Genomic DNA, 72089 nt, shown 5'->3' on the forward strand with positions numbered 1-72089 from the left:
TCTCCTCCTCACCTTCTGAAAACTCTTCAGGGCTGATTCCAGAAACCTCATCCTTCTTCATTTCCAGCAAGCTAATCTGTCCCATACCCTGCTCTGCAAATGTGACCTCATGGGCTTCACAAACACTGGGCTGAATTGCATCCTTCACCTGCATACTAGGGCCACCTTCACCTTATCACTCATTCCCAAAGGCAATTGATATATGCCACCATTAGCTTTGGCTGGTCTCTCACATTGCGGACTCATATGACCCCACTCACCACAATTCCGGCATTGCACATCACACAGATATCCTCTCCCTCTTCCAATATCTGCTGAATTTCTTTCAAAACCAGATGATGCATCGGTCTTCCTCCCCATATCACCTATGCCTCTTCCTCTTCCTGCAGACTCTATCCAATTCACACTTAAAGACTTCATGAGCTCCACTGCATCATGAACCTCCCTCTTCAAAGAGTCCTCCTGTTTAGGAACAACAGCAGCTTTTCTTCCAGGATGCATACTCTCAATCTCTGGCATCTTCACAAACCTCCTCGGCTCTTCCTGCATTCCCATTTGCCTCAGACGCTTCACGTTCCACTCCTTCTCATGAGCAACTCTGACAGCCTCCTCAAAGCTATCCAGGTTCTTCAGCTCCACCTTTAGACGGATCGTTGGCTCCAGACCAGCCACAAACCGCTCTCTCTTTATCATCTGCGGGGGTACTTCAGGAATCAAAGCCTCACACCATCGACTCCACAGTCTACCAAACTCTATCAGATACTGATCCACATCCTGACCGTCCTTCTGCTGAATGTTACACAACTCTTTCCACACTTCATTCGGACTCTTCACATGGACAAACTGTGCCAAAAATGCAGCTCTGACTACACGGTACTCAGGATCCTGTCGATGAATGTTCCTGTGTGTAGTCACAAACGTCTGCAGCCATACTTTTGCATCACCCTGCAAGCAATAAGTCAAAATCCGAGAAAGGATCTCCGGGGTTGCCCTGTCTTTCATCAAAGCTGTAAACTCCATCTTCTCCAGAAACCTGGTTGCATTCTCCTGTGGCAATCCCCAATACTCCGGAAAATCCTGAGCCATTTCCAAATCTTTCTTCACACAGCCCCTGTCTTCTTTCACAAACCAGAGGAAATCTGCTCCTCTGTGGAGGCACCAAAAAGTGATGGCACGGAAGCGGTAAAGCTGTTTATGCCCTTATAGCATGCCACACTTCCACACACGCATGCAAACACACCAGAACACCAGACCAAAGAGCATGAACAAGACTTATATTTCAGAAATGACCTTGACCTTTACAGAGGTGGATATCCCAAAATATCCCAGACACCAGCTTCATCAAGCACCCGCTCGTAATCAGCCCTCTCCAGCTCCTGGTCGCTCCAAATCCCTTCGCTCCTTGCTTCTCTGCAGCCGTCCTCTTCATTCATTGCACGGCACCTCAGCTGAAGACCACTCTCTCCTTCACCAGCTCACTTGGGCGATCCCTTTGCACTATCAGGCTTATTCCCTCTCTCTTTGCTTCTGCTACCACCGGTGGTCCAAAACAGTCTGAGCCTGTCGTTGTTGCCCACCTATTGCCAACAGCTACAGCTAGCACCCAACACCCAAGGTACTCTCTCTTGTCAGCATCCAGCTATTGCCGAAACCCAAACAGTGACCCACTCTTCGCTTCCTCTCCTTCATTAGCTCTCCCAGTTCACAAGAGAAGCATCCCCCCTCCACTGAGACGGCTACCATCACCGGAGCCTCCTAGACGGTTCTGCCCTTTGGTTTGCTACTAGCCACACCCACAAAAAAACCAGCTACAGCCACATGCTTGTCATCGCCCCCAGCAGCAAAAACAGCAAGCCCTTCATCAACTCGTGCAGCTGCGCCAACTACACCAGCCCATCCAGCCCCCTTGGTGGTTCTTCCTGCACGTCGCCCACCTGCAGCCAACCTCACACAGTCGGCCTCCTTCTCTCCTCGTCGCCCAGCTCCAAAGGTGACCCTTCTCCTTCCTGTCGCTTGCGAGTCCACGTCTCTGCCAGTAGCCCCACCAGCCTTTTCTTTTTCCTAGACCCTCAGGCGGCTCCCACACGCCAGCCCTCTCAACGCCTTCTCACAACCTGTTGTTGCGCTCGAGACCCCTTACTCTTCACACGGCGAACTCCACCTCTTTCTGCAGTTCGCGCCCACTCGCCAACTCTGTCTTGCAAACTGCGCCAGAGAGCGACAACCCAACAAAGCGGCCTCCTCAGTCTACGCTCCTCTGCGCCTGCAGAATCCCCCCCTTGCTTCTTTTTCCTTCGCTGCAATTAAATCCCAGTCCCCCAACAATACCGCCTCCACTTCCAACGTCAGCTTTGTAAGCGGCTCCCCGTCGCTACACCAGCTTCACCAGTCAACGCCAAAGCCTCCTAGTTGGCATCTCCCAGTCGCCCCAACGTCCAGCTCATCACGTCCACCCTCTTGGCCTCTTCGCTGCTCCTCACAAAAGAGAGAGGCCCCCTCACAATAACCAGGCGACCTCTTTTCTCCTCCTGCCCGCGCCGACTTTCCACGCTATCACCTCTTCCAAGAGAGAACCATTGTTTCGCTGGCCGGCTTCCAGAAGTATGCGCTGGTGGCAGCCATTCCAATTTCCACGTAGACCACCAGCTGGCTACGTTTTTTCTTACTTTATTTATTTATTTTTTGAAGATGGCCACCATGTTCTCTTTTCACACCATGTCCAAGACAAGCCCTCCACCAACTTCAAATGCAGCTTAGTGCCCTTTGTACTTTGACGTGCCCACACATACCAGACATCCGAGCATCTGACATCTTCTCCAGCATCTGACCTCTCACCCGTCAGGCCTGCAACAAGCTCAAAGCCAATACCGTCCACCCTGCACACCTGGCAGTGCTCTCAAAAGCAAAACTTCACACACGCCATGTACACGTATGTACACATTATCAGCCTCTATTTTTAGCCACACAACGCGCCTAAGTAGTATGGGACACTTAGACTCGTCTTACATACATTCATTTGAATGGTTCACTGCATATGCATTTATGTAGATCTAGTCTTCCACACCAATCATGAAGCCATCCTCTGTATATCAGGGATGCTTGTATATGGTATGCTTGTGGGCCTCCACTGTTTGTTTCAGTTGGTTCGTATGGAGGGGTGATTCCCGGGGTACTTACCCCTGGCAAACATGTGTGTGGCTGTTATTTGAATATTTATGGGTTGTCTATATCTCAAGACGACGTTGGGATTAATTGATGTGTTTAATTAATTGTTTAACTAACGTGGATAGCGTCAGAGTATAGCAACAAGAAGTGTGAGGGTACCGATTGAGGTGTCACACTGCATGAGATGTGCGAGGGTACCGATTGAGGTGTCGTATGGCTGGAGGATTGAGAGGTGGTGTGAAGATGATGATCATTTTCTTTTGTGAATCATGTATTAGACTTTTTGTACATGTTATTTTTTATTTGATAATCATTGTGACGATCACCAATTTTGGTGTCACACAAGTTTAAACTTTTTGTTGGTATTCCATGTCCATGAGAACCTCTGAGCCATGCCTTTGTGCCTCTGAGCCATGTTCGAACCTCCGAGTTTACCTTATAGGTTATGACATCAATAATCTTATTCTCTTGACATTTTTCTTACACAACTGAGGACAGTTGCTTCCTCAAACAGGAGAACTGTTACACAGGTATATATTTTATCATATTTTTTATGAACTAATAATCGTACAAAAATATTTTTAATTTATTTTGTGCAGGGTCAGCTTAATAAATGTGCAAGTGAGTACAAGATTAATACATGTGCAAATGTACACAAAGTTATTTTATGTAACAAGGCCCACTAGCAATTATATTTGGGCAAAGGTTTTTATGTGTACAAACCTTAGGGATTTTGATATGGTTAAAAATATATAAAGCAATACCCCAAAAATGGGACAAACAAGCCCAATTTGTACGCTCATCTATTCTTAGCTCCTTGGACTATTTTTAAGAATAAAATTCTCTAAATACTCATGTCGTGGAAGTGGAGCTACACGGCATGGGGGGGGGGGGAGATTGCACCCAATCTTGTTTTGATGGTGATGTTATTTTATTTCCCTTGCTTTGTGCTATGCTATGTTATTTGATTTTAATTTAATTTAAGTCTTTGTTTTAATTTTTGATATATTTTACGAGTTTTTAATTATTTCTTCAAGAAGTACAAAAGGGTCTCGTGACACTAGCTTCACATGAAGAAGGTGAGAGTGAGCCAATGAGGAGCAAGGCATGAGAAAGAAAGTGCTCACACAAAAAATTCCAGAAATAACAAGTAATTAATAAATCAATAATCGAAAAAATATTTTGGGTGCATATGGAAGAGCTCAAACAATATGATTATCTACTGCTAGTATGTAACATAGGTTGGCTCAATTTACCTACACTTTTTTTCCCACCAAACGAATCGTGTAAAAAGAATTCCTTCACTTTTCTTTTCTTTTTGGGAAAGAATGTGTCTAGCAAAAGTTCTACCATACATTGTAGATGGCACTCACTTGTGGTAGAAGTGAAAGTCGTCCTACAAAACGGTCCGATCGGTGAGCTATTTTGTGCTATCAAATGCTTAGAAAACCCGATTTGCAATGCATTTTTCTCAGTTGATTCCTATAATTTTCAAAGAACCAAAATCACACATTTTCGCTATAACCTTGGTAATTTCTCTATTTTTCACACTAATTCCCAATCACTTTTCAAGCATTATCTTTATTTTGATTGGTTTGTCCAAAATCAACAAAAAATAACTATCTTGCTAGATGTAGGCCTCATTAGGTGGGTTTACAATTACAAATGTCCCCATGCTGATAAAGTATCGTATACACTGCTCACATTAATCATTTGAACCCAACATGGTCCCATCTTGAAAATATGAAGGAGGTGTCCACTCCTTTGGTAGTTGATTTCTCAAAGAAAGTCCTATGAACTACCAACGTTCAAACCTTGCACACAAAAATTCTCATGCCATCACTCTCTAATCCTTAGTACCTATTCTATTAGCTCTCAATGCTTGAGCCTTTCAAAGAAAGAAAATTTGTTAAGAGGCTCTTCATCCACTAGTCTATAAATATAATGTACACAACAAGATACCTATGTGTCTGTGAGTGTAGATTTTTTGTGATTGATGCCAATGCTATATAAGGTACATCGTGCTTGGACAAAACATGGATTGATACCAGCCAATGTTGCATTCAATCCAAAGAGAAGATGGTGACACTCCTACACTGAAGATGGAGATAGTATGTTCAAGTCAAGTACTTCCCTTAGCCTTGTCGAATCATGTGTCATTGGGCTTTGCCTTTAACGCAACTCCCCGATATGGGTGAGCTAGCTTATCCATCACATCCTCACTTCGTTAACACACCGGAATGTTAACACTGGAATGCATCCATCAAGAAAGCAAGATTCAATAGCAAAACAAGAGGAGAGGAGAGAAGAACTCACAAGTATTCTATTGCAAGGGAATGAATGTGTATTGCTTATTGTCAAAATTAGCTTACATATGTAAGTGATCAATGTTCACACTAGGCTGACCAAATTACAAGTTTTAAGCAAGTATGCGCACAAAATCCTTATACTTTCCTTGTTTGACATTAAGCTCATGGGGTTAAGGCCGCTTTATATGTTCAAGCACCATCTTACAAAAGATAGGTACATGTTCAAGCCAAGAGCTTACCTTTGCGCTAAATCATATATCATTGGGTCCTACCTTTGAGCCACAATGCAACTCCTCTCGATATGGGTTGTGCGCTAGCTCATTCATCGCATCCTCACTCTGTTATCACATCAAAATGCTCCCTTGATGAGGAGGTGAACATAGAGCTCTCTAGTTTAGATGAAGGCAAAAAGAGAATGTCCTTCACAGTGGTTCTCTTTCACCAAAGGCAGATAGGGAAGAAGCTAATGGAAGAGGGAAACCTATAAATAAACCTATCTAGCATACATCCATCAAGCAAGCATGATTTAATAGCATCAAAAAAGCAAGATTCAATAGCATACATGCAAGCAAGATTCAATAGCAAGAGTAGAGAAGAAAAGAGCTCAGAAGTATTTTATTGCAAGGGAATGAATGTGTATTACTTAGTGTCAAAATAGACTTATATACAAGTGACTAGCTTTCACACTAGGCTAACCAAACTTAAAAATGGTAACCCCTTATTAATAGTCTTAAGCAAGTATGTACATGAAGCCACTATTACTAGTCCTAAGCAAGTATGTATACGAAGTCCTTAGACTTTAAGCTCATGGTAAGGCTGCTTTATATGTTTTAGCACCATCTTACAAAATATAGGTGCCCATTAAGTAGGTAAGATGGCAAAGCATCTTACGGTAGGTCAGGCGAGTGAAACCATATTAACCTAAAAAGTGGTTAACATACCTCCCATCCCTAATGGTGTGACCATGTCCTCACATCATCGAGATCCATGGTAAAGGTAGTTGCCAAGTTGGAGAAGTGTGGATGATTCGAGATATGTATGAGTTTAAGTGGTAGATTTGGGACCAATCTACGAGCCGATGTTGGAGATGACCAATCTATAGCTGGAACACAAAGAGGGATTATGTCTATTCATTATCAAATAACACCTTATATAATTGGCCCTTATTCACACTTGGGTGCACCCACTTTCTTGCTTCTCGTTTACTAGTTCTTATTCGTTCTCACTTGCTCTTGATCTTTCTTACTATGTGTTGCTTTAATCTCCTTCTTACTTTGCACTATTTTAAGATCTTTCTTACTCTTTCTTGTGGCACACTCTTTCTTGCTCTTTCTCATGATGTGCTCTTTCTTGATCTTTCTCTCATGATTGACTCTTTCTTTCACGCCCGAGATTACTTGTTACGCCTAACGTTCATGCTGACCGCGTGTTCGCACGCTCGAACATGTGGCTACATTTATTTTCTTCAATTTTCGATGCACTTGTCCGTTTGGTGCTCGCCTTTTTGTGTGTCATTCTACTGCGTTGTTGCTACTCATCTTCAACTGGTGCTTCCCTAGCTCTGGTGGTCGTCTTTGTTGGTCATCGCATATGGGCTACTGCTCCCCATGCTCTTCCATCCGATTGACGAGGTTGCTTTGGTGGTCGTCTTCGTTGGTCATCGCATATGGGAGGTGCTGCTCCCCATGCTCTTCCATCTGATCTGCTCGTCAACTCTGCATGGTAAGTTTTTTTTTATTTTTTGGTCTTTGCTTTCGTATGGGAGCTGCTGCTCCCCATGCTCTTCCATCTAATCTGCTCGTAAACTCTGCATGGTAAGTTTTTTTTGTTTTTGTTTTTTTTTGGTTTTTTGGTCTTTGCTTTCGTTCATGTGGAGCTAAAACTTCCCCTAAGTTCTATTTTATGGATAGCTAAAACTTCTATATATATATAGAGATAGATAGATAGATAGGTGATGATAAGTGTAAGAAGGATGTACTCGGCGCATGTAGCTCCGCCACCAGCACTACAACCTCCGCACAGGCTGCCTCCACGCCGTCGTCAAAGCCTTCCACGCTCAACTAGAGCCTCTCTTGAAGTCGGTTTTCCCTCTCCACAGCTCTGCAGCTTGCACGGCACGATTTTTTAACGTCAGAGGCTTTCCCTAAGTAATGAGCGCGGGGGTCGTTTCTTTGTACAGGAGGAGACAGAAGCGTGCGCGGGAAGGGTGTTTGTTGCAGGTGCAAGCGGCAACACGGGCAAGCGCATCGTGAAGGAGCTCGTAGCCTGTGGTTTCAAAGTCCGAGCAGGCGTTCGAGATCTGGCAACCGCCACCAAAATCCTTCCACCCGATGGGAACGTAGAACTAGTAAGCCATCCTGTGAAGCTTCTCTTTTTTTAATTAATAAAAGTCCCCGACAGCGGCTGGCAATAGTGGCTTAAGGAACTGGAGGAGTTCACTACATCAGCATTCTGGGAAAGGATTCTGCACGTTCTGCAAAATAACGTCTCCTGTTTGTACGGATCAGATTGCCTCTCCCGCAAGCGGTGGCTGTGGGAGGGCAATGGCCCTTTTTTGGAAAATTGGCCAACCATTAGCCACTGACTGCCGTAATCACAGTGGAGGGAGCAGGATTCTGCACAGATGGTGACAGGGGAACAACCGCCAGGCTGCCAACTTAGATTCTGAGCGGAATGTACTTGAGTGACTGCTTATCTTTTTTCTCAGTCACCTGACTGTGACGAACAGGAATCAGTCAATTCTTCAGTAACATCTACCAGCTCTCTCTAGCTTGAATAGAAGGACCTGCAATGCACTTTTGGGGTTATTATGGGATTCTCATGATTGGGACGAGCTGAGCCTGTTTAATGAGCACACCATGGTATTATGTGACGGGACCACGGGGAATTTTTTGCATCACGTGTTCAGGATGGTGGACTTATAATGTGTGAGCTTTTCTTGCCCAGGCTACATAGTCACAAGGGACGGGGGACGGGGACGGGGACGGGACGGGACAGGGGACGGCCATAAGTAGGGAACGGGGACGGGGGAGGGGACGACACTCAAAAAATACTTTTTTAAAAAGTTTTTCTACTCTACACTTATTCTACTTTGGAAGTACATCAAAATGAGACAAATTTACACTAAAATGGTAAGCTTTTGAGTCATATTAACAAAATACGTCGATCAAAGAGTGAAGGCGTTGAGGGTTGATTGTAGTAATAATTAAGTAGATACAAAATGAGTCATGACTCAAGAGTCAGGACTAAGCCTTAAGAGGCACAATACATGGAAGGACTCAAATGAGTCAATGACAAAAAGTGCTAAAGCCTAGAGGCTAGAGGCTAGAGCTAAGTAGTAAGGCCCATGAATCATGATCCATGAATGATCATCCACGTGAAGTGCTCGCCTCATGGTCATGGGTAGCTTGTGCCAAAGGAGCATCAAGCTCATCCGCACTGGCATGCTGCTGTTGCACCTCATCCTCTTGTTGCTCTTCTTGTTGACTCATCTCCCACTCGGTGAAGGGATCTGCCTTCTTGGTCACGCTCTTGCAAAGCATTTGCAAGTTCGCGCTGACAAAGACAAGGTCATTGGCATGCTCTACCTTGAGTCGGTGCCTCTTCCTAGAGGCAATGTGGCTGTAGGTGCTCCAAAGTTGCTCCAAGCAAGAGGAGTTGATAGCCTGGCTAAGTATGCAGATGGCTAGTTGCCGTAGTGTCGGTCCATCCCAACCAAAGTCCTCCCACCATAGAGCAGCACCAACTTTGGAGCGGTCGATGACAGCCATAGGAGCCATGAAATGACTTGTACATGGAAAGCTAGTCCCTAATCTTGCGCCTAACCGATGCATCAGGCACAAGACGGTTTGTCATCACTTCTCTGGCAGACGTCCGGAATGATGTCATGATTGAATACATGTGGAAGGGCTCCATGGAAGGATTGGTATCTTGGTGTGAGTTCTTGGCATGATTTATGAACTCATGGAAGGGTGGTAATCCTGGTGAGTGACTTTGGATTCATGGAAGGGTGGTTACCCTTGTGAGTACTTTTTGGTCCTGGGTGGATGGCGCCTGTGAACGGGCTAGTTGGATGTACAAGATGTAAGTTGGGAGATTTCATCCACTATGTTTGTGCACTAGCATATGTATGTGAGTTGCACATGCATGGATGACTTGTTTTTGATGCCTGGACATTGCTTGGTATTTTGCCTGTGAAGGTCCACGGGCACCGAGGACGCCTGGACAACCCGTGGATACGCATGTGTACACCTATTTGGGACTCATATGGTTTCCTTATGTATTTTGCAGGTGGTAAGTGTGCACACTTAACCCAATTTATTCATTATTTCATGTTACTAAGGTTTATTGGGTGCAGGGTTCACATTCACTTAAAGTGTGGGCAGATACACTTATAATTTTATGAGTGAGTTCACATCAGGGTGGACTATTTTTAATGCACCAAGGCCATATATGAGAGATGGGCACCCGGGCACTCCCAAAAAGCTCCACGAGTTGCTATGGTGGGTGTGGGAGGGCCAAAGTGGGCAAGCCCTGACTTGTAGGGCACTCAACAGGAAATCGTGGGCTGTTAGGAGCTGTGTGGACAGGAAAAACAGCAAGTTTACTCATATGCATGAGCTATAGGTGGAATACATGCGAAGTACAAGGGTCCCAGGGAGGGCTGGCTGGCTGGCTGCTATTTCTCTCTCTACAGGGCAGGTTGACTTCATCTATAGGGGCTGCAGGTTGATCGATTTGGGTACAGGAGCTTGTGCATCGCTGTTGGGACTGTTTTTGGGCTTCTCTACTGAGAATAGAGCTTGGACGGAGTGAGCAGAGCCTCTACAGGAGCTGGCCGACTGTTATAAGGGCCGTTATTGGTTGTTTTTACAGGTTTGCAGGAAGTTTCTCACGATGAAACTTGAGCAAACATGTCCCTAGACAAGTACCAGGCCTAGGGATGTGATCTGGTGGAACCTCTGGGTGGCGAGTGAGCCAAAACCATGGCTGGTTATTGTTTTGCAGGTTTGGGACAACACTTTGTTAGTGGGTTGGTGACCGCTCTATCAAAGTACAGGAATGGTTGGTGATCACTCTACCCTGGTTGGTGACCGAGGGTATCACCAGCCTGGACATTTCCCAGTCTGAAAGGGGTCTGGACTCCAGGATGTTTAAATATTTGGAAAGTACAAGCTTTGGGAATGGGGACCACACTCCTAAAATTTAGGAGAGGTTCTATTTTTGGCCCGACTCCGATGGAAATTCTATTCGCGTCATTACATCTGGAATTGAGCAGATACCAAGAGTTCGCAAAGTGCCTATGACAGAATGTCTACCAGTTGGGATATTTTTAGAGGTAAAGATTATGGAAGGACCCATCTCTTAGATTAGGACATGTGGCAAGAAAGTGGACCAAAGTGAGACAAGTGGCCTGACACTTGTTAGAAAAAGGAATCAAAGTGAGACAAGTGGCCTCACACTTGTCACTTCAGCTATTGTGTGGCTCTCCACTTGTCATCGTAACCTTCTCTTGCCATTTTAGCTCATGGGAGGCCCAAATCTATAAATTGGAGCCCTCTCTCTTCAATTATAGAGGCTCTCTTGCTGCACACTAGCCTCTACCACCGTTACAGGCTGCCCTAATGATGGCTACTCTCTTTCTCTCTCACTTGAAGGCTGCCCATGAAGAATACCGGCTGTTGGGGACTGTTTTGGAGGCTTCCATCGCGAAGAAAATACTGAAGGCAAGGGTATTTAATCATTTATTATGATTTCTAGCCGTTGTACTTGTTGTACTAGCATTTGTACTTGTTGTACTTACTGTACCAGTCCTTGTATTGGCTGTACCAGCTTTTGTACTTGTTGTACCATCCATTGTACCGACTGTACCAACTTTTATACTTGCTGTATCTAATGTACCAACCATTGTACCGGCTGTACCAGTCACTATACCGACTGTACCAGCCATTGTACCTGTTGTACCGGTTGAATGGAGAGTTGTACTTACTGTACCCTTTCTATTGCATGAAGACCCGTGGTTTTTGGAGAAGAATCAGTACCCACACGGAGGTATATGGATTATATTGTTGGCTCGGCATTTCTACAGCCTATGTTCCGGCTTGGTTGCCTCGTGTTGGGCTGTGTTATGGCATTCGTATATGGATAATCCGGCATCTCTCGTGGGGAGAGTAAGGCCCTCAAAGCTTGTACATGATATTATTCTCCTTCGGTAATAAAATACTCTAAGGGGGGGGGTCGGCCCATTTCGGCCTCTATGCGGTGTCACACGTGCAAGCTCCATTTTCAGCATTTGTGGATGTTTTGTCCAGCTTTATGTTTTATGCAAAGTGATGATGGATATGTGTTAAGGTTGTGGCCATGTTTAAATGTTTTAATATGCATTGATGGTATCAACAAGTGTGTCAAAGGCCCTAGTCCCCCGGGCACCCGCCGCGAGTTTCATTGGTATCAGGGTGTTCTACAGGAGCGGTTGGTGATCGCTCAACCTTGGTTGGTGACCGAGGGTGTTGCAACAGGAGTGGTTGGTGACCGAGGAGTTGCAGGTAATGTGTTTACCTATGTTTCCACAGTTGGATAAATCTGGTGTCGGCTAGATGAGTGTGTACTCTCCAAGCACCCGCATCTTGTACATATAAATACTTCTGTTGGTAATAAAGATACCTCAGGGGGGGGTTGGCTCAACTGCAGGCTTCAGCTCCTAGTGCTGTGTCATGTGCAAGTTGGTTTATGTTTGCAGGATGAATATGCTCATGTAATGTTTCACAATGATGGTAATCATGTATATGCCATGAATGGTTGATGTATGTATGCTGTTTTGGTAGTGAATTGGTTTCGTATACATGTGCCTGTGTGTGACAGTGGTATCAGAGCATGGTTTCTTTCTTTGCTTGAGAAAGACGATTTTTGGGCATACAGAAAGCTTTTTGCTGAGCATATAGATTGTGAAACATGAGCATGCAAGCAGGGTCTGGTGAGCATTCAAATGCACAGCGGTCTGCTAAATCCGCATATTTTGACGACCAGGCCGATGTACTTTCAGAGCTAGAGGCTTTCAAGCGTCAAGTTAGACACTATCGTGAGGAGACAGCTCAATTGCGGTCTCTCAAGAATGACCCTGATGTGCAAAGGGTTTTGAATGAAAAGAAAAAGAAGGGTTCAGGTGACAATGCAACCTTTGAGGCCATAGCAGCTGAGATGGGATATAAAGATCCTAGAGAGCTGGCCATATCTTATTTGAAAGGCAAAAAGGATGTATTGGGTGATGCAGGTACAAAAAGGACTCCCCGCGTGGAAGCACATGCAGATTCGAGTACATCAGGAGATGTAGATCCTCGTCACTGTTATGCATCTTCACGCCTAGAGCGTTCTTCAAGTGAAGATTCTCACCACTCCAAGAGCGTGTCTCGAGTACGTGGGAAGAGACCTAAGCATGAGTCTCCTAAGCCTAGACATGGGGCTAGAGACAGGTCTCGTTCTAAAAAGAAAAGCCGAGAGTTCAAGTCAAGAGACAAAGATGTGAAGTTTGAGAACTTCTATGGCAAGATGGATACTACGAAGGCACTTGCTTTTGTGAGACAGTTTGAAATTGCTTTTTTGCAATGAAGATTTCTCTGAGAAGTCTAAACTCAGGCATGTGGGTATGCATCTCAAAGAGACAGCTAGTGATTGGTGGTTGGCCAAGCTTTTGGATGCAAGTGCTGCCCGCACATGGGATGACTTTAAAATTCAGTTTTATGCTCAATTCTTGCCTCCAAACTTTGCCAAGGATGTACGCAAAGAGTGGGATTGGTTGAAGCAGGATGACGGGGAGACAGTGCAGACATATATAGCTAAGTACTAGAAGGTACTGCTGAAAGTTACTCTTCAGCAGTTGATAAACTCGGCACTCATAGCTGAAAATTTGCATATGAAGTGGGTTAAAAACAAGTCAAATTCAGATTCATTTAAGAGCAAGAGACGGGCTGGTTATGACCAGAAAAAGGGTGGTTAGCCCTCTAAAAGTGAGCAGAAAGATGCCTCAGATACAAAGGGAAACTCGTCTAAGAAGCCGGGGGATAAACACAATGATTTTGGGCTATCGAAACAGCAAAGGCTTGATTATGTACGTGATGGGAAATGTTTTGGTTGCGGTAGTAAGGATCGCATATAGCCTAAATGCCCGCAGAACCCCAAGAATGCAGATTCTAATGCAGAAAAGCCTCATGTGAATGTTGTGTCCGATGTGCAGGGTAACACGGGGCAACCCCCAGATCATAGAACAATATGTAAAGCATGGGGACAGTTGAGGAATCAGTCCGCACTCTTTTTGTTTGATGATGCATCCACAGATAATTTCATTTCGGTACAGATGGTTGCTGCCATAGGCTTGGATGTATCAGATTTTGGGACTCAAATGAATGCAAATGCTGCCTTTGAGGGTAAAGGAGTTGATGTAACGTCGATCATTGGCAAACTCCAAATTCATATACAGGGATATCTTGATCAATCATGAGAGTTTCTTAGTTGCTCCTCTCACAGGATGTGATGTTTTGTTGGGGATGCTTTGGCATGCTCGTATGGAGTCCAAGAAGGACTATAAGTCCAAGAAAATCAGCTTTGTTCATAGAGGTAGAGAGCTTGTTATAGAAGCTGGTACTCCAGGTAGTACCATACCTATTGTAAGTCATGTTCAGGTTTCCAAAATAATGAAGAAGTCAGCTTGTTCTTACTTGGTTTTTGTACGAGAACAATCTGAACATGAGAATGTAAATGTAGATCATCTAACCCAAGAGCACATAGACTTTTTGCATGGTTATGGTGATTGTTTTAGGGATGCATTACGAGGAGAATTGCCAGCTGAGCATCCCGAGGATCATCGTATTGATGTGATACCTGGGAGTACGCCCCCGAATAGACCTCCTTACAGGGTGAGTGCAAGTCAGCAAGAAGAGATTATGGCGCAGGTTAATGACTTGCTTGAGAAAGGGTTGATATGCTCTAGTTCATCTCCTTATTGCTCACCTGTGTTGCTGGTGCAAAAGAAAGGCGGGACGTACAGGATGTGTGTGGATTATCGTGTCCTTAACAAGGTGACGATAAAGAACAGGTTTCCGATACCACGTATCGATGATATTTTGGATAGATTAGAGGCTGCAGCATGTTTTAGCCGCATCGATCTTAAGAGTGGATATCATCAGATACGGGTGGCCCCTCAGAATATTCACAAAACTGCTTTTCGTACGTAGTTTGGGCTTTATGAGTTCTTGGTGGTCCCATTTGGACATACCAATGCTCTTGCCACATTTAATCGTATGATGGATCGTATCTTCAGAGCACACAGAAAGTTCACAAGTACTTCTTTGATGACATCGTTGTGTTCTCTAAAGATGAAGAGCAGCATAAGGAGCATTTGGCCATAGTGTTTGAAGAGCTTCGTCGCCATAAGCTCTACATTAATGGCAAGAAGAGTGAATTTTTCTTGGCTGAAATTCATTACCTTGGTCATATTGTATCCAAGGATGGGGTATGTATGGATCCCACTAAGTTGCAGGCTATAAAAGATAGGCCAGAATTGAAGAATGTATATGAGATCAGGAGCTTTCTGGGTTATGCTCATATTATCGTTGGTTATTAAGCTCTTCGGCGAGATTGCTTCGCCTTTGCATGATTTAACAAAGAAGAAAGCTACTTGTCACTGGTGTGACAAGCAAAGGAATGATGCCTTTCTTAAGTTAAAGGAAGCAATCATGACTGGATCGGTGTTGATCATTCCAGATTTGCATAAACCTTTCTCGGTGGAATGTGATGCATGTGTGGGAGTTGTATTGGTGCAGTGTTGAACCAGGAAGGCCATGTAGTGGCATATGAGAGCCGTCGGTTGCAACATGCCGAACTCTACTTGCAGGTTTACGAGAAAGAGTTATTGGCAATGATTCATGCTCTCAAGATGTGAAAGCATTAAATTTTGGGAGCTGAAGTTACCGTTAAGACTGATCATCAGAGTCTACGGTATTTTCTTACACAGACTAAGCTATCTGAGAAACATATGAGATGGGCAAATTTCCTATCTATGTTTCATTTTCAGATTTTACATACTCCTGGTAAGAAGAATGTAGTGGCCGACGCACTATCCCAAAGGCCTCAAGTAAGTGCTATTACAGTAGCTTATCATCAGGATTTATCAGATATGCGAAATTCTTATCATACAGATGATGATTTTCAGCATATATGGGCTGGTTTTCAGCAAGGTATAGCAGCCCCGAATTACTCCATACGTGATGGGTATTTGATGTTTCATAATCGCTTATGTGTACATAAGGATTTGAGGTAGAAAGTGATGGATGAATGCCATGCACCACCTTATACAGGGCATAGAGGAATCCTTGCCACTACACAGGCTTTGAAGAGAGAATTTTTTTGGCCAGGAATGCGTAAAGACATAGATGACTATGTGCACCGATGCATGGTTTGCCAAAAAGTTAAGTTTGACAGGCGTAAGATTCCGGGGTTGCTTCAACCGTTGCCGATTCCGAATCAGCCTTGGGAGAGTATTGCCATGGATTTTATCACAGGTCTTTCTAAGACGCAGCAAGGGAATGATGCCATCTGGACTATTGTGGATAGGTTTAGTAAGCAGGCACATTTTGTTCCAGTACGGAAGACCATAAAGCCAGAGCATATGGCAAAGATATTTATGGCACAGGTTTTCAAGCATCATGGTATGCCAAAGACGATTGTGGGGGATCGTGATCCTCGCACCACGAGCATTGTTTGATAACATGGGAACGAAGCTGAATTTCTCTTCTGCATATCATCCAGAGACAGATGGGAAGAGTGAGATTGCAAATTCAGCAGTGCTTGATCTTTTGAAATGCTATGTGGCTGATCGCAAATCAGATTGGGAGAAGTATTTGTCACTGGTAGAGTTTGCTTACAACAATACAGTGCATACTTCTACGGGCAAGTCGCCCTTTGAGATTGTTTATGGCAAGATTATTTTGCCACCTATCCTTCGCACGAAGGATGAGATATTTGCAGCAAATGAGTATGTAAGGGATTTGGATACGGCCTTTGCACAGGTCCAGACAGCCATACAGAGGTCCCAGGATAAGCATAAGAAAGCTGCAGATAAGCATAGAAAGCAATTGGATTTGAAGGATGGAGATGGGTTTTATTGAAATTCCAAAAGGCTCGCCTTCGCAAGCAGACTGGGAAAGATGGTAACTATCAGAAGCTATCTTGCAAGTATTATGGACCATTTCAGATCTTGGAAAAGATCAATGAGGTAGCTTATAGGCTGGTGTTGCCAGATCATTGGCGGATTCATAATGCTTTCCATGTCAGTCTCTTGAAGAGATATGTTGGTCTTGAGTCGGTGGAGCCGGTTATGGAAGATCAACCCACTCTAGACTCATGGAAGGGTGGTTACCTTGGTGAGTGCTTTTTGGTCTTGTGTGGACGGCGCCTGTGAACGGGCTAGTTGGATGTACAAGATGTAAGTCGGGAGATTTCATCCACTATGTTTGTGCACCAGCATATGTATGTGAGTTGCACATGCATGGATGACTTGTTTTTGATGCCTGGACATTGCTTGGTATTTTACCTGTGAATGTCCACGGGCATTGGGGATGCTTGGACAACCCGTGGATACGCGTGTGTACACCTGTTTGGGACTCATATGGTTTCCTTATGTGTGTTGTAGGTGGTAAGTGTGCACACTTAACCCAGTTTCTGACTTGTAGGGCACTCAACAGGAAATCGTTGGCTGTTAGGAGCTGTGTGGACAGGAAAAACAGCAAGTTTACTCATATGCATGAGCTATAGGTGGAATACATGCGAAGTACAAGGGTCCCAGGGCTGGCTGGCTGCTATTTCTCTCTCTACAGGGCAGGTCGACCTCATCTACAGGGGCTGCAGGCTGATCGATTTGGGTATAGGAGCTTGTGCATGGCTGTTGGGACTGTTTTTGGGATTCTCTACAGAGAATAGGGCTTGGACGGAGTGAGCAGAGCCTCTACAGGAGCTGGGTGACTGTTATAAGGGCCATTATTGGCTGTTTTTACAGGTTTGCAGGAGGTTTCTCACGACGAAACTTGAGCAAACATGTCCCTAGACAAGTACTAGGCTTGGGGATGTGATCTGGTGGAACCTCTGGGTGGCGAGTGAGCCAAAACCATGGCTGGTTACTGTTTTGCAGGTTTGGGGGACAGCACTTTGTTAGTGGGTTGGTGACCGCTCTATCAAAGTACAGGAGTGGTTGGTGATCACTCTACCCTGATTGGTGACTGAGGGTGTTGCAACAGGAGTGGTTGGTGACCTCGACCTTGGTTGGTGACGGAGGAGTTGCAGGTAATGTGTTTACCTATGTTTTCACAGTTGGATAAATCTGGTGTCGACTGGATGAGTGCGTACTCTTTGGGCACCCGCATCTTGTACATATAAATACTTCTGTTGGTAATAAAGATACCTCAGGGAGGGGCTGGTCCAACTTCAGCCCCTAGTGCCGTGTCATGTGCACGTTGGTTTATGTTTGCAGGATGAATATGCTCATGTAATGTTTTACAATGATGGTAATCATGTATATGCTAGGAATGGTTGATTTATGTATGCTATTTTGGTAGTGAATTGGTTCCGTATACACGTGCCCGTGTGTGACACGGTCCAAGATGATCCTCCATCTAGCGCGGACCTCCCCCTCGCTCTCCTGCTTGTTGGCTTGGAATTCTGGGTCCACCACATAAGCTGCTGCATGCAATGGAGAGTCCACCTTCCTAGACACAAGGCATGGATCTCCTCGTATTTGTCTTCGTCAGGCACGAAGTCTTTCAACTTTTCTATCATGCGATCCATGGCCTCGTAGACCATGCCTATGCGTGGTTGCATAGTGTCTACAATCCTCAATAGGTGGACTATGGGCATCCGTGGTCTTCACACGCTCCCACCAAGAGGCGTCATCCGCCCGTAACCTACACTCTTGGCCAGTGTTTGTACGGGACTCTTGCATGCCGACAAACTCGTCGCTAAGAAAAGCCCCCTCAAAGCACTGCTACAATCCTTCAACCGGTCCAACATGAGGAAGTTGTAGGCAAACCGGGTGTCAAAATATTTGAGGAGTCAATCGAGGGTCAAATGAGTACTAATGAGCAAAGACTTGCCTTTTATAGGCTCTTGGAAGCAAATCCAGCTGCCCGACTGCTGATCGGCCTTGCTGAGCTTGATGCTTTGATACAAATGTCACATGTGTGGAAGCACTATGCGTATTCTTTCAGCCCTAATCAATGGAATAGGAACCTTGATGCAAATCACCAACAAAGTCAGAGAGAAGAGAGAGAGAGAAGCTGTTTTATACAGTACATAAATTGTCAAAGATGACTATACAAGATTGTGGCCTTTGGCCTTCCAAAAGGAGTATTCTAAAGACCCTTAAATACTAGACTCTTGACCTGCCCTCAACTGAGGGTTAGATGATTACCAATGAGCAAAGACCTGCCTTTTATAGGCTCTTGGAAGCAAATCCAACTGGCCGACTGCTGGCTGGCCAACTCTATGGACAAATGAATAGCAATATGCTGCCAACATGAAGTGGAACTCCTCATATGGCTGGCCGACTGGTTCTTGGTCTACAAAGATGCCTTCTAGTGCCTGTCAAAGCTGCTATTGCTCTAAACCTACTCTTTATCTGCTGCTTGATCAAGGATTAGCACTGGAAATCAGCCATGTGCATGTGTGCACATGACATTCGTGATGCTTAGATGGCCATAATACTCCTGGGTGTGGGCTGATTGTAGGGTGAGCCATGGTGATACTTTGTGTGGGTTGGTTGTAGGCTGAGCCATGGTGATGTTTGTGGACTTGCTGCTTCTTCCCTGCTTGAGTCTGCTAGTGCCCTAATCCTACCCTAAGACCGTGTCAGAATATGCAGCGGAGATGAAGACAAAATCTGAAAACTCAAGAGCAAGTGCACTGTAGAAAAACACAGCAATAGAGGAGGAGAGAGAGAGGCGTGTAAATCTGCTATATATACACAAGAAATTCCCGAAATCTGAATACATGATGTGTGGGGGCAAAGGGCCATTTTATATGGCCCCTATGATCTAGTTGGCCAGTAGCCAGGACAGCCGACAACATCTTAAAGACACCCGACTTGCTGAAATCCCAGTCGGCCAGCTCCTGTTAGTCGGCCAGCACCGAGTGAAGTCGGCCAGCTACAGAGAGAGACGGGGAGCAGCAAGAGCAGTCGGCCATCACCTGGATCAATCCGAGAACCACAGGACAATCCCCACACCTGGTAAAAGTAGGGAAAAAATATGGAGAGTGGGGAAAAATGAGAAAACACCTAAATCGGGTGGGCACACCCACAACAAAGGCCCTGGTGTAAATATACAGACAGGAGATGACTGCTAACACCCCCTCTCAGCTCCTGGATGTGGAACCAACCCGAGGGAGCTTGAGTGCCGCCGAAGCATAGTCTGAGGTAGAGACTTCGTGAAGAGGTCCCCCGCATTGTCCTCCATCGAACAATAAAGAAGCAAGATGTCACCAACCAAGATCTTCTCACGTACAAAGTGATATTGTATCTCTATGTGCTTGTTTTGGGCATGGAAGACCGGGTTCCAAGCAATAGCTATACAGCTCTGGTTATCGCATTGGATGACTGTGGGCTCCTTCTGTGGAAACCCAATCTTGCCAAGCAATCTCCGCAGTCACACAACCTCGCAAGCAGCACCACAAGTAGCCCAGTACTCTGCCTCTGTCGATGATAAGGCAATAGTTGGCTGCCTCTTACTGCACCATGAAACTGCTCCTGAGCCGAGGGAAAAACTGTAGCCTGATGTGGATCTCCTCGTGTCTAGATATCCTCCCCAATCTGAGTCACTCCAACCTTGGAGTCTGACTCCATCCATCAATCTCCCTCCTGTGTAGAAGAGTCCAAGATCCTTCGTACCCTGCAGATACCGCAAGATCCACAATCCTGCATCCCAATGAGACTTCAATAGCGTCTGCATGAATGAGGTCAACAGCCCCACGGAAAAGCTCAAGTCCAATCTGGTGTTCAGCAACCAGATCAATGAACCAACTATCTTCCGGTACAGAGAGGCATCAACTGGCTCACAAGGATCATTCACTGTCAGCTTTGTGTTCGGGTCCATTGGCGACGTAATAGGCTTGTAGTTCTCCATCCCAAAGGCCTCAAGCAACTATGAACATATCGCTGTTGAGAGACAAAAAAGCCCCTCTCGGGGTCTGCCGGATCTCCAATCCCAAGAAGAAGTGGAGTAAGCCTAGGTCGGTCATCTCAAACTCCTTTGACAAGGCAGCCTTCATCACTCCAATGTGCTCCACATGACTGCCGGTGAGAATGAGATCATCCACATAAAGGATGATTAATGTAACCATGCCGCGTTCCCGAAAGAGATACAGGTTGGGATCTGCAACCGATCTCTGAAATCCAGTCCGGAGAAAGAAGGAATCAATCTTCTGATTCCAAGCCCTGGGAGCTTGTTTAAGACCATACAAGGCCTTCCTCCTGTAAACCATCCCTATTGATCCTAGAACCACAAAGCCTGGAGGCTGCTCAACATACACCTTCTCCTGCAGGTCATCAACTGCCACCTGCCTGGCCTTCCAATAGGTCCCCGTGGAAAGAACTTCCTCATCTACAGGAGTTTCTTTGTCCCGAATACTAAACTCCACCCGTATGCCAGTCTTGCAAACCCGATGCACTAACAACAGATGAAAACCAAGTGATGGAACATACAACACCTGGAAGGAATGCTTCCCCCCTTTTGCCATCGGGAACTATCTCCAACCTGCCCTCACTATGAATTGGGATAGTGGATGTATCCCCAGTAAGAATGTGACCAGGATACGTGCAGAAATCCTGTAAAGCCGAACCCGAATGGGAAGGAGTCATGTGCCTGGAAGCACCACTGTCTAGAATCCACTCCGGAGTATCCGTAGAGCAAAGAGTCCTCCAACCTCCTCCCTGCATGAAGAAAATGAAACATCGGTGTCCATCACCTCCAGGTGCACAAAAGCTAGAGTCTTCACGGTTGCTACTGAGGAGTCTGCACCCTTCTCGATGCTCCGCTTGGGACACTGCCTCCAATAGTAGCCTTTCTCGCCACAATCATTACAAGTCCTCTCTGCCTTTAGTTTCTCGCGGTCTGCGTCGGACTTATTCTCAGAAGACTTCTCTGGTGAAGCCTTCCCTTTGCCCTTGTTGTTACAGCCTTTCGACCGTTGGCCAGTTAAGTCCTCTGAACCTCCGCCCTGTGGAGGGTTCGTGAATCTTTCCTCCTGGTCCAAGACCATAGGCTCAAGCTCCTCCCATGTGATGGTACTGAGCCTTCCACTGGTAATCAACGAAGAGTAAAATGCTGAGTACTGAGAGGGCAAATGTGACAGCAACGTTATGGCCATATCCTCCGACGATATCTCTTTCCCAGCCTAGAGAACTTCTTGCTGAAGAGCCTGCAGCTTGTTGACTCCCGCATCGTCGATGACTTTGCAGGATTCATCACCCGCATCTATACTTCCAAGGAGATCCTCTTCATGGGCGATACCCTGTTGTAAAGAGAAGCCAAATGTTGCCGTATACCTCTGGCCAACGTGTAACTCGCGGCGGTGCCCGGGGAACTAGGGCCTTTGACACACTTGTTGATACCATCAATGCATATTAAAACATTTAAACATGGCCACAGCCTTAACACATATCCATCATCACTTTGCATAAAACATAAAGCGGGACAAAACATCCACAAATGCTGAAAATGGATCTTGGACATGTGACACCACATAGAGGCCGGAATGGGCCGACCCCCCCCCCCCCCCCCTTGGAGTATTTTATTACCCAAGGAGAGTAATATCATGTACAAGCTTTGAGGGCCTTACTCTCCCCATGGGAGATGTCGGATTATCCATATACAAATGCCATAACACAGCCCAACACGAGGCTACCAAGCGGGAACATAGGCTGTAGAAACGCCGAGCCAACAATATAATCCATATACCTCCGTGTGGGTACTGATTCTTTCCCAAAAACCACGGGTCTTCATGCAATAGAGCTGGTACAGCAAGTACAACTCTCCATTCAGTTGGTACAACTGGTACAATGGCTGGTACAGTCGGTAGTGGTTGGTACAGTCGGTACGGTGGTTGGTATAGCAGGTACAGCAAGTACAAAGGTTGGTATAGCATGTACAGTGACTAGTATAGCAGGTACAGTGGTTGGTACAACAAGTACAAAAGTTGGTACAGTCGGTACAATGGGTGGTATAGCAAGTACAACAAGTACAAGGATTGGTACAACCAGTACAATGGCTTGTACAGTAGGTACAAAGGCTGGTACAACAAGTACAATGGCTAGAAATCATAATAAATGATTAAATACCCTTGCCTTCAGTATTTCTTCATGATGGAAGCCTCCAAAACAGTCTTCAACAGCCGGTATTCTTCATGGGCAGCCTTCAAGAGAGAGAGAAAGAGAGTAGCCATCATTAGGGCAGCCTGTAACGGTGGTAGAGGCTAGTGTGCAACAAGAGAGCCTGCATTAATGAAGAGAGAGGGCTCCAATTTATAGATTTGGGCCTCCCATGAGCTAAAATGGCAAGAGAAGGCTACAATGACAAGTGGAGAGCCACACAATAGCTGAAGTGACAAGTGTGAGGCCACTTGTCTCACTTTAATCCACTTTCTAACAAGTGTCAGGCCACTTGTCTCACTTTGGTCCACTTTCTTGCCACATGTCCCAATCTAAGAGATGGGTCCTTCCATAAACTTTATCTCTAAAAATATTCCAACTAGTAGACATTCTATCATAGGCATTTTGCCAACTCTTGGTATTTGCTCAATTCCAGATGTAATGACGCGAACAGAATTTCCATCGGAGTCAAGCCAAAAATAGCAACTCTCCTAAATTTTAGGAGTGTGGTCCTTTGTATTCTAGGATAATCCCCCATTCCCAAAGCTTGTACTTTTCAAATATTAAGACATCCTGGAATCCACCAGACCCCTTTCATACTGGGAAATGTCTAGGCTGGTGACATCCTCCCCAGCTTCTTAAAAGTTATCCACAACTTTAAGCTTCAAGCCATATATTCAAGATATAATCATGTCCCATCAAGTGGGCGAGAATTCCAATATAACTGAAGAATCCATGTCCCAAAGAAATGGGTGAGACTAAATACGTCTCCATAATACCAATATCAAAATCATGTCCCAAAATAAATGGGCGAGAATTCCATGGAAGATATGCTAGACACAGGCACAAGAGCCAATTGTGTCTCAATCACCAATATCAATGAGATAATCATTTGCCAATGAAAATCACCAACCAGGTGCTAAGACACTTAAATAAGTGCCATGCACAAGAAACTAGTGTCTCGCACAAAAACATGTGCTATGCACACAAATTGGTGCCATTCAAGAGCACAAACCATGGTGACAGAAAAGCTTGTTCTCCATAGTTTTGGCAATCCTTTCTCCCAATCCCAACAATTCCCATGTTCTCCATAGTTTTGGCAATCCTTTCTCCCAATCCCAACATTCCCATATTCTCCCATACAATCCCAACTCTGATCAACAAGCATGGTGTGGAAACAATGAAACACTTACTCCACAATCGCAACACGAATCCACGTGTATGGTGGAGTGTTCATTGAATTGCCCTCTCACAATCCCAACATGAATCCACATGCATGGTGAGATGAACAATGAACCTCTTGGCCCCTGTATGGGGAGATAGTGATTCTAGTATGGCTTTTAAAAATAAATAAATCCATGTCCCAAATAAATGGGCGAGACAAAACAGTCCCATAAGTCCATATATCATAATCATGTCCCAAGTAAATGGGCGAGACAAATCAGTCCCATAAGTCCAGATATCATAATCCATGTCCCAAGTAAATGGGCAAGACAAAATAAGTCTCTTGTCAACAAGGCATCGGTCCACATGATCCTTGGCATAGACATAAGTCCCGTGCCAACTAGGCGTCATGTCCACTTTACCACTTGCACTCCGTGTTGGTACTCTGACCACACACCTTGGATGAGAGGTGGGCTCAAGTAACAAGATAAAACAATCACTCGCAGGCATAGATAACCTGGTGTTCCATAAGCATTTCTGCTACACATAGTTTATAGGCATTTCGGCCACCAACTCACACTACCCTCTCAAGTGCCCATGTTCCCTTCCATCTGCTCTCTATTGTTCCACCCAGATATGGTAGAAACAATCTTCAAGAGAGCACGTAGGACAAGAGAACACTTGTGCTTGACACTACCCTCTGAAGTGCCCATGTTCCCTTCCATCTGCTCTCTATTGTTCCACCCTCAAATGGTAGAAACAATCTTCAAGAGAGCACGTAGGACAAGAGATTATGTTGTGCTTGTCACTACCCTTTGAAGTGCCCATGTTCCCTTCCATCTGCTCTCTATTGTTCCACCCACACATGGTAGAAACAATCTTCAAGAGAGCACGTAGGACAAGAGAACACTACACAAGGTATGTGACGGCTGCAATTTATAGATTTGGGCCTCCCATGAGCTAAAATGGCAAGAGAAGGCTACAATGACAAGTGGAGAGCCACACAATAGCTAAAGTGACAAGTGTGAGGCCACTTGTCTCACTTTGATCCACTTTCTAACAAGTGTCAGGCTACTTGTCTCACTTTGGTCCACTTTCTTGCCACATGTCCCAATCTAAGAGATGGGTCCTTCCATAAACTTTATCTCTAAAAATATCCCAACTGGTAGACATTCTGTCATAGGCACTTTGCCAACTCTTGGTATCTGCTCAATTCCAGATGTAATGACGCGAACAGAATTTCCATCGGAGTTAGGCCAAAAATAGCAACTCTCCTAAATTTTAGGAGTGTGGTCCTTTGTATTCTAGGATAATCCCCCATTCCCAAAGCTTGTACTTTCCAAATATTTAGACATCCTGGAGTCCACCAGACCCCTTTCATACTGGGAAATGTCTAGGCTGGTGACACAACGTCATATGCTTGATATGATTGATTACCTGTGGTGTGCAATTGAGGAAAATGAAAGAACGAACCCTGGCATTGACACGATCCCATAACTATGCCTGTGCTTGTGCCTCGCGTTCCTTCCGAATCGAGGGTAACTCCCCTTCCTCTTAACTCCGGCCGTGGAACCCCAACAACAATGAAATCAGCAAGGTCGTAAGACTCCAAAACAGATTCCATCATTACCTTCCATATGCCGTAGTTGTTTCTGTCCAACTGACGGTCCACTGGGAACGTGGGTAGTGTCGGGATCTTCACATGCTTCTTAGCTATCGCAAGTAAATCTGCCATTGCGGGGGTGTAAGTGAAAAGGGTGGGTGGGTGGGAGGGAAAAAAGAAGAACTTAAACCTGCAAGTGGCTGTCCAGCAAATCAGCCCGCCTTCCTCTTGCTTCTCCTCTTCCCGGACGGTCCAAAACAGTCCACCAATCAGCAACACAATAGCCCCCCTCTTGCTCACACAGTTCCGAAGATCTATCAAGAGCCTAGAGCTCTCATACCATGTTAGAATATCCAGCGGAGATGAAGACAAAATCTGAAAACTCAAAAGCAAGTGCACTGCAGAAAAACACAGCAATAGAGAAGGAGAGAGAGAGGCGTGTAACTCTGCTATATATACACAAGAAAATCCCGAAATCTGAATACATGATGTGTGGGGGCAAGGGGCCATTTTATATGGCCCCTATGATCCAGTCGGCCAGTAGCAAGGACAGCCGATAGCATCTAAAATACACCCGACTTGCTGAAATCCTAGTCGGCCAGCTCCTGTTAGTCGGCCAGCACACGTGTGAAGTTGGCCAGCTACAGAGAGAGACGGGGAGCAGCAAGAGAAGTCGGCCATCACCTGGATCAATCCCAAAACCACAGGACAGCCTCCCACACCTGGTAAAAATAGGGAAAAAATATGGAGAGTGGGGAAAAATGAGAAAACACCTAAATCGGGCGGGCACACCCACAACAGAGGCCCTGGTGTAAATATACAGACAGGAGATGATTGCTCACAGACTGCTACTTGATGAGGGATTAGATATGAGGTTAACCATGTCCACGTGACATGAAAGGCTTTGTACAGGTTGAAATGAGCCATGTGTGCTTGGTATTATTACATTGATTGGTTATTCTCCCAGTAGTCCTTTGGATGTTAATCTCTTTGGGTTAAGCTAGCTTTGATCATTCTATATGGCCTCATCATTATAGGTTATCATCAAAGAAGATTTGAGTCATAAAGAAGTCTATCAAGATGACAAATCTCAAATTTCTTTATGATTTATTCAGCATGAACATTTGGTATAGTCTAGAGTCAATTCTAATATATTTTTTTGTGATAGAAACAATGCAGAGAGGTTTTACAAGCATTCAAGATGACCGAATGCAAGGTTTATCACCCATTAATTCAAGACAAAAGTTTTCACTCAGGATGATTGATCCCACCTTCAAACGGGAGGGTGGTTGTTGATCCATTTAGCCATCACTAGCCTAGATATAAGTAATTCTCCCAGTAGTCCTTTGGATGTTAATCTCTTTGGGTTAAGCTAGCTTTGATCATTCTATATGGCCTCATCATTATAGGTTATCATCAAAGAAGATTTGAGTCATAAAGAAGTCTATCAAGAGGACAAATCTCAAATTTCTTTATGATTTATTCAGCATGAACATTTGGTATAGTCTAGAGTCAATTCTAATATATTTTTTGTGATAGAAACAATGCAGAGAGGTTTTACAAGCATTCAAGATGACCGAATGCAAGGTTTATCACCCATTAATTCAAGACAAAAGTTTTCACTCAGGATGATTGATCCCACCTTAAACAGGAGGTTGGTTGTTGATCCATTTAGCCATCACTAGCCTAGATATAAGTAATGCGGTGGGAGTTCTGAGTTAGTTTTCCTCTTGACCCAAGAAGAGTCATTGTGAAGAGCTAGTCTTTTGGTTCTCACGTGTTTGCAGGATACTTACACTTGTGTCATTATCTACAAGAGGTCATTTTTGATGGTTATGAGAGTTAACTCATTGAGAACTCCCGGCATAATTGATATCTAGTTTGGTGTTGGCTGAGTAGATCAACAAGCCAACAAACCTTCTATATAAAGTCGGTAAACTAAAGAAGAAATATTTTATGGTGAAAGCTTTTGTCTTGTTTTCAGGGGTGATGAAATGAACTTGCATTCAGCCATCATGAACATGTGCTATACCGCAGTATTTATGTTGTGAGATTTTTCTCGGATTCTGCTAGATCTCCATGCTAAGGAAATAATGAAGAATTTCACGATCTATCATTTCAAGCGCTCATTTTAGATGCCTTTATGGCCTAGATCTTCATTTGATGATCACGTGTAAGAATGTGGTCATCCACATTAGAATGATCAAAGCTTGCTTACTCCTCTCTGAAATTGACAGAGGTTAGCATTTGAAGGACTCTTAGTGAATGCTGTACCGGAGAAGAACAAGTCAATGCAATGATGATAGGCACGCAAGAGGGCGTGTTCAGCCCATTCAGAGTCAATAGACCTTGTCCTCCTCTTGTTCAGCCCATACTAGAATATGTCGCATATGCGGTTAGAAAACTATCAATTCTTTTTCAGAATCATGGATTGTCTGATTCTAGTCTATGAGTTGTTTTGAAGCCAACATGGTAGGCATACTGTGCTTATATGGTAGGCATACTGTGCTTATATGGTTGGTCAAAGATATGCAGGGCTGTCTTGGACAACAGTGTGTCAGCTGAGCTTCCTTGGCTTGTGTGAACATGTGCTTGTTTTGTGGTTTTGCGGACAAGGATTTTTCACATCGAGCATGCCATGGCACATTCCTTTTGCATGTATGTGGATGGATCCCTAGAAGGACTCCGGTGTGAGCCCATTGACATGTCAACAGGAGTTTATGACTTGCATGTATGTGGATGTATCCCTAGGAAGGACTCTGGTGTGAGCCCACTTACATGGCAAGAGAACATGTATGGCTTGTGAGGCTTGACATGACGGAACATGTATGGCTTGTGAGGCTTGACATGACAGGACATGTGTGGCTTGTGAAACTTGACATGACAAAACATGTATGGTTTTTGAGGCTTGACATAATAGGACATGTGTGGCTTGAGAAACTTGACATGACAGAACATGTATGGTTTCTGAGGCTTGACACGACAGGACATGTGTGGCTTATGAGGCTTGACATGACAAAACATGTGTGGCTTATGAACCCTGACATGAGAGAACTGTGGCTTGTGCAGCCTGACATGGCAGTACATGACTACCAACCCTGGTGTTCATTTTGTACTTATGTTTTGGGAAGGATTAAGCATCCTTGAACATTCAAAAAAGTGGCTTATGAATTTATGGATATTTGGGACCCAGTTGGCTCTTGTGCCCGTGTTTGGTTATTATCAGAGTTATTGACTCGGGATATGGATACACTTTCTTGATACGGTTGGCTCTTGTGCCTGTATCTGACTTTGGATCGTGGATTTGGAATTATGGCTTTAATGCTGGAATTATGTAATACTAATTATGGGCAGTGGATCTGCTATACTTGAAGGATATTTCAGTGGTATTAGGCTTATATAGTTGCGGACAACTATCTTATAAGACGGCGGGGATGTCACCAATTTGGTCCTCTCACTAGTCTTGAACAGTGTTTCACACATTGTTTGGAACCAAGGTGTGGACGGGGATTTTCCACAAAATTAAGCTGGAGCACTTACTGGCAAAGTTTTGCTTGAAAGATGGCTTTTGAGCAAAAGCAGCATGGGATTTTTAGCATATAAAGTGATTTATAACGTTTATAAGTCAGTGTGTTCACACATCACTTAAGCATGACCGGGCTTGTTATTATTTTTTGGGCACGTATATGTGAACAGAAGGAGGCGCCTATGGCAAACTTGACCAACAAGTTCGGGAAAAGCATAAAAACTAGTATTTTAGGCTTATACAACCACTTTTGGCAAAAAGCACGAGTATTTTGGGTTGGTCGACTCCTTTAAAAGCAGGAGGTGAAGGATGCACATAAGGTAGAGGTGGGGGCAGCAGATGAAAACGTTTTCTTCTCTCTGTTCCTCTCGAGAGCAACTAGCCACACAGTGGGCAGCCGGCAACTTCTCTCTCCTCCCCTTTACGTTGGCCGTACAGTGGGCAGCAGGCAGCTTCTCTCTCTTTTGTTCGTTGACCGTGCTGAAGACAGCAAGTTGGCAAGCTTATCTCCCTTCTCTTGTGCTGGTTGTACTGTGGACAGCGGGCCGGCCAGCTCACCTTCTCTCTTGTGCTGGTACAGGCCGTACAGCAGGTGCAACAGCGCTGGACAGCAGGTACAACAGCGCCGTACAGCATGGACAGCCACCTTCTCCCTCTTCTGGGCGACTGGCAGGCAGCAGTTTGACATTCTCTCTCTTGTTCTTGAAGAACAAGCCGTACAGTGGTACAGTGGTTAGGCGGGTTCTTCTCACTCTTTTGCTCAGGTTGTACAGTGGTATAGCAGTTGGGCCATTTCTTCTCCTCTCTTCACCACTCCCTCTTGGGCATTGGTTTAGGGGCTGTGTTTGGAGTTATCAGGGACTGTTTTGAGAGTCTTTTTCGGGGCTGTTTTGGCACAGAGTTCGGCGTTGGGTTTGACACCGCACCGGGCTGTTGATTCGTATTGGTTCTGGGAGCGGTTTGTGCTTTGAGTCCTATGCAAGTGTTTGCTGAGGAAGCTGTGGAAAATCCGGTGCAGTTTTACACCTTGGGTTGGTTGTAACCTTTGTTCATTGGAATAAAGAAGTTCCTATGGGGGGCCGGCCGTTCCGGCTCAGTGCAGTGTTTTGATAATGTTTATGGTTATTTCCGCTGCGTTTTTGTATCGTTGTTTGGCATCTGAAGTGTCTGTTTATTGTTATGGGTCCCCGTCTTGTTTCAATCACCCACCTAGGGACGGCCTATGAGTTCCTCGTGAAGGCACGTGCTGACGTGATCCAAGCGACTGAGACAAGCTTTATCCGAGATCGGAGCATCTTGGATAACATCTTTACTTTCTGGGAGGCGACAGTGACCATGTGACTTGGTTGAACACAATGCTAATCAATACACTTAAATACACTAAGATTTGAAGGACACTTGCTCAAATACAAGAAGTAAATTGCTGAATTGACAAGAGACACACAATGAGCCGGAATGGCCGACCCCTCCCTTGAGTAAATTGTATTACTATTGGAGAAATTCAATACATAGCTTCACGGGCATCCATTGCCAAATCCTCCATGCCAATGCATATGAAATTCAGCATTTAGAAAACAATGGTATGTTGATGTAGATCACCAAGGAGCTGCCTTGATGCCCGGTCTGACTTCAGTGCCCATATTCTCTACCATTGGCTCTATGTTCTACCAAGCAAGGTAGCAACATCTTCAAGAGCACATAGAACAAGAGAAATACTACACAGGGCGGCTAAACAAGGAGTCCTGTCCTTCTACTGAATAAGTAATGACAACACATTGTCCAATTAGCTTACCAGTCTTCATAGAAGTTGTTGCAAGCGGAAGCCTTCGCGTTGGAAGCTTTAGAAGTGTTGATATCTTCGGTTTGCCGCAATCCTTCGCGACAAAAGTCTTCAAGAGGATGAAGGGAACCCTGGGAAAGCTTCCCCTATGGTTCAAGTTGAGAAAGGAAGGCTGAAATTAGGGTTTTCAGCAAAAAGACCAGAAATTACAGCAAAAATGAGAGCTGTTTTGCTGAATTTCAATCATTGCGAGTGAGTAGGAGAGTGATTAGCACTTGGAAACACTCTTGGAAGCTTGGAAAACACCCTAGCAAGTTGGGTATGGCTATGGAGAGCTTGGAAATGGAGAGAAATGGTGGAAAAACAGAGTTTTCAGTCTCCAAAAATCCTCATGAAGAGAAAACACGAATTTTCTCTTAATAAGTAAGTCAATTGGGGTCCAATCAGGTGAGGGGACATGGGGAGATGCCCATTTATGAGTAAAAAGGGAGGATCAGGTCCTGGACATTGAGTCTTGTCCGCTCGGGACTTCAGTGACGAGTATATGCGATACCAGACCCAGTGGAAAGCCAATCCTCCAGGCGTTTCCGGGCATGTACACAAAGGCACAAGTCCCAGCGGAAAGCCAAGTCCTCCAGATATTCCGGGCATGATAACATCAAGTCCCAGCGGAATATCATATCCAACTATACAGCATGACACGTGTCAATCACATGCATAGGCACATTCCATAAGCCATGGACACCAATCCAATATGTACATAGTGTGAAAGCAAGAGTGAACCATTCGGGTGGCCAAATGGTGACATTTCCCCCCGCTTCTAAACAGGTGTCCACAACTGAAATGCATCCAAATATGTCTGAAGCACATGCGGGCAATCTTTGAAGAACTCTTCATCTACCCATTTAGCATCAATGGGAAGATAGTTCTTAAACTTCACAAGGTAACGCCTCACAACTTTGCATGCAGCAAGCTTGCCTTCCTTGTGATACACAATCTGCTCTAGCTGTAAGATCTCCTCAAGCTCATCCACTTCTGGTGGATCCTCAATGACCATTTCACTAGGCTCCGGCCCTGCATACTTGCGAAGGAGACTCACATGACAAGCATTGTGTATGTGCCAATGACTAGGTAATGCCAATCTGAAAGCCACTTCATTGATCTTCTCGATCACTCGAAAAGGCCCATAGTACCTAGTTGCAAGCTTAGGATATGCACCCTTTTTGCCAGGCCTCTTTGCAAGTCTTGCTTTCTCAAATTTCAGCAATACCCAATCATTCTCTTTAACATCCAATTGCCTTCTATGCTTGTCGGCAGCCTTTTTATGCTTGTCTTGTGACCTTGCAATGGCTGTCCGCACCTGAGCAAAAGCAATATCCAAGTCTCTTACATACTCATCAGCTGCAAATATCTCATCCTTTGTGCAAAGGATGGGTGGCAAAACCACCTTACCATAAACAATCTCAAATGGGGCCTTTCCCGTAGATGCATGTATTGTGTTGTTGTATGCAAATTCCACAAGTGGTAAGTACTTCTCCCAAGAAGACTTCTGATCCGTCACATAACATTTCAAGAGATCCAACACAGCTGAATTTGTAGCCTCACTTTGCCCATCCGTTTGAGGGTGATAAGCTGATGAGAAGCTCCAATTTGGTGCCCATATTATCAAATAAGGCCCGCCAAAAGAGACTTGTAGTCCTGGGATCTCTATCCCCCACAATGGACTTCGGCATTCCATGATGTTTGAACACTTGTGCAAGATATATTTTAACCATATGCTCAGCTTTGATGGTCTTTTTGACCGGCAAGAAATGAGCTTGCTTGCTAAACCTATCCACAATTGTCCAAATTGCATCATTACCCTGTTGGGTACGTGGCAAGTCCATAATGAAATCCATTGTAATACTTTCCCATGGCTACGTGGGAATAGGCAATGGCTGAAGCAAACCTGGTGCCTTTTGCCTATCAAATCTGACGTTTTGACAGGTGATACATGCACGTACATGTACCTCTATGTCCTTCCGCATACCTGGCCAAAAGAAATACCGCTCAATCATGTGCGTAGTAGGCATTATGCCTCTATGACCAGCATATGGAGGAGCATGGCACTCATCCAAAACCTTTTGCCTCATGTCAGATACCACACAGAGGCAATTATCTTTCATGAGATAACCCTCTTTGATCACATATGAGGCATGTGCATGACCAGCCATCAAATCAGCCCAAATAGTGGCAAAATCAGCATCCGTATGATACAAATCACGCATGGTAGACAAGTCCCCATGAGAGGCAACCGAGATAGCTGCTACATACGGCTTTCGTGACAATGCATCGGCCACTACATTCTTCTTTCCCGGGGTGTGCAAGATCTGAAAATGAAACATAGAGAGGAAATTGGCCATCCTCATATGCTTCTCTGATAACTTAGTTTGAGTAAGAAAATACCTCAAACTCTGGTGATCTGTCTTCACAGTGAAATCAGCCCCAAGAAGGTAATGTTTCTATATAGTAAGTGCATGAATTACAGCCAAGAGCTCTTTCTCATAAATGCCAAGAGATAGCTCTGCATCATGCAATCTACGACTCTCATAAGCCACGGCATGTCCCTCTTGATGAAGGACAACTCCTATGCAATTTCCAGATGCATCACATTCCACACAAAAAGGCTTTTGCAAATCCGGAACGATCAACACTGGACCATGAGTAGTTGCATCTTTCAATTTGAGGAATGCATCTCTCTCTACATAAGTCCATTTGAACACAGCCTTCTTCTTTGTCAAATCATGCAAAGGAGAAGCAATCCATGCAAAGTGCCGAATGAACCTGCGGGTAGTAAGAGCATAATCCAAGAAAACTATGGATCTCATGCACCGAACTTAATTCGGGCCAATTCCGAATTGCATCAATCTTTGCAGGATCCATCCGCACTCCATCTTTGGACACAATATGCCCAAGATATGTATCTCTGACAAGAAGAACTCACTCTTCTTTGCATTTATGAAGAGTTTATGCTTATGGAGCTCTTCGAAAACAATAGCCAAATGAGCTTTATGCTCTTCTTCGGTCTTCGAGAAGACTAGGATGTCATCAAAGAAGACACCTGTAAATTTCCTATACCCACGGAATATGCGATTCATCATTCTATCGAATGTAGCCGGGGCATTTGTAAGACCAAAAGGCATAACAAGATAGTCATAAAGCCCAAATGCTGTCCTGAAAGCAGTTTTGTGTACATCCTCAGGCACTACACGCACTTGATGATATCCACTCTTGAGATCAATTCGGCTAAAGCATGCCGATCCATCCAACTTGTCAAGGATGTCATCTATGCGAGGAATCGGAAACCGATTCTTGATGGTAAGCTTATTCAAAGCTCTATAATCCACACACATACGAAAGGATCCATCCTTCTTTTGAACTAAGAGGACGGGTGAACAATATGGGGAAGAGCTTGGCTGAACCAAACCCTTCTCAAGAAGCTCATTTACTTGCTTCATGATCTCCTCTTTTTGGGATGCACTTACACGATAGGCTGGCCTATTAGGTGGTGAGCCACCCGGCACAAGATCAATGCGATGATCTTCCGGTCGTACAGGTGGTAACTCATCAGCAAAACAATCATTGTGCTCTTGCAAAAATTTCAGCCTATCATTACAAAGAGTGTTTACATGTACGTTATTTTCCTCAACAGGATCTCGTACAAAAATCAAGTACGTAAAAGTACTCTTTTTCATTACTTTCTTAATTTGTACATGAGATACAAGGGGAATAGTATCACCCTCTTCACCAGCATCAATTACATGTTCTCGACCTTTATGCATAAAGGTGATCCTGTTAGTCTTGTAAGCCTTGCACGGATCAATACGTGTATGCCAAGGCTTTCCAAGCAATATATCACAGCCATTCAAAGGCGCCACAAGAAAATCCTCATGATCCACATAGCCTTGTATGCGCAACTTGCCAAAAATAGGCATGACCTGCACTTCTCTATCAACAAAGGCAGCCCCTGCTTCAATTTGAGGACCCATGTCCTCCACTTCAATACCCAAAGCAGCTGCCATCTGAGTGGATATGAAATTTTCAGATGCACAATCATCAAACATGAACAAAGCGGGCTGATCTTTGAGCTGTTCCCAAGCTTTACATACAACCCTATCTTTGCTATCATGTGAAGTGTTGCCCTGCACATCCGGAACCATATGCACATTAGGCTTCGGTACATTAGCATTTTCAGCTTTGTTCTTCTTATTTAGGCATGCTCTTGCCATGTGCTCAGTGCTACCACAAGTAAAGCATTTGCCTTCACGCATATATTGCTCCTTCTTCTCAGCACTAAGACCAAAGTTTGCCGGCTTATAAGGGCGCTTTTTAGCAAACTTATTTTCAGCTTTTGGACCTGATTTGGCTTGGTTTTGGTCCCTTTCAGGTGGCTGTCCATCATTTTGCAGGTTTTGGACAGCCCTCTCTTTGCCTTGAAATGAGAGTTTAGCCTTATTGGATCGACTCAATTTGAGTTCCAATTGCTCGGTGGCGGTGGCGGCGGCGTCTGCGATTAATTGGTGTAAGGTATGACCAGGATACATTTGTAATCCCGCTTTGTACACGGGTTGCAATCCCGATTGAAACCTTCTCTTCCTTTCCGCCTCGGTGACATGCATAAATGGAGACACCTCCAAGAGCACTTTCCAAAACTTTTGTACATATGCATTTACCGATTCCCCCTCATTTTGCTTTACCTAGTCCCACTTCATTGTTATCTCATTCAATGCATTGGGAGGCAAGAATTGAGCATAGAGTCTCTCCTTGAACTCTTCCCATGATCTAACAGGATTCGGTGAGAGCTTCTCCATGAGCCACCAATGGGCAATAGTGCCTTTCATGAACATGCTTACATGCCGGATCATGGATTTCTGAGTGAAATCCTCATCACTGAAAGCAATATCAAACTGGGCAATAAAAGCAAGTGCCTTTGATGCATCATATTCCCCATGATATGTGTCAAACTACACACATTTGTCTCCGGCTTTGAAGTCACGAGACTTCGATGCATGTGTGTGCATGCCAACATGTTTTCCCCCATGTTTGTCCATTGGGACAGCCCCTGTAAATAACTGGCATCATTTTTGGACCAAAAGGCTATGCATAAGGCATAGATACATGTGCCCTGTAAGCATGAGGCATGGCTGGCCCCTCAACATGCATTGATACATTTTCAGCCATAGCTTTTCCCTCACGAGCACACTCGAAGGCATGAGTGGCATGAGAGATACGCGGAATACCTGCATCAACAGAAAATTGCAGCCCATGTTGCATGTGTTGTGCATGTACATTTTCAGCCGGCAATGGCATTTGACATACATTTTGACCACTGCCATAAACATTGTATCCTTCACGGGCTACATAAGGTATTCCTCCATGGCGTGAAGTCACTGATTGTTCCTCTCCCATAGCATGGAGATTTATCCTCTTAGACATAAGTTCTTGTTCGGGCACCAGTGGGGATTCCAAGACATGTGGGATGGTTGCCTTTTCTGCATAGGCATCCTCGGTACGAGCCAAGTATACACGTGCTGCATCCCTCGGTTGCATGTGGAACTCTTGAGCAATCATTGCCATTGCATGATCTATATAAGATTCAGCTTTCTTGGCCTTCAAACGATCATGTACCAATGGATCCTCGCGGCGATAGAGATTTAATTCTTGTTGTTGTGCATGGAGAAGAGCCTGCATACGAGTAAGTTCAGCCCTCAAGACTATGGACTCTTCTTCTTGCATCTTCTCTTTGCCACGGGACGGCTGTCCCACATATTCATGTTCTCTATTGTGCACCACATGAGTTTGCTCATCCTGTAAAGCATTGGAGGCATGCATTTCATTGTCCCTACCTCTTGTATTAGCATCTCCAGCATTCATTGTATGGTTGTCCATAATGTTCTAAGTGTAGAGATAGCTAGTGTTCACGGTGATCGTCTCTCACGATAGAAGTGAAAGAGAACCGTATGCTCTGATACCAATGTGACTTGGTTGAACACAATGCTAATCAATACACTTAAATACACTAAGATTTGAAGGACACTTGCTCAAATACAAGAAGTAAATTGCTGAATTGAGAAGAGATACACAATGAGCCGGAATGGCCGACCCCTCCCTTGAGTAAATTGTATTACTATTGGAGAAATTCAATACATAGCTTCACGGGCATCCATTGCCAAATCCTCCATGCCAATGCATATGAAATTCAGCATTTAGAAAACAATGGTATGTCGATGTAGATCACCAAGGAGCTGCCTTGATGCCCGGCCCGACTTCAGTGCCCATATTCTCTACCATTGGCTCTATGTTCTACCAAGCAAGGTAGCAATATCTTCAAGAGCACATAGGACAAGAGAAATACTACACAAGGCGGCTAAACAAGGAGTCCTGCTCTTCTACTGAATAAGTAATGACAACACATTGTCCAATTAGCTTACCAGTCTTCATAGAAGTTGTTGCAAGCGGAAGCCTTCGCGTTGGAAGCTTTAGAAGTGTTGATATCTTCGGTTTGCCGCAATCCTTCGCGACAAAAGTCTTCAAGAGGATGAAGGGAACCCTGGGAAAGCTTCCCCTATGGTTCAAGTTGAGAAAGGAAGGCTGAAATTAGGGTTTTCAGCAAAAAGACCAGAAATTACAGCAAAAATGAGAGCTGTTTTGCTGAATTTCAGTCATTGGGAGTGAGTAGGAGAGTGATTAGCACTTGGAAACACTCTTGGAAGCTTGGAAAACACCCTAGCAAGTTGGGTATGGCTATGGAGAGCTTGGAAATGGAGAGAAATGGTGGAAAAACAGAGTTTTCAGTCTCCTAAAATCCTCATGAAGAGAAAACACGAATTTTCTCTTAATAAGTAAGTGAATTGGGGTCCAATCAGGTGAGGGGACATGGGGAGATGCCCATTTATGAGTAAAAAGGGAGGATCAGGTCCTGGACATTGAGTCTTGTCCGCATCGGGACTTCAGTGAGTGTGAACTTGGAAGCGGTCATAATTTATAAGTGACTTTTGGGCGCCCAAACTTTAATGAAGTGGGAACGCACTCACTTATAAATATTGGCTAAGTCCTAAGAGCTATTTGAGCCTAGATTGGGTAATACTTACCACCTGTTCACATGCCACACAACCATGTCAGCAGACAGTTTCACGCGCACGGTTCACGGGCGGGCGTCCCCTAGCGTGGAACTACACATAGGTCATGCAGGCATGAAAACAGCATGCAATTTCATTTATAGGCAAGCACATAAAGATGCTATGCAATGTAGCATTGGCATGAGCAATTTCCGTTCATGAAACCATATAAGACCAGGCGTTTCTAGGCAAGTATATGCGATACCAGACCCAGTGGAAAGCCAATCCTCCAGGCGTTTCCGGGCATGTACACAAAGGCACAAGTCCCAGCGGAAAGCCAAGTCCTCCAGATATTCCGGGCATGATAACATCAAGTCCCAGCGGAATATCATATCCAACTATACAGCATGACACGTGTCAATCAAATGCATAGGCACATTCCATAAGCCATGTACACCAATCCAATATGTACATAGTGTGAAAGCAAGAGTGAACCATTCGGGTGGCCAAATGGTGACATTCCCCCCCGCTTCTAAACAGTTGTCCGCAACTGAAATGCATCCAAATATGTCTGAAGCACATGCGGGCAATCTTTGAAGAACTCTTCACCTACCCATTTAGCATCAATGGAAAGATAGTTCTTAAACTTCACAAGGTAACGCCTCACAACTTTGCCTGCAGCAAGCTTGCCTTCCTTGTGATACACAATCTGCTCTGGCTGCAAGATCTCCTCAAGCTCATCCACTTCTGGTGGATCCTCAATGACCATTTCACTGGGCTCCGGTCCTACATACTTGCGAAGGAGACTCACATAAAAAGCATTGTGTATGTGCCAATGACTAGGTAATGCCAATCTGAAAGCCACTTCATTGATCTTCTCGATCACTCGAAAAGGCCCATAGTACCTAGTTGCAAGCTTAGGATATGCACCCTTTTTGCCAGGCCTCTTTGCAAGTCTTGCTTTCTCAAATTTCAGTAATACCCAATCATTCTCTTTAACATCCAATTGCCTTCTATACTTGTCGGCAGCCTTTTTATGCTTGTCTTGTGACCTTGCAATGGTTGTCCGCACCTGAGCAAAAGCAATATTCAAGTCTCTTACATACTCATCAGTTGCAAATATCTCATCCTTTGTGCGAAGGATGGCTGGCAAAACCACCTTACCGTAAACAATCTCAAACGGGGCCTTTCCTGTAGATGCATGTATTGTGTTGTTGTATGCAAATTCCACAAGCGGTAAGTACTTCTCCCACAAGAAGACTTCTGATCCGTCACATAACATTTCAAGAGATCGAACACAGCTGAATTTGTAGCCTCACTTTGCCCATCCGTTTGAGGGTGATTAGCTGATGAGAAGTCCAATTTGGTGCCCATATTATCAAATAAGGCCCGCCAAAAGAGACTTGTAGTCCTGGGATCTCTATCCCCCACAATGGACTTCGGCATTCCATGATGTTTGAACACTTGTGCAAGATATATTTTAACCATATGCTCAGCTTTGATGGTCTTTTTGACCGGCAAGAAATGAGCTTGCTTGCTAAACCTGTCCACAATTGTCCAAATTGCATCATTACCCTGTTGGGTACGTGGCAAGTCCATAATGAAATCCATTGTAATACTTTCCCATGGCTGCGTGGGAATAGGCAATGGCTGAAGCAAACTTGGTGCCTTTTGCCTATCAAATTTGACCTTTTGACAGATGATACATGCACGTACATGTGCCTCTATGTCCTTCCGCATACCTGGCCACAAGAAATACCGCTCAATCATGTGCGTAGTAGGCATTATGCCTCTATGACCAGCATATGGAGGAGCATGGCACTCATCCAAAACCTTTTGTCTCATGTCAGACACCACACAGAGGCAATTATCTTTCATGAGATAACCCTCTTTGATCACATATGAGGCATGTGCATGACCAGCCATCAAATCAGCCCAAATAGTGGCAAAATCAGCATCCGTATGATACAAATCACGCATGGTAGACAAGTCCCCATGAGAGGCAACCGAGATAGCTGCTACATACGGCTTTCGTGCATCGGCCACTACATTCTTCTTTCCCGGGGTGTGCAAGATCTGAAAATGAAACATAGAGAGGAAATTGGCCATCCTCATATGCTTCTCTGATAACTTAGTTTGAGTAAGAAAATACCTCAAACTCTGGTGATCTGTCTTCACAGTGAAATCAGCCCCAAGAAGGTAATGTTTCCATATAGTAAGTGCATGAATTACAGCCAAGAGCTCTTTCTCATAAATGCCAAGAGATAGCTCTGCATCATGCAATCTACGACTCTCATAAGCCACGGCATGTCCCTCTTGATGAAGGACAGCTCCTATGCAATTTCCAGATGCATCACATTCCACACAAAAAGGCTTTTGCAAATCCGGAACGATCAACACTGGACCATGAGTAGTTGCATCTTTCAATTTGAGGAATGCATCTCTCTCTACATTAGTCCATTTGAACACGGCCTTCTTCTTTGTCAAATCATGCAAAGGAGAAGCAATCCATGCAAAGTGCCGAATGAACCTGCGGTAGTAAGAGCATAATCCAAGAAAACTATGGATCTCATGCACCGAACTCAATTCGGGCCAATTCCGAATTGCATCAATCTTTGCAGGATCCATCCGCACTCCATCTTTGGACACAATATGCCCAAGATATGTATCTCTGACAAGAAGAACTCACTCTTCTTTGCATTTATGAAGAGTTTATGCTTATGGAGCTCTTCGAAAACAATAGCCAAATGAGCTTTATGCTCTTCTTCGGTCTTCGAGAAGACTAGGATGTCATCAAAGAAGACACCTGTAAATTTCCTGTACCCACGGAATATGCGATTCATCATTCTATTGAATGTAGCCGGGGCATTTGTAAGACCAAAAGGCATAACAAGATAGTCATAAAGCCCAAATGTTGTCCTGAAAGCAGTTTTGTGTACATCCTCAGGCACTACACGCACTTGATGATATCCACTCTTGAGATCAATTCGGCTAAAGCATGCCGATCCATCCAACTTGTCAAGGATGTCATCTATGCGAGGAATCGGAAACCGATTCTTGATGGTAAGCTTATTCAAAGCTCTATAATCCACACACATACGAAAGGATCCATCCTTCTTTTGAACTAAGAGGACGGGTGAACAATATGGGGAAGAGCTTGGCTGAACCAAACCCTTCTCAAGAAGCTCATTTGCTTGCTTCATGATCTCCTCTTTTTGGGATGCACTTACACGATAGGCTGGCCTATTAGGTGGTGAGCCACCCGGCACAAGATCAATGCGATGATCTTCCGGTCGTACAGGTGGTAACTCATCAGCAAAACAATCATTGTGCTCTTGCAAAAATTTCAGCCTATCATTACAAAGAGTGTTTACATGTACGTTATTTTCCTCAACAGGATCTCGTACAAAAATCAAGTACGTAAAAGTACTCTTTTTCATTACTTTCTTAATTTGTACATGAGATACAAGGGGAATAGTATCACCCTCTTCACCAGCATCAATTACATGTTCTCGACCTTTATGCATAAAGGTGATCCTGTTAGTCTTGTAAGCCTTGCACGGATCAATACGTGTATGCCAAGGCTTTCCAAGCAATATATCACAGCCATTCAAAGGCGCCACAAGAAAATCCTCATGATCCACATAGCCTTGTATGCGCAACTTGCCAAAAATAGGCATGACCTACACTTCTCTATCAACAAAGGCAGCCCCTGCTTCAATTTGAGGACCCATGTCCTCCACTTCAATACCCAATGCAGCTGCCATCTGAGTGGATATGAAATTTTCAGATGCACAATCATCAAACATGAACAAAGCGGGCTGATCTTTGAGCTGTCCCCAAGCTTTACATACAACCCTATCTTTGCTATCATGTGAAGTGTTGCCCTGCACATCCAGAACCATATGCACATTAGGCTTCGGTACATTATCATTTTCAGCTTTGTTCTTCTTATTTGGGCATGCTCTTGCCATGTGCTCAGTGCTACCACAAGTAAAGCATTTGCCTTCACGCATATATTGCTCCTTCTTCTCAGCACTAAGACCAAAGTTTGCCGGCTAATAGGGGCGCTTTTTAGCAAACTTATTTTCAGCTTTTGGACCTGATTTGGCTTGGTTTTGGTTCCTTTTAGGTGGCTGTCCATCATTTTGCAGGTTTTGGACAGCCTCTCTTTGCCTTGAAATGAGAGTTTAGCCTTATTGGATCGACTCAATTTGAGTTCCAATTGCTCGGTGGTGGTGGCGGCGGCGGCGGCGATTAATTGGTGTAAGGTATGACCAGGATACATTTGTAATCCCGCTTTGTGCACGGGTTGCAATCCCGATTGAAACCTTCTCTTCCTTTCCGCCTCGGTGACATGCATAAATGGAGACACCTCTAAGAGTACTTTCCAAAACTTTTGTACATATGCATTTACCGATTCCCCCTCATTTTGCTTTACCCAATCCCACTTCATTGTTATCTCATTCAATGCATTGGGAGGCAAGAATTGAGCATAGAACCTCTCCTTGAACTCTTCCCATGATCTAACAGGATTCGGTGAGAGCTTCTCCGTGAGCCACCAATGGGCAGCAGTGCCTTTCATGAACATGTTTACATGCCGGATCATGGATTTCTGAGTGAAATCCTCATCACTGAAAGCAATATCAAACTGGGCAATAAAAGCAAGTGCCTTTGATGCATCATATTCCCCATGATATGCATCAAACTTCACAGATTTTTCTCCGGCTTTGAAGTCACGAGACTTTGATGCATGTGTGTGCATGTCAACATGTTTTCCCCCATGTTTGTCCATTGGGACAGTCCCTGTAAACTGGCATCATTTTTGGACCAAAAGTTGATGCATAAGGCATAGATACATGTGCCCTGTAAGCATGAGGTATGGCTGGCCCCTCAACATGCATTGATACATTTTCAGCCATAGCTTCTCCCTCACGAGCACACTCGAAGGCATGAGTGGCATGAGAGATACGCGGAATACCTGCACCAACAGAAAATTGCAGCCCATGTTGCATGTGTTGTGCATGTACATTTTCAGCCGGCAATGGCATTTGACATACATTTTGACCACTGCCATAAACATTGTATCCTTCACGGGCTACATAAGGTATTCCTCCATGGCGTGAAGTCACTGATTGTTCCTCTCCCATAGCATGGAGATTTATTCTCTTAGACATAAGTTCTTGTTCGGGCACCAGTGGGGATTCCAAGACGTGTGGGATGGTTGCCTTTTCTGCATAGGCAACCACGGTACGAGCCAAGTATGCACGTGCTGCATCCCTCGGTTGCATGTGCAACTCTTGAGCAATCATTGCCATTGCATGATCCATATAAGTTTCAGCTTTCTTGGCCTTCAAACGATCATGTACCAATGTATCCTCGCGGCGATAGAGATTTAATTCTTGTTGTTGTGCATGGAGAAGAGCCTGCATACGAGTAAGTTCAGCCCTCAAGACTATGGACTCTTCTTCTTGCATCTTCTCTTTGCCACGGGACGGCTGTCCCACATATTCATGTTCTCTATTGTGCACCACATGAGTTTGCTCATCCTGTAAAGCATTGGAGGCATGCATTTCATTGTCCCTGTCTCTTGTATTAGCATCTCCAGCATTCATTGTATGGCTGTCCATAATGTTTTAAGTGTAGAGATAGCTAGTGTTCACGGTGATCATCTCTCACGATAGAAGTGAAAGAGAACCGTATGCTCTGATACCAATGTGACTTGGTTGAACACAATGCTAATCAATACACTTAAATACACTAAGATTTGAAGGACACTTGCTCAAATACAAGAAGTAAATTGCTGAATTGAGAAGAGACACACAATGAGCCGGAATGGCCGACCCCTCCCTTGAGTAAATTGTATTACTATTGGAGAAATTCAATACATAGCTTCACGGGCATCCATTGCCAAATCCTCCATGCCAATGCATATGAAATTCAGCATTTAGAAAACAATGGTATGTCGATGTAGATCACCAAGGAGCTGCCTTGATGCCCGGCCCGACTTCAGTGCCCATATTCTCTACCATTGGCTCTATGTTCTACCAAGCAAGGTAGCAACATCTTCAAGAGCACATAGGACAAGAGAAATACTACACAAGGCGGCTAAACAAGGAGTCCTGCTCTTCTACTGAATAAGTAATGACAACACATTGTCCAATTAGCTTACCAGTCTTCATAGAAGTTGTTGCAAGCGGAAGCCTTCGCGTTGGAAGCTTTAGAAGTGTTGATATCTTCGGTTTGCCGCAATCCTTCGCGACAAAAGTCTTCAAGAGGATGAAGGGAACCCTGGGAAAGCTTCCCCTATGGTTCAAGTTGAGAAAGGAAGGCTGAAATTAGGGTTTTCAGCAAAAAGACCAGAAATTACAGTAAAAATGAGAGCTGTTTTGCTGAATTTCAGTCATTGGGAGTGAGTAGGAGAGTGATTAGCACTTGGAAACACTCTTGGAAGCTTGGAAAACACCCTAGCAAGTTGGGTATGGCTATGGAGAGCTTGGAAATGGAGAGAAATGGTGGAAAAACAGAGTTTTCAGTCTCCTAAAATCCTAATGAAGAGAAAACACGAATTTTCTCTTAATAAGTAAGTGAATTGGGGTCCAATCAGGTGAGGGGACATGGGGAGATGCCCATTTATGAGTAAAAAGGGAGGATCGGGTCCTGGACATTGAGTCTTGTCCGCCTCGGGACTTCAGTGAGTGTGAACGTGTAAGCGGTCATAATTTATAAGTGACTTTTGGGCGCCCAAACTTTAATGACACTCAATGTCCGCCTCGGGACTTCAGTGAGTGTGAACGTGTAAGCGGTCATAATTTATAAGTGACTTTTGGGCGCCCAAACTTTAATGAAGTGGGAACGCACTCACTTATAAATATTGGCTAAGTCCTAAGAGCTATTTGAGCCTAGATTGGGTAATACTTACCACCTGTTCACATGCCACACAACCATGTCAGCAGACAGTTTCACACGCACGGTTCACGGGCGGGCGTCCCCTAGCCCGGAACTACACATAGGTCATGCAGGCATGAAAACAGCATGCAATTTCATTTGCAGGCAAGCACATAAAGATGCTATGCAATGTAGCATTGGCATGAGCAATTTCCGTTCATGAAACCATATAAGACCAGGCGTTTCCAGGTAAGTATATGCGATACCAGACCCAGTGGAAAGCCAATCCTCCAGGCGTTTCCGGGCATGTACACAAAGGCACAAGTCCCAGCGGAAAGCCAGGTCCTCCAGATATTCCGGGCATGATAACATCAAGTCCCAGCGGAATATGGTATCCAACTATACAGCATGACACGTGCCAATCACATGCATAGGCACATTCCATAAGCCATGGACACCAATCCAATATGTACATAGTGTGAAAGCAAGAGTGAACCATTCGGGTGGCCAAATGGTGACAGACCACGAGGCTCAGAGGCAAGAATCCTTCGATATCAAAGGTCTAGCAGATATGGTGTCACATTCTTCGGCTTTTCACAACGGATCTGAGTATTGCCCGCATGGGCGATTGTTTGGACAGCTGAGACAGGGCCGGCTCTTTTCTACGATTGCGGCGGCAGCTCTCCTTGCATTGGTCCTCACTAATAACGGCTGTCACAGTGGCCACCCCCACCGCCCCGGTTACTACATGGACTCCCAAGTCAGGTACCAACCAGTATTGGTAGCTTATCAGCAGCATGGCGGCTTGGCACGTTTGGAGGGCACGTTGCAGCGAGGCCATTGATGGTGTGTTCACACCCCCAGCAAAGGTCATCTGTGCCATTTGGGTGGATCTTATCCACACCCTTGGGGGAGGTTTAGAGTGCTTAGATGTAGATTTGGAGCGCATGCTATGGCGGCGTGAAGTTTTCTTCCGTACGTGGACCCCCTGCCCTTTTCAAGATAGATGGTGGTGTTTCTGGCACTATAGGCCCCTAGTGTGGCTTTTGTTTTGTAAATATTGACTTCACTCTTGCAGTGTTTGAACTTTGTACTATGTTGCTTTGACAGGTTTTTTCTTTAATTAATAGAAGGATATTTTCTTGGGAAAAAAAAAGAGTCCTGTAAAATCCTCAATGCTCATACAAAGTCATGCAGAAAAGGAGTGAGGCTGTTGTAACCAATATCAAGTGGAAATGCCATGAAGGCCTGTGGATGTATATATAGAGAAAGGACCATGCTATCTTGGCCACTGCAGTGCGTGGGGAGCCTTGAATCCTGCCTCACATGGCCATGAGGGTGTGTATAATATTGTGCCAGATTACTGAGAGTGCCTGAGAGGCTTAAGTCTGAGTCCCATCTAGAGACTTTATGAATCTGGATCTCCAGATCTGCCATGCAGTAAGAATGGCAATGATCTCTTAAGCCAAGTCTACAGAAGGAGAATGAGGTATATGCATAGATACCTATACTGCATCTAGGGTGATAAGTTGAGGACTCTGGATCAAATCGGCCTCGTCCGAATCTGCTTCCTTGTACAGAACCTGAGAACCAGGCCACAAATCCCTAAGTGATGTAGCGAGTCCCTCTCCTCATCCTACCGATCAAGTATCCGATGCCTTGTCACTTGCTGTCAACATAGCCTGACCAACGTTGAATGACCTCCAATCTTGTACTGTTGTAAATGTTACATCTCGTAATGGTATAGTAGGCGAACACAAGGACTTTTTCAAGTTTGGTTTGATGTTCCTTTTTCAGGCTACAAATTCGGCATAAGACCTTCATGGTCTTTATTCAGTATTTGGTCTCGTAGGTCATTTTGGCCTTCCACAGACATTAATAGACATTTCTTTCTTTCTTCCTGCTGCGACCCCATATGCAATGCAGAGTAGACTTTAGAGTTGTGAAGCATCATGGTTATCTGGGATCTACACTAAAGGTCTGTCTCCAACCGTAGATGAGACTGGGAGTCCACTGTGCTGGAAGAGCCATACGCACATAGAGATCTGTCTTACGTAGAGGGATTCGTTCCTGTGGCTTGTAGGAATTTGATGCTTCCCCTCTGCTTGTGCCCCCTGCATCCCTTGCATTCCATGATGCATCAGGTGCTTCACCATGGCTTCATCCATCGGTACATCTCCTCACACTCCTGCCCGGAAATTCTTCCTGCCTTCTGTTGTTCAAGCCTTTGCTCAGATACAAATGTCACAGTGTGGCAGAACAACGAACAATCAGTCAGTGCAAAAAGGATCACTTGAACAACAGAAACTAAGCATGCATGCTTAAGATCACATCCACACCGTACATGGCCTGGGATACCCCTTCCCCTCTCATCTTTCCTCATTGTTGCTGCCCGTTCTCTTGTGCATTTTCACCAAGCTGAGAACCTTGCAGATTTCCGTGGCCGTTGTCAGTTCCTGTTTGCTGTGGAGGGGCAGGCTGTTGTAACTGCTAATTTTTGGGCTTTTCTGGCTGCTGGAGCACTGAAGGGTGGTGTTTTGCTACACAAGGGGCTGTAGTGCTGAGCAATGAAAAGAATGGGTCTTGGTTACTTATAACTGTCCCTGCTCCCTTTTGCTGGTTGGACCAGGCTGACTGCTGGTAGGGTGACAAAGAGGTTTTTTATACCAATGAAACTTCAGGTTACTTCCGAGACCTAACGAAAAGCAAAGTGTGAATTTGAATCCAACTACATGCTATGATATCCCCACTCATGTCATCAGCACTCGAGTGTAGGTTCTGGTGGGTTTGATAAAGGGATTTTATTAACCCTTTGGCACCCTTTTTCAGCATCGCCCAGGTCACTCACTTAGGCTACCTGGCCAGGGTGGTTCGCGCGCCCGGGGGGTCTGCTGACCCTTGATCCCCATAGTTTACCATGTACATGTCCTTAGATTGCCTTATCAATGCTTCTGAGGCAGGTGACAAAATCTAGCCTGTATATTTTTGGGTGGATAGGCTATGAGGATTTTGTTGTATGTTTGTGGAAAAGTGTTCTGCAGCTGTCTGCTCATCTTTTGTAAGCTCTACTTACAAATAATTACTCTGTAATATCCTTACACAAAGGTTCAAACTACACCGGCTAGGTCTCTACCTAAGAAAAAAACTGTAAAAGTTTGATTGTTGACTCAATTTATCAAATGTTTTCTTGGGTCTTCATGGATTACCAAAGATGATTTGTAACTGTATTAGAAAAAGTGAGTGACAGCAGGTGGCATGTGAGAAAAAATATGAGTACATTTTTTTGAAGTGCTTACATGTGAGAAATTAGTGTGCTTGATATTGATGGCTTGGGCAACATTACATTTGTCGGGCCTTGTGATTGCAGGTGAAGGCAGATGTTACAGAGAGTGCCGACAAACTTGCAACAGCAATTGGGAATGTGGAAACTGTTGTATGTGCTACAGGCTTTCGACCATCTTTGGATTTTTGGGCACCTTGGAAGGTAGTTTTATGTGTTGCATGTCTATTTATAAATCTATGCTTAACAGTTCATTAACTTCTTTTTTCCTCTCATGAATTCATTGTACTACTTCTCTTCAAGAGTTTTATTCCCATGCAAACTAAGTCTCCTCCTTGCACAATGGCTAAGTCTCCCCAAATGTTTGCCATGTGGCCCTACTATTTTTAAGTCACTTGTATGTACCTCATTTAATCCCTAGTGACTTCCCTTAGCATTCCTCTATTGGGTACCTCAGCCTTTAGCCTAGTCCTCTAGTGTAGGTTCTTAGTCATATTACTGATTGCTTTCTTCAGAAATAATAGAAATAATACCTTTGCACCTCCCAATCATGACCTAGCTTTTGACCAAGTTCCCCTTTGCCCAAGGACTGCCATGTGCATTCCTTTTTACACACTGGCCACCTTAGCCTTTGGCCTAGCCCTTTATACACCCTCTTTTACATTATTTCCTAAGGGTATGAAGCATCTCTGCGATACCTTGTTCTATTAAACCCTGATTCTTAGCCATATTACTAATCACTTTTTTCACCACAATTCACCAAAGATACAAGAGGGCTTCTCTTCCTTCTTACCTCCCAGCCATGATCTAGCCTTTCACTGTATATGTACCTCTCTTTGGAATCCTTCAAGATGCTTCTTTTCTCATGCTTTGACCAAGAAAAAAAGTAAAAGGGCAAAATGACCTATGGGACAAATGCATAATCGAAGGACTTTCTGTCTAGAGTCTAAATCTATGGTCTAGATCTAAATCTATAGTCAAAATAAAAACTACTTATTTGCTGTACTAATTACTCTATCATTACGGAACAACAATCGGTTTCGAATATGGTACTGAGTACCTTCCACCCTAACAAGTGGAATGATCCTTGAGTCTTGGTCTAAATCAACAAAGCTCCCCACGTGGACCTACTGCCATACCAAATGAAATGCCCATCGATCCGACATAGCCTTGTTAATCATATGAGTCAGCACAAAACTGAATCCTTGCAACCCCATCCAAGTTACCCTTCCGATTTCCTTTTCAACTAGTGTCCCCCAAACACCTAAGTTAACCGTTAAAACCCGTAATTAACATAAGATGAAAGGGTACCAACACATTTAAACACTTCATAACAAATATACATGATATTATGAAGTCCTGTCGAGTTACAAAATAAAGAGTGGGACCGCAAAATCTCCTTCCAAAATAGTGGAGCATCTTCCATTACCAGGTTCACACGATAAACGTGATCACTCGAGTGCATCTTCACTCCCAACTTCTGCACAAATTTGGCATTAATGAAGTTGGAGGGCTACCAGGGTCAAAAAGGACGTGCACCGTCTTCCCTAACTTTGACTTATATATATGTATCAAGTTGTTAGGATTGAAGATTGCCATGCTGAAAACACATTCCATGCAAGCAGTCTGACTTAAAACAATAATATCTACGGAAGAACTTGAGGGTTACTTGTGACTTCGGTCAAATGAGCCGTCTTGGTCTTTGCCGTCAGACAACTCACCTTCATATGGCCTTCTTGACCGCAAGAGAAACACCTATCCTCCCTAATGTTCTAGAGGATTTGTTGATGCTTTTGTTCTTTCTTCAAACTAGGTTCATCCAAGATTGGGTTTGGTCTTGTGGATCCTTCTCAGACTTAAACTTTCGTTTACTGTTGGAATCTTGCTCAGAGGTTCCTGTGGTTTGAGGTTTCTTAGAGATGTTCTTTTGTGTCTGGCCCGCTATCGTCACTACATAAATCCTAGCATACTAGATTGCATCCTCTAGTGTCCTCGTGTGCGAACAAAGGAGCTATTGCTACCGGTCCTGCAGGAACCATTGCACCAATCACCGCTCTCTGAAGTACAACTATCTGATCCTGCAAGAGCTAGATCTCTTTTTGGAACTTTGCTCAGAGTTGAGCCATCTGTTCCTTGAAGTAAGTTTGCTCAAACTCCTTGACCACCTCTTGTTATCACCACAGCATCAAAGTACATGTTGCTGATATGCAAAAACGCAACACAACGAAAACAAAAGGAAAAAAAGAAAAAAGAAGAAGTGACACGGTGTTGATGACATGGCGATGCTGATGTGGCACTGCTACGTGGTAGGATAGGAGTGCAGGGCCACCTTACAGTTGCCCTCTATCTGGCGAAGAAGACAACCCCCACCCTTACCAAAGTAGGTGTGGTACTCCAAGGTAGTTGAATGTCTTTAGGCACATGGATTGTAGATGGATCGTCTCCCTATTAGAATTTGTGCATCTCACTATTGTGTTGGGATTTGGACCTTTTATTTGTGTTTTGTACTTTCTCATAGTCGTGGGGATTTACTAGTCGTGGGGGTATTTTTGTTGCAGTCGTCCAGCTACATGCTTCCCTGTTTATAGGCCACTTTCCCTCATCACATCCAATTCAATCATTCATAGGCACTTGTTCTACATCATCTGCTGGCTGGTATTGCCATTGTAAAGCCTCATGCTACATAATAAGATGTTCATTGTCTGTTGTCTCTCTCTCTCTCCCTCTCTCCCTCTCTCCTATGTTTTGCTTCCGCATTGTGCAACTTTATCATGGTATGAGTCGCTTAGGTACCGGCTTCCACACAGCGATGCCCACTCCTGCAAGAAGGTTTGCATGTTTTTTTTGGAGTAGAGAAGTACCTGTGTTTTTATTAACCAGCTGCGTTTCTTCAAGGCGGCTGCGTTTTCTCCTTTGGTGCTTTGTTTTCTCCGCGGTGGCTGCGCTTCTTCCTTGGTGGCTGTGTTTTTTCTGGTACCTGCGTTTGTTCTTCGCCTCCGCCTCCTTATCTATCCGTGATTGGTTGCTGGTGGTGTGTGGGCTGCGTTTTCAGCCCTGTACAACAGTTGGTCTTCTTCTCATGTGGAGCGCTACAGACTTGTGGCATCTTCAGCCTGCCTTATCTTCGATGGTTCTACCTACTTCGTGGGGTTTTTCCGGCAAGTTTCGGTGGACTGTTTGCTGCTGCCCAGCCCCTTTCTCTCTCTGTTTTGAAAGGGGACTGCTTGATCCTTGTACCTCATTCTGTTGGAGAAGTGTTGGAGATTGGAGTGTTGAGATCATTAGTGGCACAAAGTGTCGCATGCGCGGAAGTTTTTGCTGTATTGATCCACAGCCCTAAGCATGATTAAGAACATTGATGCTAATTAACACAAGATTAAGACAGAGGAGAGAAATGAAGAGAGTATTTAGTGTCAGGGTTTTCTTGTATTACTATGGTACCAAAAGGTAATTGATTGCTTGTACATGATTTAGGGCTTTGGTCAGCCCCATAGGGGTGACCTGGGCCCCTTCTACATATGCTCTATTGAGGCTATGAATGAATGATGAATTATGAACTGAATGATTTCTGCTGAATACTGATTTATGCTTATATATGAGCTTGGAGTGCTTGTCGGCCAGCATCCAGCCTGTCGGCCAATACTGCTGGACAAAAACCCCTTTTAATATCTGGAGTTCATTGCACACTGGTGTGGGAATTTGGAGCCAAGCAGATTTCTTTGCTGTCCAAGGTGGCATTTTGTTTTGAAGAGACAGGTTGGCAGGTGCATCTTCTTGCGGTGTATTCAGTATCCGGCCGGTATTGGGGTGTCCATGGTCGTATCTTCTTCATCAGCTTTCTTCTTCCGACTTTTGCACACTATGAGCTGCAGAGGGGCTGTTAGAATTTGTGCACCTCACTATTGTGTTGGGATTTGGACCTTTTATTTGTGTCTTGTACTTTCTCATAGTCGTGAGGATTTACTAGTCGTGGGGGTATTTTTACGGGAGTCAGCTACCCCTTGAGGGCAGTTGGCCAGCTACATGTCTCCCTATTCATCACATCCAACTCAATCATTCACAGGCACTTGTTCTACATCATGTGCTGGCTGGTATTGCAATTGTAAAGCCTCATGCTACATAATCTGATGTCTCTCTCTCTCCTATGTTTTGCTTCCACATTGTGCAACCGTATCACTCCCCCCACTTCAATCAATCTAATACCTCAACCTCTCACAAACAAGAGATCAACTGGATCATCCGGTTGGATCTACTCAGCCCACACATACGCCAGACTTGGGTGTTATCATTAGAGGTTGGTACGAAACATGAGTCCTATAGAGAGCTTTTTTTGAGACTTACCTATCCAGACTTTGGTGTCATCATAAGAGGTTGGGAAGAAACACGCGCGTCCTGTAGAGAGCTTTTTTTGAGACTCACCGGGGATGGATTCTTTGTGAGGTACATCCCACCGGAGGAGCAAATATGCAAAGCAGCACCATAGGGAAGAGGTAGAGGACGAGGCCCACTATTTGTTCAGATGCCTAGTGTATTATGAGATACGGGAGAGATTTCACTGCCTCTTTTGGGAGGGGTTCGGGCCATTGGCACGGGTGATGCAGTGTGAGGACCAAAGATGTCTAGGGATGTACTTGATAGAGCTCAAACGACATAGGGATGGGGTATTCAAAGGACATTTTGAGAAACAAGGCCAGCCCATACAACACATTGCCCAGAGATACACCATTGTTTTTTTCACGGCACGAGCATCCACAGAAGCCACCCATGCTGACACCACTGCATCAACATCAGCTCATACCAGCCGTACAAAAGGGCCATATTCGTGCCCCAGAGGAGTCTTGAGTAAGTGGGTCTGCTCCATCTTACATGCCAGGCGCCCCCGACCCAAAGCACCAAGGATCTGCACCACACATAGATAGATCCATGAGATTCTCCAATGACATGACATGCCCTCACCACTTCCATCAAGGGGCTTATAGAGTCATGTTTCACTTTTTAGTTTCCATGTTCTTTTCCAGGTCACTGTATACCCATGGTATCATTGTATTATTCATGGTCTCATAGGCCCTTCGGGTCTTTTGTAGACGTGAATATATCTTTCTTTATTTCTTTCTTTCTTTCGCCATTGAAGGAATGAAGTGTGCTGTATCTTGGCCTCGCAACTCGCTACTATCAAGGTCAAACTCTTGACCATAATAGGTTCTTTCCTTTCCACACCAACTCAAAGGTTGAACTCGTAGAACATATGCAATGATTCACACTTGAACCACCAAACAGATTCACACTTGTCTACTTGACCTCCAAAGGACCTCTCAATCAGAAACCTAGGTCACTTGAGCTTGAGGAATGATCAATTGGTCACCCTTTTACACGCTTAACTATGTTGGTGTTCAACCACTCACATTAGCTTCCTTAATTCCTTACCCTTCATGGTCGTTGGGAGCATCTCCATGGTGACTCTCAGGTCATGCAGGAATGGTGAGCAGCTTTTCTCCACACTTGGAATGTGTACCTTTTCTCACCCGTGGCAAGAGACTGGGTGTGGCTTATTTGCCCTTTTCCTCTGATGTCATCCTTTCCTCCGGCTACTTTCATGCGGCTGTACATCTTCTTACTAATAAGGGGGGGTGGTGGTGGGTGAGGATATATACTAGTTTAAGGTATTCCTTTTATTGGCACTCATGCCAGGGACTCTTGCACATTGTCAAGGAAGAGTTTTGGACCTGGCTTGTGCAAAATGATCCCAGGTAAGTGGCACAATCAATTTGCCTACCTTAAACTTGTCCACCATTCATAGACCTTCAGGCCAAGCGATAGGCTAGATTTAGCAATCTGGTTTTGAGGTTATATTCTTGGAAGCCTACGGAGGTATTGCCATTTCATGAGAACGGTATAAGTGGAGTTTTCATTTGTGTCCTTTTGGGTTGAATGCATATGAACTAAATCAATCGCGAAAAACATGATCAAGGGGAAGAAAGGTGCCCAAATTGAGGCTGTCTCCCCAACAAAAAGGTAAGAGCTTTCATATCTGTATGCATATTGTCAAGCATTGCCATAGCAGTTACTTCCTTAGGACGCATTAGTATAGATGGAATTGTCTGATGATTTTTTTGAGACCTGAGTGGTAAATCATTATAATTATGGAATGTTTGTAAACAAGTCTCAAGATATAATAGTCTCCAAGTCTTATCCATTGAAGAATTAGGAGTCTCTAACTTCTTAAAGCTTGTTTCTAACCTCTTTGTAGTCTATGATTTGCACTCAAAATCCTCCTCATTCATGTATGGATTGTTAGGAGAATTCCATATCCTCAATTGGATCTCCTGGCCATGCTTCAAGTCCTTTTCATCATTCTTCATTTTTTTCCTTTCCCTATCATTCTACTAATATTTGCAGCTTGTGGATGAGATTTGGGCACACCCATCATTTAGCACAGCACCATTATATGTTTGCCATTCCAGGATGATACTTGTTCAAAGGATGACATGTAGAATTTACTCAATCATGCGTTGATGGCAAAGGTTCAAGAAAAAAGACCTTTGGAAGAGGCAAGGAAACTAGAATTGGGTGGAGTTTATGTAGAGTGAATATGGTCATCCTAACATACATTGTAGACCTACGGTGGTTCACCATACACCCTTTCAACGTTCTCATTGAGGAAAGAAGCCTTGTTGTCCTATTTGAAGTGCGATTCCCCTTGGAATCCCTGACTACAAGCCAATGTCTTGTTTTTTTCAAGGTCCTGCAATTCGAGAAAGAGCGGTTAGTGCAAACACACCCTCGGCATTGCTTACCAACTGCATCATTTTGTGGCTTAGGTTTGGCTGATATGGAACAGGCAAGCTCACGAGTACATCATATTGCACTACTTAGTAATCGATCATGGGTCAACTAGTCCATGGGCTTTGTGATCAGATTCTTAAGCATTTGCTACTTGCATCATCTCATGTTGTGTCAGGTCTTTTTGGTACCTTTCATCCTCGTGATATTTTTCTTGCATAGTCATGCAAATCTGAGATTTGGGAATGCAGAGTTTGTTTGGTTCATATCTAAAGAGAGTTGTTAGAAAGATTTTCCCATTATAACATGTATGACAATTGCAGGTTGACAACTTTGGAACGGTACATTTGATTGATGCTTGTAAAAAGATCGGGGTGAAAAGGTTTATTTTGGTTAGCTCAATTCTTGTGAATGGTGCTGCCATGGGTCAAGTGTTGAATCCTGCCTATGTAGCACTCAACCTATTTGGTTTAACGCTAATCGCCAAGCTGCAAGCTGAGAAGTATGTACGACAATCAGGAATCAACTACACAATCATAAGGCCTGGAGGTTTAACAAATGATCCACCAAATGGCAACATTATAATGGCTCCAGAGGTAGAACATGAGACCTTTTTATCTGAGATGAGTTCTCACTAAGCTCAATAGTGGAATGCTGCCCCTCTCCATGTTAATCCAGGTGTGGTTTTGTCTTTTCTTTTCTTCTTTTGTGTTTCTTTCAGGATACCCTTTATGAGGGTTCCATTTCACGAGATTCTGTAGCCCACATTGCTGTTGAAGCTCTAAGGTACCCCGAAGCATCGTATAAACTGGTTGAGATCGTGTCCCGCTTGGATGCACCAATAAGATCTGCACAGGAGCTTTTTGCTGCAATAAAATGAGCCTTTTTGTGGTCTACAGCATGCGTAAATTGTTCTACTTATGAAGACAGCCATCTACAGAAGGTGCGGTGTAGATTTGAGCCCACGCAATAGGCGGGTTCTTGCTGGAGTGGCTGTGGCACCACCACATCCTCCAACTCTCTCAACAAGCAAATAAAAAGAACTTTGTCACCGCATGCGCTCTCTCAAGTCGATTAAGGTTATCTGCTGTCAAGGACAAAAGGGTCAAAAAAGAGTCTTCTGCTAGAGGGCTTTGCTGTGAACACCCTTTGGGATCAAGTGGTTGCTTTTATGAAATATTCTTGTACTGTTTAGGGAAGCCATCCTGCAGTCGACTTCTGAAATGGTGCAAACAAAAGTCTTCAAATTATATATATAATTTTTCTGAAATGGGGGAGAGAGAGATGAAATGAAATGATATATTAACGTCTCTAAGAGGCCATAGTGGCCTATGAGAAGTAGGCCACTATGAGAGAGAAAGAGAGAGAATTAGCGAAGGTAAACAATATTTTTAAGTAATTGTACTTGCTGCTCCATATGAAACACCTCATTTGCTAATGGAGTACATTGATGACTTTGGACCATTGGTGTTGCCACCAATGGTGGATTGTGTTGGATCTTGAAGACTAGTTCTTGAACTTGCATTGACTTTGCAGAATCTGACATCAACAAGGTGATCCGCAAGCATAATCCTATACGTCTAGTGTAGTTTTTAATAGTTAGTAACCCTAGCAAAGTAGGTTTAGTCCTGTACGGTTTTGGAGAAGCAAGTACAATCAGTAGCATGCATCAATATTTAATTCATAATATTCGTGAGTTCAAACCTAAACAAGCATTATAAGTATAGATTCATGTAGTCAATGCATGTAGGAAAATCCCTCACCTCTTTGTGTATTCAATTTGTGGGTTAATAAAGTGTCATGCATATGCACTAAGCATGCCTTAATCATAATGTAACATTGGTATCAAAGCGTACATCTTTTCTAGGGAGTCATGCATGTAGCTTAGGTTCTTTGCCATAGGTACTAGGGAGAGTCGAGGCAAGACGAGGTCTAGATCTTTCTCAACATTCAAGACCTAAAGTTGTTTAGGATTTTTAACAAGTGAAAGATCATGATCACATATGCAAGTATATTGCATATTGCATTATGGTACTAAAAAACTTTAGGATTTGTTTTTAATCATGTATTATGTTAACATGGTATATACTATAATGCAAGTATATTGCATTATAGTTTGGTACTAAAAAACTTTAGGATTTGTTTTTAATCATGTATTATGTTAACATGGTCCAAAGTCGAACAAGAGTCAATGGGTTGCAACATTAATCATGAGATTCACACACCCTAGAGAGAAGGTCATCCCAAGATCACCAAGGCATCATGCTACATAGGTAAAGGATTCATGACTGTAGTATAGTGTTACCCCAAAATCTATCTATGTGGAGTAAAGACAGGAGGTTATCCCAAGATTACTAAGGCATCATGTTACATAGATAAAGGATTCATGACTATGTAGTATAGTGCTACCCCAAAACCTATCTAGGTTGCTACTCCATAGACCTTTTTTTATGACATACAAGTATCCGTATTGTACATTATCTATTTTGTTTTAGATGCCTCAAGTTGATCATGTATATAATTGCAATTGTCAATTGCTACATCTGAATTGAGGATAAGAGATTATCTCAGTGGGCCTAGAACAAGGTAGCTTATGCACTTGTTCATTTCCAGTAGTCTCACAAACAAAGCAACTCTTATGCTTGGAACAATTGTAGTATCATCAAGGACTATGAAACTATAAGGAAAAGGGAACAATGAAGGACTATGAAACATAAGGAAAAGGGGACAATGTGGAAAGTTTGAATCACATATATTAATTAGGAAGGATATACATACAATAGTGAGAAGCCTATGGGGTTTGGCTCCATAGATGGTCTCTATGTGAACGTAGCTCCATTAGACATCGTCCGGTCTTGAAAGTTGACAGAAAAATGGGCCAAAACCATCTTTAAAGAGATAATGGAACCACTCTTCTATCTCAAAAATGTTTTGGGTGTGGAGGTTACCATCAATCTTTACTCTCAAACGGTGGGATAAAACTTGGATCTATCCAATTGCTCTACATTGCATGTCACATGTGTCTACACAAATAGCCATGCGTCCAGATGAAGCCATCATCTCATCTACAAGCCATGAAAAGTGCTCCAAATAGGATTGGGCTTGTGCAACGCTCTGGTGGGTCTAGCCATTATATTTATATTCTCCTTCCTTCTCCTTTCTTCTATATATATATATATAGTATTTTTGGTACAATCTTTTTTAGTTAGAAAATATGTGAGGTGCATTGTGTGTCCACATGCACGTGTGTGTGTGTGTGTGTGTGTGTGTGTGAGAGAGAGAGAGAGAGAGAGAGAGAGAGAGAGAGTTCTATTAAGATCTACAAAAGGTCGAAATTGCATGTGAGACCAAATACATAAATGAAGACCACAAAAATCTTATGCCAAATCTATGGGCTGACAGAAGAAATATCAAAACGAACTAAAAATAAGTCCTAGTATTCATCATGTAGTATGCCAATAGAAGATGCAACATTTATAGAAATGCAAGATTAGAGGTCACATTAGATGTTGGTGAGACTATGTTAATAGTGAGGTGGTGCCATTGGACAAGTAGCTCATTTTGGGTTGCAAAATTTTTGAATGAGATCTTTCCTGTCGTGAAAAACAACCCATTTGCCTTATTGATGTGGTGATCAAACTTTAGCAAGTCCAATCCCTTTGGTGAGCTCATTTGTAATGTGTACCTTGCTACCCTTCAGTTTCCTTGATTGCTTAAGGCTATCAAGGATGACCATTGCATGGTTGCCAAATATTTCTCCCTTTATTATTGTTGACCCTTCCCATTGAATTGCTAAGGTTGCGATACACACTCCCATGTATCAATCTCATAATTTTCTTTCGATAATCCTCTGACTTGGATTTTGAGGACTATTGATTCCCTTTACTGCTTTGTATATTACCAGTTGTCCCTTACATGTCTCTCCCTATTGTGTCTTTGAACTTGTCTTTTAGTTGTTCGTCCTTCACCCCTTCCATGCATCTCCTTTGCATTTTTGATGTGTGAAGTTTGCTTGTTTTTTCAAAATGTGATTCGCTCTAGCAAGGTACGTAGTTAACTTATTTCTTGTTGGTGCCAAAGCGACTTTGCAAATCTAAGCTTCTTTGGCATCACTATTTGCCCATGTAAACATGCTTTTGGACCATTTATAATAAAACCTTAAAGACAATGTTTGTTTTTTTATTCATTGTCTTACTTGACATGTAGATGGAAGTAACTACACATGGCAAATGTTATGAAGGTGTCTTTGTTTATGTTGGTATTGATGCGCCAACTACCTTGTCTAGGGGGTGAATGTTGTGTGATACACATCTATTTAGGGCGATGAATCTAGTTGGGCATGGATATGCTCGGGGTAACTAAATTACTAGTTGAGCTAGGCATGGTTGTGTTAAGGCTATGCCTAAGGAAGAGAGGCTAGAACATAGCCTAGGGGTAACTAGATTACTAATCAAGTTGGGCATGGTTGTGTTAAGGCTATGCCTTAGTACCCAAAAAGAAGAAGAAGAAGAAGCTAGGTATTAGGGATATGCCTAAGGGAGGGAGGCTGAAACATAGCCTAGGGGAGAGAGGTTAACATGATCCTCTTGGATTCTTGTTCAGCTTCAGCCAAGGCTTTTTACATTAGGGGAAATATGGACTATAAAAATGGTCATGTAAGGATTAGCTCAAGTTGCTAATTTTTTGGGTTTAGAATGCTAAAATTGGCTTATTAGTGGCGGGCAAGGCTAAGGAATACCCTAATTTTAGGTCCCTTTTTAAGCTAGTAAATACTCTCCTCTCCTAGATCCCCGCTATTTTTATATTCACTTACCTTTTTGAAAAAAGTACTACTATTTCTAGAGTCCACTTGCCTTTTTGATTTTTTACGTGTCATTGGTCCACTTGGCTTTTTAGTAATTATTTTTCTCTCTCACATATGTAGTCCTGTAACTCTCTGTCTCCCCCAAATTTGAAAAACGAGAGTATAAGGAACCCTAAAATTAGAGTTTTTAAAAAATCAAGTTTCAATATAATATATTTAAAAAAGTTCGCCCAATCATAAGTAACTCCCAAACTAGCTTTTCAAGGCCATTTTTTGTCAAATACTACCTCATTGAAGCCCCACATCTTTTTCCATCATATCTCATGCATATCTTTACTTGAACAACTTACTTTTTGAAATTTCTATGCATAAAATCTCTTGGGCCACCAACCATCCACTTGTCCACCATACTTACCCAAATTTGAAAAACACACGGGTATAAGAGATGCTTAAATATGGTTTTTTATTTTTGTAATTTTCAACATTTAATATTTAGTAAAGGTCCCCCAATCATATGTAACCCCTAAAAATAGCTTTTCAAAGACCTTTTGAGCTCATAACTACCTCATTGTAGTCCTACATATTTTTATATCATATCTCACAACTCACATCATATGTAACCCCTAAATATAGCTTTTCAAAGACCTTTTGAGATGATAACTACCTCATTGTAGTCCTAAATATTTTTATATCATATCTCACAACTCACAAGTAACATAACCCTTTTAATATAACCCCATAAATATATTTTATATGATAAAAAGACCCTAAAATTAGGATTTAGGGTAAATTTTATAATTTTGGTGTTTTTTATTTAAAAATGACTCCCTAACCACCATAGCTAACCTCAAAAAGAAAAAAATTATTATTAGTTTAAGCCCAAAACTACCATCTTGCAGTCTATAAGAAAAATATCTCCTATGATTTTTCTCTTTGTCATCTATATCCCACTAACATGATAAATACAAGATTGCTCTCCAGATTCGTATAGAAGAGGAATATGCATCAATCAAATATCCTTATGTAAGACAACCATTGAATAATGCATCCATTGAGGGAAAGAAACATGTAGACTCATGAATTGATAGTCTGCTCCATCCTTGTGACCTATTAACCTTAGGTAACACACCATTTAGTGATTTAACTAGTTTAGTATGTCATGTTAGTGATGGAAAAAATGGGCTTCTAGGATATTTAAATGCCTAGCAATGTGTGGTAGGGATTACATACAACATATACCAATATTAACAAATTTGTATCTTCAATAAGATATTATAGATTTAACGAATCAAGTGTAAGATATAGAGAATAAGAATAAAGAGATAAATAAACAAATTAAGAAACAAGAGAATGAATTAAAGAAGCTTAGAGCCAAATTATATCATTAAAAAAATCCCAATTGTTGGTGCACAGGGTGATAGGCCGTGGTACTATGAAAAGGAGAATCATGGCTATAAGAAGGTAAATAATTGAGTATCGAATAATTTATATTAGAGTTCTACAACTAACACTTTTCTTCAGCTTTGCATTTTAAGAATTATTTGGTTGATCATCGAAGAATACTCAAACTTGCGGCGCTCAGTCTTTTGAAAGCTTGCATTAGGAAGAAGACATGTTGGACATTGTTTGCAATCCTAATTACAAAGAAATTTGTGATGTTTTCATGAAAAGAAATCACTAAGGAGATTTTGAGTATAAATCACAAGTGTGGACAGATTAGAAGCCTCTTTCTTCCACCTCCATACAAAGTTTCATTGGAAAAGAAAAACAATGTAGACATAAGATTGATTATTATCAGTGAGAAGTTTTGAAGTACAAATCAAAGGGCGAAATCAAAGTAGTATACGATACCTTCAACAAAATTTTCATGGATTTAAAGAGGCTTCAACAAATTATACAAAGTCTCTCACAAGGGTTAGTATGATTTTAACTTTCCTATTGATTATGAAAAATCAAATAACATGTATCTCTAATAATGCATTTCTTCCTAATCGTAGATTCTGTCTCTTTCATCTTGAAGCAAGATGAATACAAAATTGTCAAAGGATGCAGGTTGGAAAGAATGAGACTCTTACACTCAATGAATGAGGAAACGTCACATGTAAAGGGAAAGAACAAGGTGCCTTCTTTCAATGTTCAATCCGAAAGAAGACAATTTGTGGTTAGGAGATTTTGAGGTGTCAAAGGAGAATGATGAAATGTTGAATTAGATGCTTCAAAGATGCCTTTGGATTGCTGGCATTGCAGTCATCAAGTATGGTGTGAATAACTTGAAGTTCCAGTTAGTGGATTGTCATTTACGGAGAGATTAAAAAAAAATCAAATCTATGCTTGGTTGTGACATGATTGCCTACCTCCTTAATTCCTTTGCCTCTATGCATGAAGAAATCAAAGCACAATTGTTGCGATGGATTGTTGAAGTCATGCCATGCAACTTGGAAGCACCATCAGATAGGGACACTAAAGGATCCTACACCCCCATCATTCCATTCCATGTGAAAAAATATGCTTTTTCACATTATATGCAATGATGAGAATATTTGATAAGTTGCTCAAATTGCACGTTGACTTTGCATTCACTATAAAGCTGGTTACTCAATCCATGGAAGTAATTTCCAAAGTGGAGGATCTACTCAACTCTCAAGGATGCACTAGGGCACATCAAAATAGTGAAAGATGTAAAGATGGCCAAGTACAATCACATTATCGCATAACAAGTATCAATGAGTAGAGCAAAGGCTAGGCATTTGTTTACACAATATGTTGGGAAGAAGCTCTAAATAAAGGTGGGAGTTATGGAAAGAGCTATGCAAGTGCACTACTGATTGTGACAACTTGATTATGACAAGAATGCAAGTCTTTGTAATAAGTGCACAAAGGTTTGCAAGTCTTGTAATAAGTGCACAAAGGTTTGCAAGTCTTGTAATAAGTGCGCAAAGGTTTGGGCTTGTTTTGAGACAAGGTTGTGTGTCAATCATGATGTTAAGTACTACTAGCATTGAACAACACAAAGCATATTCAAGGTAACGATCCTCGAGTTTACTCACCTTATCACATACTTAGGAAAGCAACATCCATCATCCAGTACATAATGGGTTTTTGTTATTATATAGTTATTTAAAATTATATAGAGTTATAATATCTTACATATAATGACTTGTTTTTAGTATATTATTTACACATACTTATCACATACTTAGGAAAGCAACATCCATCATCCATTATGACTTATCACATACTTAGCAAAGCAACATCCATCATCCATTACATAATGGGTTATTGTTATTATGACTTATCACATACTTAGGAAAGCAACATCCATTATCCATTACATAATGGGTTTTTGTTATTATATAGTTATTTAAAATTATATAGAGTTATAATATCTTACATATAATGACTTGTTTTTAGTATATTATTTACACACCCATAGGCTATATTACTTGGAAAAATATTGTTTCCATGACATGTGGAGCACCCAAAACATGGAGAAGTCACACTACAATGAAAAGGGGTTATATTTCAAGAACACTCATCATGGTGGAGGGGTGACACAAACCAATTACCTAATTAAAATGTTTGATTTGTTTTTTCGATACACATTAAGTAGAATCTTGTCAAAGGAGAAAGCTAGGTCATCTGAGATTACAAAAGAAGTACAACTTCATATTAAGGATATCTATAATAAGGGTAAATGAAACTGAAGAAGTGGGCCAACATGCCATGCTGCATGGCATGCTACAATGATTAGAGAGGAAAGATGTTGGGTGAAATAACATTAAATTGCAATGGACATTGTACTTTTTTGGTTTTACATTATAAAAAGCTACTTTTTTAAAACTTCCCTAAAGTTAAGTGCCCATAAAAAGGCTCTATAGTCTCATATTTTTCATTTTACTTTCACTCTGCTCACTCTCTCATCCTCCGAAGCTCGAACTAAGACTATTGCAATAAACTATCTCCCCCATCTCATCAATGCTAGCACTAGTAGTAGTGGGAAGTATCATTGTGACCTTGATAGTATAGGCTCCTTGACCAAGAGTAAGCAAGAGTTTGTACATACTCCTCCACCATGGATGGGACATAATATCCCACCTCTACCAAGGTAACGTGGAATGAAGACCCTTAATCGCGCTATGGGTACCCTTCCAACTTTAGAGGAATGTCAACATAGGATAAGAGGACATGGGGCTTTGCAGTTAAGGACAATGCATCTCTCCCTCCACCACCTCCACCTCTACAACATCATTGTGGTCATCTGCTAAATAAGGGACTTGATTGGAGGTAGACACCTTGCCTCCCTGGGCCTCAAAACCCGGTGGTGCCTCCACGTGCGCCGAGGAGGAGGATGGGCATAATTGAGGTAAAGGCACTCCATGAGATACACCAATTTTAGAAGATGGTTAAACTCGTTATTCCCAAGGTAATTTTCTCACATGCCATCATAGGGAGATCTTACAGAGATTCTCAGGAGTTGCATCTACGAAGTCTCAACTTGGGAGGGTGTCATGGGACCGGGAAATGTTAAAGAGCCAATGCAAGGGACTACCTCAACACAAAGAGACCCACAAGGGCATTCACAGAACATGTCCTCAACTACAATGAGCATGCAGCCTCAAGACTAGGCTGGCAGGGGAAAAGTGCCATTAGAAGCCAACCCCATAGGGCAAAAGATTCTGTACCCTAAAACATAGAGTCTCACCTCCAATCCCACTACACATCCCAACCCCATGACAAAACTAAGCCAATCCACATCTCAAGGATGATGACCAAATTTGATGAAAACAAAGATTCCATTCAATACTAGAGAAGTTTGATCAAATTTGTGAGGCCATGGGACAGATTAATGATCCCACCAAGATCTGCTCATTGAGACTTTGCCTTGAAGACAAAGCAGGCTAGTGGTTTAGGTCTCTAAACACTCTTGAAAAAGGCTAATTCTACAAGGTCTTGAGATAAAACTTCATAGTGGGATTCTTGCCCCAATGGAGCCAAATAGAGTCCTATTGCACACATTTATAAATCTCAAGTAGGAGGAGGGAAAACCAATGTAGGACTACATTGCTAAAACCAAGTATCTTTACATAAGACTTATCGATCGATCAGTCTCAATAGAAAGAGACTTCATGATCATCTCTATAGATCTAAACACTACATCTTTGATGAGTGTTTCACGAGGCAATACATCTAGTGGACAATCTATGTAAGACAAGGATGTAGAAGTCATCCACCGAAAACAAAGTTTCATCGCCAAGTGTGCCCAACTAGCACCACACCAGCAAGAGTCTTAGTTAAGGACATGAGCATGGATAAGTGGGTGTAAAGAATCTACTCAACCATTTAGGCTAGCAGTTTGGCAGGGATAACCCCAAGGGCAATCTCAATGCTAGCCCTAGCCAGTAACTCAAGTAGGACACCCACATCTATTCACATCAAGAGGTATGGTTTGGTGCCCAATTTGCCACAAGTATCATACAAGTATATTGAGGCCTAGACAACAATAATTTTGTGCTCATCATAGTAGCTAGCACCATGACATAGCTCATTGTTGTTGGTACCAAAGAAACCTAGTAGCTCATTGTTGTTGGTACCAAAGAAACCTAGTAGGGTGGAGTTCAGCACCATAACAGGACACCACGATAGGGTAATGATTGGCCTTACTAGGCCCACTAGTCACTCCTCAATAACCACAAGCTCTAGTGCATATCAAAACCCTTTACCCACCATGAGGTATGTTTAGACTACCCTAATTGCTATATCCACCTCCAGTATTACCACTGCCTCGGTTCCTCCAGGAATCACACTAGTACAACAGTACTCGGTGACCCTACCTATAGAAAAAGAAACCCCATAACAAGAGAGCTATGGCTTTTATGTCCAACCAACAAGACCCATATGAGTAGCAACGATACAATCCCTATGGTATCCTATCTACAGTGACCAGGGTTCATCCATAGCACTACTCCTCTCTGATCCATGGTGCAACAAAGAGCAATAAGAGATCTCAATAATACGGTATGTAGTTCACCAAAGCAATGTTTTTGATGTCAAGGCCCAAATCATATTGTAGAGTTCCCTCATAAAGACCTTGCACCAAGTCAATTGAGTGCTCCTAACTCTCTGAATCCCATGCCCAATCCCAACATAATTCCTTATAGGGACACATGCTATATATGCAGATTCAATCATGCTTACAAGGATTGTCCCAATAGAGTGACAATCGCCCCTATGAGAGAAGCATTTGCCTCCACTTCAACGAGCCTTAAAATATTAAGCATACAAGGAGGACTCACTCACATCGTCCCCGCTTAATGCAATCATAAGGCTCTAAGCCAAGACGAGGGGCGACAAGCAAAGGAACGTCCAAGGCTAGCAATAAGTAGAAATCCCAGGCTTTGACTTCAAAGCAAGCATCTAAAGAGCCAGAGATGAAAGCCCCAAAAGCTATAGTAGCCCCTAAGAAGGCCAATGAACCAAAACTAGAGGTCTTAAAGAAGAAGAGCACATGTAAATGCAACATATAATTAGTTGTAAAAGGGCAACAATGTCGTGACCATCAAAAATGGTTTGGACGAGAGCTTTGAAGATGCCTCCCTTAACCGGCAATCTCTTTCTTAGACCTGCTCTTCCCAAAGGAAAGAAACCCATAGACTATGAAAACCTTATGAAGAAAACTCAAGGAGTACTCCAACCTTGCGTTGTAGAAAAAGAGAATGAAACAAGCCCAAGATCTTGTAAGGAAGGTACAGAGACTCAGTACGAGAGCCATTGATAGTGAAAGTGGTCGAGTACAAACCATTAATTGTTCTTGGACCCTATCCAAGCTCCAATTATAGAACCTATACTAAGGGTTCTTCTAAAGGCCTTAGATAGAGCCGTAACCATTCTTAAGAGAACACAAACAAAACTAGTTCTAGTGAATGGTTAAATTGATCAATTTTTAATTTTTGTAAGAAAAGAGTAGATAGGAAATCTGGAAACAACTTTGATTTTGCTGCATATTATTGTATTCATGGCATTCTTTTGTTATATTGGGAATTTTGTGTTCAATTTTTCATGTTGTCCAAAAATTGTGTGTTCTTTGATTACTGCAATTCTTTTTATATTTTTTGGTTTTTGTTATTTTTTTAATTTTACACATAAAAAACAATAAATTGGGCTTTAAATTCAAGGAATTAGGTGAAACAGACCTTAAAATTGGTTTTGGGACATAAGGTTTACCCCAATTTGGACTCTTTACACAAAGAAATTGGGTTAAAAATAATTATTTGGGATAAGATTTGCAAACCAAAATTATTTCTATGTTTTGTAGGTTTTTTGCATTAGTACAGATTGATTACATAGATTAGCCTAACTTAATCCACCTGCAATTTGGGCCACAAGTTGTAAGTCTTTTGGATGGTTGCATTTAATGCGTGCATGCTTTAGGCCCTAAGTCAAAAAGAGAATCTTGGAAAACTCCAAAAACGTTGACCACCTCTTTTTAGGTAGTTGTAGTGAAACCGAAAACCATAAATCACAAACCAAAAACCAAAAACCGTGAAAGCAACAAGTTGAAAAAAAAGAGAAAAGGGAGAAGGCCCACGGGTTGGTGGCATGAGCAGCAACATGGAGAAGGTGGACGGGGTAGGACGATTGCACAAGGTGAGCAACGGAGAGGTGGGGTAGGCTAGTAGAGGCAGGACTGAACTGTGGCAAATAAGGGAGCATGCACCCGTGTTTACGTGTACATGCACAATCGCGGGAGGTGTGCCAGAGGCATTATGTGCAGGTGGAGAGGGCCTGTGGGCTATAAGACACAGGTGGATGAGAAATGGACATAGAGATGAGGGTCACAAATGCGGGGGCACAGGTATATATATATATATATGTATATGTATGTATGTATATATACATACATACATACATACATACATACATACATATATATATATATATATATATATATATATATATATATATATATATGTATATGTATGTATGTATATATACATACATACATATATATATATATATATGTATGTATATATACATATATGTATGTATGTATATATATATATATATGTATATATATATACATATATGTATGTATGTATATATGTATATATATATACATACATACATATATATATGTATGTATGTATATATACATACATATATATATATAGATATATATATATATATATATATATACATACATATATGTATATATACATACATACATACATACATACATACATACATACATACATACATACATATATATATATATATATATATATATATATATATATATATATATACACACACACACACACACACACACACACACACACACATATACATACATACATATATATATACATATATATGTAAACAATTAAAAATTAGAAAAAAATACAACTTAAGTGTTTTTTTTGGTTCAATGTACAAGGATTTGGTTTGTTTTTGAAATCTAGGTGCCATGTCATCATTAAAAGTGATCTAAGAGAACACAATCATGCGATCCCACTTTCTAGATGATGCAAAATCTTTAATCATTGATACGTGGATCATGGTAATCTGACTTTTGAACGTCCCACTTTCCAGACAATTCAACCTCTTTGATCGTTGAGGTGCTACTTCTCAATCGATCCGGCCTCACCCATCTCACATCTTTGATCTCGCTGCCTTCGAATCATGGATTTGGCATCTCAAATCCCGATTCGACCATATTGATCTCACATCTTTGATCGTGCCTTTGAATTGTCAATTTGACTTCTCAAATTGTAGTTCTACTATATTGATCTCACGTCTTTGATCATTGCCTTCGAATTATCGATTCAACTTCTTAAATTGTGATTCAACCTTTCAAATTGCCAAGCATCTCAAATCATCAAACGATCCGAGTTTAGGACAATAATAATTGGGTGATTGAACTTTTGAGAATGCCGATTCGACTCAAGTGCCATGCCAACACGCTCACTATATATAGCACAATAGTACCAAGCTCAGCTTATATTTGAGCAAAGCTATTCGAGGTAGAGATTTGACTAGTAAAGTGAAGAAGAAGAGTGTGCACACGTAGCATGCTGGGGGAGGGGGGTATGTGGACCGTGGGATGTGAATGTGCAAGCATGTGAAAGAGAAAATGAGGGTGTGGGGTGCACGTGCAAGTGTGAGTGTAAAGGGAGTAGGTTCACATGCATGAAGGCAAGGTGTGAATATGCATGTGAATAACAATGTGTGTGCATGCACGTATGTAAATATGTGTGCATGTACATGTTTTTAGTTATTTTTTTATGTTTCTTGATACGTTTTTGGGTTTTTGAGTTCTTTATCATTACTAACAAAGGTAGTAACTTTACACTTACATGGGGGGGCTATGTTACATATGTACATGTGGATTCAAGCTTACTATGCATGCACATGTGTGCACTCATCTACGCAAGGGCAAAGAGCCACTTGCCCATCCCCATGAAAAAAGCTTGGATGCCAATGTGTGGCTTAGCTGTTGCACTTGTCCTGAACTTTGGGCTAACCAGGGCACTCTTGGGTACCCATTCTTTCTTGGTGACCTACCTGAAGGGTTACCTAAGGAGTTCACTATATGTAAACCTAATATATCACATGCATTCAAGACCTGTATCTAAAATCCCTTCTTTACATTTTGCATATTTAAAATTAATCCGTTTTTAATACTAATCTATTGGTGTTCTTGTGGAAAATAAGTAAAATTTAAGCACAATGGAAACACCTAATCAAGCACTAAGAAAATACTATTGTGTGACTGGTCAAATTTCTCTAGTTAACAAGGGTAATATTAAGGTTAGTCCAAATTCGATCTAAACTAAGATAGAGCAAAGAGCATGCCTTGGGTTATGACCCTAGTCTCTACACAATATTACTTTGGTGAAATCATCTCTAGCTATTATCTAGCCTCATAAATGAAACTGCTAAGTGATTATTATAAGCTTTCACCTTTGATTTTTTTATTTTTTATTATTTTTTTATTTTTTTAATTTAATAAGCAGATAAAAATGTAAAAGTAGGGCATCACTCTGCGAGAGACTCAAGAAATGGCCCAGAGACCCCATACAAGAGTATCTAAGAACTGCTAAGTACCTTGGCAGTGATGGTTTTTTAGCCCTTTTATTGTTTTTTGCCAAAGGTCCCATCCCATGAGAAGATCGGGGCTACGATCCCAAGGTTCTATCACTAAGAACCAAAACTCCTACAAAGATCTCCCATGGCGATTGTTATCTTCTTGGATCGTTCTTTTTATTAATTAATTAATTTATTATTATTATTATTTATTTGTTTCTTTTTTGTTCTACTACTTTCACTTGACAGTTCACCTAGAAGGCTCTACTCTAACTATAGAGGGTACACTAAGGGAAGGTGGAGTACTTGGCATACCTTAAAGTCGATCTAAGTGGATTGAACTAGGACCAAATCCTTAATGGTTATCTAAGTAATAACTAGAAAAGTGATAGGCCAATCACAAAATGATATAAGGAAGCACTCAAACAATCATTGAATGGAAAATATAAAAAAGATTGAAATAAAAAATAATAGCATTATTTGAGGATGGGTTTAGAATACACATGGTTAGTTGTATGGTTGGGAAGTCGGTCTGTAGAATTGTACTTATAATGTTGAGAACTTCTATTATTGCTTCTTGTAAACCTAAAAAAAATCTTTAAAATCATGGCTTTTAGGTCATCATCAGATAGGCACAACTCATATGCTAGGTTAGACTCGGCATCACTAAGCTCGTCATCCTCATGGTTTGATTTTAAAAGAAATGCCTCCTCTAGTGTACGAGGCAACGGTCTAAGTTCATCCTCACTATGATATGACATGGGTACTATAGGTAAGTGAGCTAAATAGATACCGCTAGCTAAGCTATCTAATAAATGACCCACCATGCTCCAGAAGGGACAAGGAGTTGGTAACATTATTTCATAGAATGATGGTGTAAGTGCATAAGCTTGTGCCCTTCTCCCTTGCTCTACAAGCTCTTCTTCTACATTCCTTACTTGATAGGGTCCTCCCACTGGGTAAAGTACACTCACATCATCATTTCGTTGTGGTGCCTCTCCCACCATGGACTGTAAGAGTCTTATCCCAGAGCGCCTAAAATAAGTTCGACATAGCCAACACAAGTAGAATGCGACAAACAACATGCGATGCTCACAACTAAGATATAGTGCAAGGGAATGAAACTCTAGGTAAAATAATTCTACAAAGGTGGCTCCACAACATCGCTCCCCTAATGGTGCAAAAAATATAGTAAGTGGGTTTGGAAAGGAGAAATCCTTAGCTTCCCTTGATAGTACCAATCCAAACAACCCGGGTCTGGGATAGATTCACTCATATCAATCCATGAAAGTCCATGATTAAGACATGTGGTAACATCAGGGTCGTATTTTCATTATCTTATTTTGGTATGTGCTCTTTCTAATCATCTCTTTTTTTAAAAATAATTGTATTGTTAGTAGTTAGATTTTTAGTAGGTGTATAGGTGCTATATTGTTGTACATATTAGTCAAGCTATATTTTCATGGGTTAGCTTTTTCCAACATACTTCGTCCTAATATAGACATGAAATTTATCAAGAAGTGCGACGTGGGGATAAAAGTAATGATATTAGCATGAGTCCCCTCCTTCCTGCTTCTTATCATTCCTTGACTTCATGGAAGGTATTGTACGTTTTTTATAACCATCCCTTCTAACTTTACTCCATCAGTGCTTGTAGGCTAGGAGTTCCCTTTGTTATTTGTTGCAACATATTAATCTCCAGCTTTAAGAGTGGTAAGGGGCTTTCATATGACCAGATGGACCTTATGAGTTCTCCCTTATAGATGAGTAATGGAATTGACACTTGTGGCAAGGTAATTTGTGCTTGTGTAGTTGGTTGTTCTAGGGAAACCAATGGGGTTGGGGATTAGATAGCAAACAATGGTTTTATAACCTTTTGTGATGTAGAAGCTTCACCACCATCAATCACCCTGTCTCATGATGTGATAGGGTTTCTCTTTGGAATCCAAACTTGTTTGGGTGTTGGTGGTGATGGTTTCCTTATAATAGTCTTCCCTTTGTTGGAATTTGAGCTACTAAAGCTTTTGTCCATCATTGAGGAGACTTGGAAATTTGTAATGGTATACATTTATGTTTGTCCATCACTGAGGAGGCTTGGAAATTTGTAATGGTATACATTTATGTTTTGGTATCCAAATACAATGATTACTCTTGTAGTAGCCTTGAGCTTGCAATAAGCATTTAGGTATCCATTTTGGGGTAGCAT

General features: G+C 42.7%; 1 protein-coding gene across 1 annotated transcript; it reads left to right on the top strand.

The window, feature by feature from the left end:
- The first annotated feature begins 7371 nt into the window (after positions 1-7371).
- On the top strand, positions 7372-56266 carry LOC147638617 (uncharacterized protein At2g34460, chloroplastic-like). The gene is made up of 5 exons (XM_086798539.1): positions 7372-7551; positions 7654-7821; positions 48304-48420; positions 55320-55592; positions 55718-56266. The coding sequence occupies exons 1-5, from the start codon at positions 7429-7431 to the stop codon at positions 55874-55876; spliced, it is 840 nt and encodes a 279-aa protein (XP_086654665.1). The 5' UTR covers positions 7372-7428; the 3' UTR covers positions 55877-56266.
- Positions 56267-72089: the final 15823 nt, after the last annotated feature.

This window comes from Cibotium barometz, chromosome 5, assembly GCF_041138505.1.
Source record: "Cibotium barometz isolate CiBa-2024 chromosome 5, ASM4113850v1, whole genome shotgun sequence".
Lineage (NCBI taxonomy): Eukaryota > Viridiplantae > Streptophyta > Polypodiopsida > Cyatheales > Cibotiaceae > Cibotium > Cibotium barometz.

What these genes read in the sequence shown, in the direction of transcription:
- LOC147638617 (XM_086798539.1), top strand. Translation starts at nt 7,429, where the DNA reads ATGATAAGTGTAAGAAGGATGTACTCGGCGCATGTAGCTCCGCCACCA. An exon ending in CCGATGGGAACGTAGAACTA is followed by an intron (nt 7,822 to 48,303) that starts GTAAGCCATCCT and finishes TTGTGATTGCAG; the next exon opens with GTGAAGGCAGATGTTACAGA. An exon ending in ACATTATAATGGCTCCAGAG is followed by an intron (nt 55,593 to 55,717) that starts GTAGAACATGAG and finishes TGTTTCTTTCAG; the next exon opens with GATACCCTTTATGAGGGTTC.